Source organism: Hemiscyllium ocellatum, unplaced genomic scaffold, assembly GCF_020745735.1.
Source record: "Hemiscyllium ocellatum isolate sHemOce1 unplaced genomic scaffold, sHemOce1.pat.X.cur. scaffold_2078_pat_ctg1, whole genome shotgun sequence".
NCBI classification, from domain to species: domain Eukaryota; kingdom Metazoa; phylum Chordata; class Chondrichthyes; order Orectolobiformes; family Hemiscylliidae; genus Hemiscyllium; species Hemiscyllium ocellatum.
In genome coordinates this window covers 1-68564 of record NW_026867964.1, presented here as the reverse complement: position 1 = coordinate 68564, position 68564 = coordinate 1, and the positions used below count along the sequence as shown (strand labels likewise).

Genomic DNA, 68564 nt, shown 5'->3' with positions numbered 1-68564 from the left:
TTCTGCCCTTGACCGATATCCTTCTATTTCTTGCATATTCATGCTTATCTAAAACATCTCCACTACCTCTGGCAACATCTTACAGACATCTACCACTCTCTGAGTAAAAGCCTTGCCCCTCGCATGTCCTTTAACTTTTTCCCTCTCACCTTAAATACATGTCCCCTAGTATAAGACATTTCAACTCAGGGAAAAAAATATTTCTGAGTGTCATCCCTCCAACACCACGCACAGTCCCTACCCCCAGCACCCACTCTCTGCTCGACACAATCCACCCCACCACAAGCCGCAGACACCGACACTCCCACACGCACTGCCACATCGCCATTGCTCCAAAACAAGGAAGATGTGCATGAAGGTTCTGTTTGATGTGTCTGAGTCGATTTTGAAGAAAAGCAGACCATCGATTTGAGAGGTCTCCATAAATCCAAGCTTCAGCATGTGCAATTATAATCAGGATTTCACTGCTTCCTCCCAGCGCCACGGACCCACGTCGATTCGAATCTCGGGCGACTACCTGTGTGGAGTTTGCACATTCAGCCGTGTCTGCGTGGATTTCGTCCGACGGATCCGGTTTCCTCCCACACTCCAAAAGTGTGCAGGTCAGGTGTTCTGGCCATGCTAAATTGCCCATTGTTTTCAGGGATTTGTAGGTTCGGTGCATTTATTCGGGGTAAATACATAGTCATGCGGTATGGGTTTCGGTGCGTGGGGGATACTCTTGGGAGAGTCGGTCGCCTGTTTCCTCAGTCGAGGGATTCTATGCTAATTTCTGATTTCGCACATTTGGAGGACCTGAAAGAGATCAATTCAAACAGAAGCCACGCGTTGCGGGAGAAACACCGCGGGTTTGGCAGCACCTGCGACAGTTCGGAAATGCAGGCAAAACGGGCCTGCACTTGCTTCCCCACCGCCAGAACGGGAGGGCCATTGCGTCTGATTTGCTCGCACCGCCTTCTCTGTTGTCCTGTGGCAGTGCAATTTAAAAACGACCCACCCGAGCAGGGATTTGAACCCTGGACCCTCAGATTAAGAGTCTGATGCTCTCCCGACTGAGCTACCCGGGCACCAGGCATGCGCTCGCACGAGCTGGCAAAAACGTCCACGCTTCACACTGTCGCGCAGCCATTCTGCCACAATCCACACAATTCAGTGGGATGTTCTCAGGGCCAATGTCTTTGCTGCATTCAGTGCCTTCAGCTGATTATTCATTTCACTTTGAGACAATAGAATCTATTGAAGACTATCCCCTGGGGACCTCAGTAGGAGGCTGAGATATATCACCCACTCAGTACTTTTGACTGAAGATGGATACAAATACTCCAGGCTCATAGTTGGCTCTAAAATGCTGGGCTCCTCTGTCATTCAGGATGAGGATAATTGTAGAGCCTCCTCCCCCTGTTAGATGTTTAATTGTTCACCACATTTACAAACTAGATGTAGATCAGCTCTATTGGAATCACTTAGCCCAGGCTATCACTCACTGCTTTTCCTGTGTGCTACACACGTAATCTTGTGTTGTAGCTTCATCAGATTGATATCTCATTTACAGATATGACTGACTTATATTCAGAATTGGAAGTTCCAGAAGTGAGTTTGGGAATTTTTTTATTGTACAAAGGGTTGTACAATTTTCAACACTCTTTAATAAATGACAACTGATTCTCCATCTATTGTGAATTTCAAATGGTAATTCTTGTTGTCAAAAAGTGCAAACGTGTACATGGACAAAGGGTCTAATTGAGTTCAGTCAGAGATCAGCCAGGATCTCATTGAATAGTGGAGCAGACTCAATAGGCGAAATAGGCAAAAGTAAGGACTGCAGATGCTGGAAACCAGAGTTCATATCAGAGTGGAGCTGGAAAAGCACAGCAGGTCAGCCAGCATCCGAGGAGCAGGAGAGTCAACAGTTTGGGCAAGAGTTTTTGCCCGAAACATCGATTTTCCTGCTCCTCAGATGCTGCCTGACCTGGGGTACTTTTCCAATCTAAACTCAATAGGTGAAATACCCTCCTCCAGTTCCAATGCTCCTGCACAAAGAATGTGTGATAGATGGAATAAACTCTTGGCGAGAGAGGAGGTAAATGCACAAGTATCATTCAACAGACACTAGGAGAAATGAAGGGTCATTCTGGATGTATTACCTTCTCTTTGTTCATTTGTAGGATTTGTAAGTCACTACCTGGGCAGCGATGTATATCACATCCTAACTGCCCTGGAGAAAGTGGTTCCGTGCTGCCTTCCTGAATTGCTGAAGATCTTGGGGTATAAATGAATCTACAGTGATGTCAGGAAGCGAGTTTAGGATTACTACCAGTGGCAGCTAGGATGATGTGCGGCTCTAAGATAAACTACAAATTGCCTTCAGCCAGTTGCATACACACTGATTATTCCCACAGTCTGCCTTCCATTCCTTCACAAATTCTTGATTCAGACAACTAGTTTGCCTCCAATTCTCTTAACCTTCTTTGTTCTAATGAAGGTGTCAAGTCTTTCCTCATAATGAAAACTCCTCATGCTTTAAAATAGAATTGTAGAATCATTGAATCCCGACAGTATGGAAAGAAGCCATTTGGCCCCTTGAGTCCACACCGACTCTCCAAAGGGCATCCCAGCCAGCACCAGACCCACACCTTGTCTTTGTGGGATTAATTTCCTCAGATCCTCTCCTGCTGCCACGCCATAACATTGATAATTCCACTGGGTCAAACCCAAAGAAGTTTTACCCCCAATGGAAAACTGACAAAAACTGTAATAATTTCAGAAAGATCAGGTCAACGCAAAAAGAGAACTGGCAATAGAAATGGAGTGTGGTTGGAATTTGTGGTTGGAGATTCTAATGAACTAAATTAACGCATGTTCAGAATACTGGGAAGTTGCCTGAATTGTAATACTGCATTTCCCCACTTCGTGCCTCAGCAGTTTTATTGCAGGATCAGAAATCTCTCAGACACTGCCATCTTGATGCTCTGATCTCAGGCCATGGGGAGAAAACAAGTCATTACATCTTCTTCGCAACGTTCACATGGAAAAACTGGCATGTTCTTTAAATGCTTGTTACCAACCTTTCCCTGAGTTTGGAAAATCCCCCCAAGATGTTGAATGAAGGAGAACTGCATTCAACACACAAGAGCCCGAGAGGACATCACTAACAGGGTTAACAGCATAACTAACCCTCAGAGTAGGAGATCAGAAAACATTCTGACAATGTGGAGAAAGAAAATACAAACTCGTCCTGAATAATCTGGCACATGCAGACTCAAAAACAACACATAGCAAGCACACAAATCATCATAATCAAACAAAGAACTTCAAATGCTGGAGATTTGAAACAAAAACAAAACAGAAATTGCTGGAGAAACTCACCACGTCTAGCAGCATCTGTGGACAAAAAGTACAGTTAACTTTTCAAGTCTAGTAACTCTTCTTCAGTTCTGATTCAAAATGTTAACTCTGATGAATTGGCCTCCCTCTTTAAAATCTATGTGATTGACTGATCGTATACTTGCAAGGTTAAAGCTTTTTCCAATTAAAATGTAGTTAATTAACGTTACTTAATTTTTTTATTCGTGCATTGTCCATGTCTGGCTACACTAGTATTTATTGCCTATTCCTAATTGCTCTTGAGAAGTTTGCAATGAGCTGCCTTTTTGGAAGGAATTTCCAGACTAGCAACAGTGAAGGAATGGCGATGGAGTTCTGAGTCAGGATGGTATGTGTCTTGGAGAGGAACTATCAGAAATGGAGTTCCCATGTGGCTACTTTCCTTGTACTTCTAGGTGATCGAGATTATGGGTTTGGATGGTGTTGTTGAAGCAGCTTTCTTGTCTTGTTCTATTGCACTTTTAGGAACTTAAGAGTAATTTCTACTTCCAGGAGAAGAAGAGGGTCAAATAGAATTTTTTAGTGAAAAACTTCTGCTAAATCTGACAGACAAACAGTAGGCACCCTTCTCTCTGACCAGGCATCATTACTCACCTGCATCTACCTATCACATTCCCAGTCACCATCTCCCCAGCCCCACACCCCCCATTTATCTCTCAGCCCCATTCACTCCCACCCCACCCCACATTCTTGATGAAGGGCCTGTGCCCAAAATGTCAATTCTCCTGCTCCTCGGATGCTACCTGACCTGTTGTGCTGTTCCAATGCCATGCGTTTTGGCCAGTATGCATATATCCTTCAAACAGTTTCTCACATGCATTCACACACAAATATGCACAAAGTTGAAGAAGTTCTAACATCAAAATCAAAACAAAGATAAAATAATATACAGTTCGGAGTTCTTGAGGCATAAGTTGTTAAACTGAGGCCATTATAGTTAATTTGGTGTTCATATAGATCATCAGCAAGAGCAAATATTTCGAGTTTGTAATTGTTACAAAGCCAAAAGAGGGTATGGTCACTTTAAGACAGAAAGTGCTTTTCTGAGCTGAGAGATGATGACAACACATGTGTCTGTGAGGAGCTGACAGGTGCAGAGAGTGCTGAGAATTGATGATATGTAACAATCAGCTTGGGATTTTGTTTTGATTTTAAGGCAACTGGATTTGATTTTAATGAATACATTTAAATTATGCCCAGGTTATCAAAACCCAATTGAATTTGAATTTATTGTATTGTCAGCAACAGACCAATGAGAGGTTACGATGTAGGGTGTTTAAAGCAATCATAAAACCCCTATGAGTCTATCATAGGGAAACAGGCCATTTGGCCCAACAAAGTCCATACTCAGCCTCAAAAGAGCAACCCACCTAGACCCATTCTCCTACCCTATTACTCTGCATTTCCACCTAACGAACACATATCCCTGAACACGATGGGCAATGTAACATCACCAATTCACCTCACCTGCACATCTTTGGATAGTGGGGAAAAAAACCAGAGCAGCCACTGGAAATACACACAGACACAGGGCAAATGTGCAAACTCCACACAGACACTACCCTGAGGTTGGAATTGAACCCAGGTCCCTAGTGCTGTGAGGCAGCACTGAGTCACTGTGGCTTCAACACAGGAGGGTATTTTGAAAATTAGTGAGAACTAACTGCATTCTGAACTGGAATGCAGATGTCTTCTGGAAGGGGCTCTCAAAAGAAATCTCTCCGTAGGCATCATCTATTAAAGGTACCAAGAAATTGTATACAAAGACATTTGCAGTATATGGTAGGGAGAAGACCCAGGGAGAAGCAGCAGATTCGGAAGACCAGAAGGAAGACAGCATAAGAGACTGGATGTTGGTTTGCTCACTGAGCTGGAAGGTTTGTAAGAGACTGCATGGACTGTGAGAGATTAAGTCAATTTAATGTTTAATAATTGTGTTATTGGAGTAGCATTTCAATAAAATTAGTTCAGATAGTGATTAGTTAAGTAAAAAGGCGCTCGGATTAATTAATAGTTTCTGTTTGGTATTCAATGTTACATTTGGGAAAATAAATTGTTTCTTTCTTTTCCTTTAAACCAGGGAAATCAGGGGTTTTCTTTCATTCACTCACACTTTTAACAGATTATGAGGCAAGGTGAGTTTTTCTGGGGGTTTTAGTTTTAATTAGCACTGGGGTTCGACTTCCACATCATAACAGTTATAACAATACCATTGAACTGAGCTTATGATGTCTGCCTAAAAAATGCATGCCTCATGCTAGAAGTCTCATGGCTATAGCAGACCAGGAGGGACATATATTCATGATTTCATTGCAATCAAAACATCCTCTTTTTTGTACAAGGCAACTGCACACATTACTCTGTACAATTCAAGTTACCAGTTTCAGACAAAAACATGACTGTTCCCTCGCCTTAGCAGATTGTTATTCCCATCGGTATATAAATTTCCATGCATATAAATTTCACAAATAATGGTCCTTAAATCTTGCTGATCTTTTTTATAGGCATGTATGTGTTTTATTTACATAAGCTGTTCATCTTGCGATGGTTTTATTTCTGTTTGATGTGTTGTTGCTGTGCTACCTGTTGTTTTGCTGTTTTAGTTATTGGGTTTCTCGTCCCCACTGGGTCTGATGATTGATGTGTGATGTGGGCAGACGATGCCTTCACCTTTCCCTGATTAGCCATCTGTAATTGAGGAGCACCTTCTCCAGTTGGGTGTATTGACTGTGATTGTAACTGTAAAACTGTTTGTTTGCTTCTAAAGTAATTGATTTGATTTATTGCGATCACGCGTACCTAAGTGCAGTGAAAAGTTTTGTGAGCAGTGCAGGCAGATCATAGCAAAGAAGGACATACAGATCATTGGGTGCTCACACAGAGCGAGGCACACAGGTTACATTGCACAAGAATTTCACAAAACAAAGTCAACATTAGCAAGATCAACATTATTTGAAGTCAGAGAGTCCATTCATCAGTCTAATAACAACAGGGAAGAAGCTGTTGTTGAACCTGTTTGTGCATGTTTTCAAGCTTCTGTATCTTCTGCCTGATGGAAGAGGTTGGGGGAGAGCTTTACCAGCCTATTAGATGATGTTGGCAGCCTTTCCGTGGTAACAAGCAGTATAACTGGAATCCATGGATGAAAGGTTGGCTTCCCTGAAGATCTGGGCTCACAACCTTCTGTAGTTTCTTCTGATCCTGGGCAGAGCAGTTGCCATACTAAGCCGTTATGCACGTGGATAGTACGCTTCCTATGGTGCATCTGTACAGGTTGATAAAGGTCGTCATGAACATGTCAAATTTCCGAAGTTAGCTGAGGAAGAAAAGATGTTGTTGTGCCTTCTTGACCATTGCATTTACATGGAAAGTCCCAAACAAATTGTCAGTTATCATCACTCCTTGGAATTTGATGCTCTCAACTTCCTCTACTTTGAAGTAGATGGGGGCGTAACCTCCTCTCTTCTTCCTGAAGTTCATGATCAGTTCTTTAGTTTTGCCAATGTTGAGAGCAAGGTTATTCTCATTACACCATGTCACCAAGCCCTCTATCTACTTTCTATATCCTGACCCATCATTGTTTGATGTCTGTCCTATCACGGTGGTGTCATCAGCAAACTTGTAGATGTCATTCATTTGGAATTTGACCATATGGTCGTGGGTGTACAGGGATTACAGTATGGGACTGAGAATGTATGCTTAGAGGGCTCCAGGGTTGAGGGTTATCATAGAGGAAATCTGTTTTCACTGATTGGAAGCTTTCACTAGGGGTCAGGAAGCTGAAGATCCAGCTGCAGAGGGGAGAGATGAGACCTAGATCTCAGAGATAGGAGCACTGTCTGTGCGGCACAGTGGCTCAGTGGTTAGCACTGCTGTCTCAAAGTGCCAGGAGTCAAGTTCAATTCCAGGCTTGGGAGACTGTGTGGAGTTTGCACATTTTTTCCATGGGCTTCCTCTGGGTGGTCTGATCTCCTCCCATAATCCAAAGATGTGCAGGTTAGGGTGAATTGGCCGTGCTAAATTGCCCATAGTCTTCAGGAATGTGAAGGTTAAGTATGTTAATCAAGGGAGATGTAGAGTAGGAGGGGAATGGGTATGGGTAGGTTACTCTTCGGAGGGCCAGTGTGGACTTCTTGGGCCTAATGACCTGTTTCCACACTGTAGGGATTCTATGAAATTCTATGAGATTATGGTGTTGAAGGTGAAGCTGTGGTGGATAAGTAAGAGTCTGACATAGCTGTCATTGTTGTCCAGATGTTGTAAGGCTAGAGAAATGACATCCTCTTCGGACCTGTTGTGTTGGTAGGCAAATTGCAGGATCGAAACAGATTGGGAGGCTCGAGTTAATGTGGGCTGTGACTGGCCTGGCAAAGCACTTCAAGATTATGGAGGTCAGAGGCATATTGTGGTAGTCACTTAGGTATGTTACATGTACTTTCCTTGGTGCTGGATGATGGTGGTCTTCTTGAAGGAGGTAGGGACTTCAGCTTCTAGGAAGCAGAGTTTGAAGATGTTGGTGAATATCTCTGCCAGTTGCTCCACACAAGATCTGAGTGCACAGTCAGGAACTTCGTCCAGGCCCATCGTTTTCCTTGGGTCGACTCTCAAAGACTAATCTGACGACTGCCTCGGTGACAGAGGGAGCAGGTCCATCCGGGGCTGTTGGGGCAGATGATACCATGCCACTGGAATTCTGCTCAAACCAAATAGCGAAAGCAATGAGTGCATCAGGGCGGGATGTGGTTTTATCTGATATCTTGCTCTGCTTCACTTTGTGTCCCATCATGTTGTATAATTCTTCCCACAGGCAGCAGGTATCATTATGGTTGGTTCTCTAACTTGGTCCGGTGTTGCCTCTTGGCATCTCTGATGGCTTTGTGGAGCTCATATCTGGATTTTCTGTGCAGGTCTGGATCATCTGAATTGAACGCTGCATGCCTGGTCTTCAATAGGCAGTGGATTCCCAGTTCATCAATGGTTTCCAGTTGGGGAACATCTGCATTTACTTCTTTGGCATGCAAACCTCCACACACTTGCTAATGACGTCTGTGACAGTGTGGCATACTCGTTCAAGTTTTCTGCTGAGTTCTTGAATATTGTCCATTCTGCCAATTCCAAGCAGTGCAACACTTTTTTTGTTGAAGGCATTGAATGCTTGTACCCTGAATGGCTCTCCAAAAGTTAACTCTGGCAATAGGCTAATGGTTTTTTTTTTGTCAAAATAATATTTGGCTTCTGCTGTTTCACCTTGAATTTGTCATTTGCATTCACTACTACTTCTGGCATCAGTAGCACTTTTGCTATTGGAAGAGTGCTTTGTCTTCAGCATGATATTAGTCAGATTCCTCTCCACGTCTTTGGGGTAGGCATGTTCCTGAGTACCTTGTACACTGCTGGTTGGAAATTGCTCAGTTGTTTTATGATTCCTTTGGCGATAACCATTGCCCATCTCAGTATTTTAATTGGTGTAAGATGGAGATGATGTACTGCTGGGATTCCCAAACATGTTTTTTATGTCTTTCACTATGTGACTGATTCCTTCACTTAAGAAATAAGGGCCATTGTCATTTATGTTCCTGTGAGTGTTTAGAGGTCGACTCTCAGCTTAATCCATGATCTATTGGTTAGTCATGTATCGTTAGTAGCTCACTAACTTGTTAGCCTGGTAATTATTACAAGGGATGCACTAGTAGACGTTATCTTTGGCATAGTTGTTCATATTTGGCCATGGTTAGAGGATATCTTTTGCTTTTTTCAGACATTATTGAAATCCTGATGGCTTGTATGAATGTCCTTTTTTATTTCCTTGTGGGATGTGAGTGTCGCTGGCTGACCAGCATTTTATTGCCTGTCCCTAGCTGGCCTTGATAAGGTGGTGGTGAACTGCTTTCTTGAATTGCTGCTGTTCACGTTCTATGGGTTGACACACTATGCCGTTAGGGGGGGCAAGCCGGGATTTTTAACCAACAAACTGAAGGAATGTGTTATACTTGTTGTGTCAGGATGGTGAGTGGCTTGGAGGGGAAGTTGAAAATGGTGTTGTGGTCCCATATATCTGCTGCCCTAGTTCGTTTCAGATGGGAGTGTTTGGGGGTTTAGAAGGTGCTGTGTAAGGATCGTTGATGAATTTGTGCATCTTGTAAATAGTACATGCTGCTGCTACTGAGCATCGGTGGTGGAGGAAGTGGATGTTTGTGGATGTGGTGCCAAACAAATGGCTGCTTTTTCCTGGATGGTGTCAGGTTTCTGGAGTGTTGTTAGAGCTGCACCCATCCAGGCTAGTGGGAGTACTCCACCACACTCCTGATTGCTACACTGGTGTTACACTGCGGGATAACTTCATTATTTGTCATTATATTTTCACATTGCTCTCATTCTTGATTTTAGTGAATGTTGCTCTTTGTTCTGTATCCCAATACCACGGCACATCCTTGGCCATGAATTTGCATAATGATTCATACTCTGATGACAATTTAGTGATGATTTCAACAAATGGGTGCAATATATTTATACCTTTTTTTTGATTACTGCTTTACTGCAACAACTCTCATTATTTTTGGGATCCAGGCAAAGACATCTTTCTGGCGGTGCATGGCATAAGTATTTGACTTCAGACACCTTTTGAATACAATTTATTCCCCTTCAGTTTCAAGTTCACTAAATCATGATGTCTGTGTTGATATTCTGCTGGAGAAATGCAAATATCAAATGGCACCTGGAGTCAACTGCATTTCCCACAGGACAGTCAGAACTTAGTTAGGAAGTGCCACATTCATCCAGTTTCATTCGCCAGTGACATCTTGGGTGATGAACATGTTTCCCTTTGCAAGTTGTGACAAAATCCCTTCAATGATTGGCATGGTGTAATGAGATCTCTTCAGGACTTTATTGAGAACATTTGGGTTAAGGCATACTCTTGGCCTTCCATATTGTTTCACTGCTCCCATGCAGCTAATCTGTTCTGTAGGATTTGTCACTTATGTGACTATTCCCTTCTTAACCAGCTCTTCTATCTTGCCTTTCAAGCTGGCCTCAAATTAGCTGCAATGATCTTTGTCAAATGCTGAATTGGTCTTGCATTCTCATCAACTTTGAGATGGTACCTGCTGGAAGACATGTTAAAACTGTAAACAGATTGCTGTATTCTTTTTGGAGGAGCAGGAGAATCTAAGTTTCAGGCAAAAGTTCTTCATCAGGTTTTTGCTTGAAATGTCAATTCTCCTCCTCCTCGGACGCTGCCTGACCTGCTGTGCTTTTCCAGCGCCACACTCTCGACTCTAATCTCCAGCATCTGCAGTCCCCACTTTTGCCTAATACTCCTTTAGGATTTGGTTTGCAGTCAGTCATTTAGTGCACTGATACTTTGTAAATTTCTTTTGGCATGTGGAGTGTTATGAATCCAAGGTTCAGACTTACCCTGATTCAGGCTTTCTGTCTGTAATCTGGAACTCCAGGTCCTCATTCATGTTGCTGTAATGGGTTTGCAGTTAATCTATCCTTTCAGCAAGGCAATTGTTTGATTGGACTTATCCTTAATTGTAATGGTGTCATTTTTGCAATGCCATGTTGCACCAGTTCACACAGGTCTGAGAGGTCTTGATGTTGTATGATACAGCAGTGCCACTCTGAGACTTTAAGTTGACCTAGAGTTCCTCTTCTGCAGTCCTCATTCCAACAGTTGCAAACCATTTCATATAATTGACTTGATTGACCCAATCTTTTATATGGAGTAGGGTGATTCACTGAAGTCATTATCTCTCCAGTAACTCTACGACTTGCTTGTTGTGCTCCTTTTTAGCCAGCCACTTGTGTGCAAAGTACTTCAGCTTCTTACATTGAGAACACCGCTTTCCTGATGCTAGATATGCCTTTTTCTTGTTACCTCTTGACCTTTGTCTGTGATTGTTCTGCTCTTGTGCCTGGAGAATCTATCATCTTAATACAAACCTTGGTCTGCTGTACTATGAATGTGCTCTAGCTGCAGGTTCACATCCTCAGCACTTCTGTTTAGGTTAATTGCTTCATAATTCCAACATATGAACACTGTCATAAAGGTACCAATTAAAATAGGACATAGGAGTGTTTTTTTCACTAAGACCAAACACCCCCACTACACCACCCCCCAGACGATTTGGCCAGTTTCTTTGGCTCTGTTTAAAATGTTAACTTCAGTACAGAATGTCTCTGTCTCTGGTACACTCAACATTGATTACATAAAACTTGGCCATCCTATCTGATCAGGTGCTTGCTGTGAAATTACAGGTTTTTTTCGAGCTAGCAGTGAAGAAGAAAAAGTGATATGTTTTCAAAGTAGGATGGTGCATGACTTGGAGGGAGAAATGCAGAGGGTAATTTTCCCAATGAACACTATACCTTATTCTTTGAGATGGTAGAGTTCACAGTTTTGGAAGTTACTTTTACAGAAGTCTAAAAGTGTTTACATGTTACAGGCGCTATCCACCAGTCATAGAAGGTTGGGATGACCTACTCTCCATTTACTGAGAAGCTAAATAACATTCAACAAGCCACTCAAAAGAAAATACTCTGCTTGATTGACACACCATCTTAAAACATTCACTTCTTGTCATTGATGCACCATTGCAGAAGTGTGCACACTTATAAGTTGCACTGTAACAGCTCACCAAGACTCCTTCAACATCACCTTGAAAACCTGCGTTCTCCACCACCTGTAAGTGGTAGATGCAACAGATGCATGGGAACACCATTGCCTATATGTTCCTCACCAAGCCACACATGACCCTGATCTGGAACTATATCACAATTCATTCACTGATGGGTCAAAACCCACTACCCAACAGCACTGTAGGTGTCTCTACAGCCCAAAGGACTGCATTGGGTCATGAATTCAGCTCACCACCTTCTTCTCTAGTGTAATTATGCATGGGCAATAAACATTGGACCAGCATGCAATGCCCCAACGGCCCACAGTACATAATACATAAGGCTGTAAATCCATTGCCAGTCTCCATTAATATTTTCCAAACTTTTGTCCATGTTGCATGTACCAATTGAAACCAGATTTTCTCTAATCTATTCACTGAGGTTTGATCACACTTATGGCTACTTTTCTTGTCACCTTGTTGTGTATTATATTTTGCTCATTATCCCCTAAGTGTTTCCCTAATTTTATTTTTTAATCTATTTTGGCTCATTCCAGCTATTACTGGTTGTAATAGAAAAAGACAACCGTTCCTTGATGGGATAATTAGATACTGGTTTGTCTTTATCCTTTCCTGTGATGCAGGGCATCTGTAACAAGGACAGCATTTGGTGCTCATTTCTCATTATCCTCGAGAACCTGGTAGTCAGCCACATTGTTGAGCTATTGCAGTTTATCAGGTATAGGTACACATACTTAATTAGAGTCAAAAAAAACTGCAGTTGCTGGAATCCAAAATAGACAAGCAGGTGGCTGGAAAAACCCAGCAAGCCAGGCATCAGGAGGTGGAGATGTTAAAGTTTTAGGGATATATACATTGACTTCTCCACTTCCTGATGCTGCCTGGCTTGCTATGTTTTTCAGCCTCCTGCTTGTTTACATAGGTACACCTGCACTAAGGGAACATCACGATCGTAATACAGCAACAGTGAAGGAAGAGTGGTATAGTTCAATATCAGGAGGGTTTGGCTTAGAGAAGACCATGGAGGATGTGGTATTCCGAGACAACTAAGTGATGGAAGTAACAAGTTTGGAACCTGCTTTTGAATGAGACTAGATGAAGTAGAAAAGGTTTCCGTCGACATTGCAGGAACTCCAATCATCTCATCCCCTTTATCTAACTCTTGTTGGGACAGATCCTCTGTCCCCGTGTTCGTTTGGAGGAGAGAGACACCGGGTCTGATTAAAAGTATAAACAGGTTTAATGAGAGAGAATCGTACACAGTACAGTGAGGTGTCTAGCTCACTGGAGAAGGCGTTCTGAGTATTTTTTAATTTGTCTATCCTTTTGTTCTCTCACATTCCAGAGTTACATCCTTATTTGGTAAAATACAGAATTTTCGTATGTCATTGGTTCTCACCTGATAACGTTCTATTACCTCAGTTTGAGCTACGTGCATTTAGACACGGCTCCAATGTCCTGTTATCTCTCACCCTCCCTGGGGCCTCTTCAGCTTTTCAGTCTGTTCTTAGTGTAACATAATGGCTTACTGTTGTCTAGTGAAGCTAACAAGTTCCAGACTTGCTAATACTACCTTACGTGAGCACTACCTAACAATAAAGTTTCTTACACTACCTAACCTTAATAATGGATCCCAACACTCTTCTGACCAATTATATAAAAGCTATTGAATAATATAGTTAGAATTCTATGTTTTTAAGTAAATTTCCTAATTTCTCTGCAGATTTCTTTCTTCATCATCAGATCACCCATGGAACGTCAGGTAACTAGGCAAGGTGATTGTGTACCTGCTACCTTCCTGACTCCACTAGATTTACATTCTGGGTAGGATGACTCATGGTTGACCATGCTTCCTCCCTGACCATTCAAGGTTGGAGGTGGCCAATTGATGACAACCTAAGGAACTCATTTACATAAATGATATGGAAGAGAGCACTGTTAGCATTATCAGCAAGCTTGCAGATGACATGAAGATGTTGGAGTAGCAGAAAGCATAAGCAACTGTCAAAGAATACAGAAGACTGTAGATGGACTGAAGAGTTGGGCGGAGAAGTGGCAGATGGAGTTCAATCCAGGCAAATGTAAGGTGTTGCATTTTGGAAGTCTAATTCTGGAGCGAATTATACAGTAAACTGAAGTGGCTTGGGAAACGTTGATGAGCAGAGAGATCTGGGAGTGCGGGTCCATTGTACCCTGAAGTTTGCTGCACAGGAGGATAGAGTGGTCAAGAAGGCTTGCCTTCATCAGATAGGGTATTGAGTATAAGAGCTAGCAGGTCATGTTAAAATTATACACAACATTGGTTGGGCCGCACTTAGAATACTGTGTACAGTTCTGGTTGCCACATTACCAAAAGGATGTGGACGCTTTGGAGAGGGTGCAGAGAATGTATATGAAGATGTTGCCTGGTATAGAAGGTGCTAGCAATGAAGAGAGGTTGAGTACGTTCGGATTGTTTTCATTAGAAAAAAGTAGATTGATTGAAGTCTACAAAATCATGATGGGTATAGACAGGGTGGATAGAGATAAGCTTTTTCCCAGGATGAAGGATTCAGTGACGAGAGGTCATGCTTTCAAGGTGAGAGGTGAAAAGTTTAAGGGGGCAAACATGCGGCAAATACTTTACACAGAGGGTGGAAGGTGCTTTGAACGCGTTAGCAGCAGAGATAGTAGAGGCAGGCTTAATAGATTCATTCAAGATGCATCTGGACAGATGCATGAGTAGGTGGGGAGCAGAGGGATACAAATGCTTAGGAATTGGGCGACAGGTTTAAACAATGGATTTGGATCGGCTCAGGCTTACGGGCTGAAGGGCCTGCTCCTCGGCTGTAAATTTTCTTTGTTCTTTGTTCTTTGTTCATTTCATAAACCAACGGCATTAACCCAGCTCTCCAGGAAATTTTATAGACTTAGGGCCAGGAAAATCTTGTGAAGTACTTCCACAAGTTGGCAACCAGTGCAAATTATTTTTCCTAATATTGGATCAGTCACTTGGGAATATTTCTACTGGCATCTGTGCTGCTCATCATGTCACACTATTTAGCATTTGACACAATCTTTGATATGCAGCTCTTCATCTAAACTATTTAGAAATACAATGAAAAGCTGAAGCCCTCAATATAGATCTCAGAGTCACATTTTGCTTACTAGATTACATACTGATTATTCAAACTGTCTGCCTTCTACTCCTTCACAGATTCTCAGCTCAAGATTGTTACCAATTCTCTTAATCCTGTTTGTTCGAATGACGGGTCCAAGTCTTTCCTGATAACTAAAGCCCCTCATCCTTTAACACAATTGGGATTAACTTCCTTTTATCGTCTCCAATGTCCCCAGCATAACATTGGTGACTTCACCAAGAGAACAAAGAATTTTACTCCCCAGCAGAAATAACTGATCAGAACAATACAGATGCAGAACTGGTAATAGAAATGGAGCATGTTCAGAAATTGCAGTTAGTGTTTAGAATGAACAAAATTAACAAATGTTGAGAATATTGGGAAGTTGCTTGAATTGTAACAGTTTATTTCCCCACTTCATGCAGTAGCAGTTCTATTGGAGAATCAGAAATCCCTCAGACACTGCCATCTTGATGCGCTGATCTAGGTCTGTAATATTATGAAGGTAGTTGTGTACTGTACTTTTAAGAGAATTGAAAAGCTAGCAAGGACTGACTGACAGCACAGAGAGTCCTGAACAACGTACAAATGTAAAACTTGGTCGAAATAAATAGTTGGAGTTGTCTGCTATGGAAGACAAACTAATTCAAATTTGGCCAATCAGTTTAAATTATGCCCTAGATAGCAAAATCCAATCGAATTTGAATTTTACCGTTTGGGATGACATCAAACCAATGAAATGTTCTGATGATTTAGGGTGTAAAACAGGACATTTTGAACAGTTAGAGGTAAAACTGCCAAGGACACCAACAAATAGACTGTTAGCTGAAGAGTACTCTGAAAGGTACCGGTCTGTAAGAAGTTTGTGCAGCAGAACATCAAAGCTGGCCAAGAAAAAAATCTACAGCGGAAAATGTACAAAGGGGAATTGACAAAGATGACTGGTTTTGAAACGTGATTTTTTTTTTTGGCTAAATCCTAATCAGGGTTTTATTGGACCAGTATTGTCAAGTGGGAGGTAAAAGCTAGGTTTAAGAGAAAGAAGTTACAAAGAGTTGTTGGTTTTAATATTCTCTGTTGGACATAAAGAATAAAATTGTTAATTTTTACTTTAAGTAGTGAACTTCGGGATAGTTCTTTGCCTCTCAAAATTTAACAGATCAAACCACATTCCAGATTTACCCAGGAAAAGAGGATGGAAATATTCCCGCCTCTAACCCCTTTCAGCAGCACTCCCCTTGGCACTCAGTCCACTCTTTGGTGGGAAGATCATCCCTTTACCCAGCAGCAGTGTTTTTCTGGTCTTGGTATCCCTCATTGTCACTACAGACTTACTCGCCTCTCCCTGGTGAAGTGTGGCTCCCTTCCTATAAATGTCCAGTAACTCTCAGGGATATGATTAATCTCATCTGCTCTCTCAGGAGTGGTTTTACAGTGATTTGCTGACTTCCATTTTCTGCCCATATGTGCCTCGATAAATCCCATTTATTTTCCCAATGGACTCCAACAGATGGAGTCACAGAGTCATACAGCACAGAAACTGACCTTTTCATCCAACTTTATCGTACCAACCAGGTATCCTAAACTGAATCGGTCCCATTTGCCTGTATTTGGCCCGTACCCCACTAAAACCTTCCAATCACGTACACATCCAAATGCCTTTTAAATACACCCACGTCTACCACTTTCTCTAGCTGCTTGTTCTAAGCACACACATTTGTGAAAGCATTGTCCCTCAGGTACCATTTACTACATTCAATTCTCACCTTAAATTTCTGCTGTCTGGTTTTTGACGCTTCAACCCTGGAGAAAAGACCTAGACTATTCACCTTATCTATGACCTTCATGATGTTATAAACTTCGATACGGTCACCCTGCAGTAGTCCTGGCCTATCCAGTCTTCCCCTATAACTCAAATCCTCCAGTTCCAGCAACATCTTTGTCACTTTTTTCTGCATCTTTTCCAGTTTAACAATACCCTTCCTATAACAAGACAGCCAGAACTGTGCACGACATTCTAAAAGAAGCCTCATCAATGTCTTGTACAGCCACAACCCTGTACTTAATGTTTTGAGCCATCAAGGCAAGCATGCCAAATGCCTTCTTTACCATCCTGTCCACCTGCAACTCTATTGTCAAGGAATAACGTATGTGCTTGCATCCCTATGTCTTTGGGTTCGACAACACTCCCCAGGACCCTGCAGTGAATGGCCTCACCAAAATGCAATGCTTCACATTTATCTATATCAAACTCAATCTCCCACTTCTCTGACCATTGGCCCAAGACTGCGTGACACTCTTCAACTTGGCGAGTTTTCTCTGGATTACATGTGTTCGAGCTTTGTTAACTAGTCTATTGTGCAGAACCTTGTTGAAGGCCTTGATAAAGTTCTTATAGACAATGTCTACTGCTCTGCTTACATCTACTTTGTCACGTCTTCAAAAAAATTCAGTCAAGTTAGTAAGACAAGATTTTCCATGCACAAAGCCATGCTGACCATCCCTACCAGTCCTTGCCTTTCCAAATGACTCCCATTCTCTGCACAGGCCACGTATGTGTGCATCAATAAATCCCATGGATTTTCCCAATGGACTCCAGCAGATGGGGTCCTAGGGTCATACAGCACATAAAGAGAGCCTTCGGGCCAACTTGATCATGCCAACCAGGTATTCTAAAGTGAACTGGTGCCCATTTACCTGTACTTGGCCCATGCTCCACTAAACCCTTCCAATCACATATACATCCAAATGCCTTTTAAATTCTAATGGTGGCACATAGCACATTCCAGCGGCTGGTATACAGGAGATGAATTTATTTTGCATACCAATGGGTCTCATTATCGGCCTATATACAGTGACAGAAAGAATACAGTCTGGATCATAGAGACAGTTCGGTCTTACTGATGTCCTTACTAGAGTGACCAGTGCAATAACACAGAACCTAAGACACATTTTTTTTACAATTTATATTACCTGTCTTCATTTTTCGTACCAAACGCTATCAACTCCTGCTTCTCTGGATTAACTTTTACCTTCCAACATTCTATCTGTGTCACAGTTTGTCTGTGTCTTTCTCCAGTCAGCTACTATCCTGCCCACTGATGGCTATGTTCTACATCAGAGGTCATGGTTTGAAAATGGTAAATAAATAAGAAACTGTGTAGAATTGTGTGTTCCGTACTCTTTCTAAGATGATTCTCATTTTGTCAGATGAATTCCAAATGGTCCCTACAGCATTGGGCACTCGGTAATTCAACTAAACTTGCATTAAATGGGTGAATCATAAGCCAATTCCAGTCATATCAACACCTCTGCTTTGATCGCCCCTGTTGAAAGAAAACCAAGGGCAACATAACCTTGTTAAAGGGGCAGCATCATCACAGTCAGTATCTCTGCATTAGGCACCTAGCCCAAAGGAAAATGTTTGAACAGTTCATGTTCCATGCTGACCCATTGACTCATAGATACTTATAGTACAGCAGGAGACCATTCAGCTCATTTTCTACCAGCAGTCAACAAATGCATGACAATACTCATTCAATTTGTCAGCTTTGGCCCATAGCCCTGATGCAATGACAATGCAAATGAATGTCTAAACACTGCTGAAGTGTTATGAAGGTTTCCAACTCAGCAATTCATTCAGTCAGTTCCAGACTCTCATGTCCCTCTGGATGAAAAGTATGCCCCTAAAATCGTCCCTTTGTCTCCTACCTCTTACCTTTAATCTATGCCCGCTGGTTATTTACCCCTTTACACTCAAAAAGGTAATGTTCCTATGCACCTTATTATGTTCCTAATCTGGCTTATCTCTATCAAGTCACTTTCAACCTTTGCTGCTCCAACACAAGCAACCCCAGCCTTTCCAATGACACTCACTCAGACTCTCCAGCCGAGGCAACATCCTGGTAAATCTCTGCACCTGGTGATCAGAGCTGTACACAATACTCCATCTGTGGCCTAACTGAAATGTATACAGTTGCAATATAACTTCCCTGCTCTTGAATCCTGATATATTGCTAAGTTTATGATATGCTGCAAATGTGTTGCTGGTCAAAGCACAGCAGGCCCTTCATCAGGAACGTCGAATTCTCTATTCCTGAGATGCTGCCTGGCCTGCTGTGCTTTGACCAGCAACACATTTGCAGCTGTGATCTCCAGCATCTGCAGACCTCATTTTTTACTCGAAGTTTATGATATGCCTTCACAACCACCTCAGCTATGTGCTGTAATACCTGTGGATAAGAATTCTAAAGTCTGTTTGATCTTAGGTACTTTCCAAGGCCTTGCCATTCATAATTTAATTCCTTACATTGTAAGCCCTCCCCAAGGGCATTACTTTACACTTTTCCAGGGTGAAGCCCATTTGCCACTGCTTCACCCACCTGAACAGTCCATTAACATCCTCCTGTAGTTTATGGCAATTTTCCTCAATATTTACCAGAGTGAGAGGGGAAAGATTCAAAAAGAATCTCAGAGGAAAATCTTTCATGCAGAGGATGGTGTGCATATGAAATGAGCTGCCAGAGGATGTGGTGGAGACAATAAAACTGCAGATGTTGGAATCCAAGGTGGACAAGCAGGAGGCTGGAAAAACACAGCAAACCAGGCAGCATCAGGTAGTCAATATTCCGGGTGTAATCCTTCTTCAGGACTGGGGGTTGGTGTAAGGGTGCTGCAGGTAAAGGTGTGAGGGTTGGGGGAGGGTTTTGGGTGGAGAGAGGAGAGAGGTGATTGGAGAGGTATAGGTGAACGCAGGAAGAGTGTATGACCTGGTTGGTCGATGGGGGAGGAATGAATCCAGTTGGTAGCTGGAAAGAAGGGTCAGTCAGAGGAATGGAAGGGAGGAGGAGGGGCTGGGAAAGGAGTTGGGGGATGGGAAAGGAGGTTACTGGAAATTGGAGAACTCAATGTTGAGTCCTCTGGGCTGTAGACTGCCCAGGCAAAAGATGAGGTGTTGTTCCTCCAATTTGCAGTTTGGTTCATTGTGGCAATGGTGGAGGCCAAAGATGTTGATGTTGAAAGGGGAGTGGGAAGGGGAATTAAAATGGCCAGTGACTGGGAAGTCAGGTCAGCCCCTGCAGACTCGGCTATGTTAAACAGTCCTTCTTCAATGCCTATGCCTTCCCTTAGATTGTGTTTGGTCTCCCCAATGTAGTCACGACCACATTGGGAGCACCAGATATAGTAAACGAGGTTGGAGGAGAGGCAGGTGAGCCTCTGTTGCACCTGGAAGGACTGTTAGGGGCCCTGGATGGAAATGAGAGATGTGGTGCACTGGCAGGGTTTTGCATCTTTTTATAGTTGCAGGTGAAGATACCTGGGTTTTCAGGGAGGATTGATGGGGAGAGTGGCATAAACCAAGGATTGATGAAGGCAGTGATTCTTGAGGAGAGCAGAGAGGGGTGGGGAGGGGAAGGTGTTCTTACTGGTGGTGTCAAGTTGGAGTTGGTTGAAGTGTTTAAGGATGACATGCTGGATGTGGAGATTGGTGGGGTGGTAGGTGGGGACAAGAGGGACTCTGTCTTTATTGTTTTTGAGGGATGGGAGCATTTAGAGCAGTGGAGTGGGCAATGGAAGAGGTGCGGTGGAGGACTGTGTGCATGACAAAGGGGGGAAAGCATGTTGTTCAAAATAAGTGGATATCTGGGATGCTTGGAGTGGAATGTCTCCTTGCCCGAGCAGATGCAGCGGAGGCAAAGGAATTGAGAGAATGGGATGGAGTTCTTGCAGGATATGGGTGGGAAGAGGTGTACTCCAGATAGTTGTGAGAGTCTGTAGGCTTATAGTAAATGTCCATCTGGAAACTGTCACCAGAGATGGAAGTGGGGAGGTCAAAAAAGGGGAGGGAGATGTCCAAGATGGACCACATGAATTTGAGGGTGGGGTGGAAGTTATGAGCAGAATCGGTGAACTGCTCCAGTAATTGATGTAATGGAGGAAGAGTTGAGGCACAGTACTTGCGTAGATGTTGAAGAGGGACTGTTTAACATAGGTGACAAAGTTGCAGGGTAGCTAGGGCCTATCCAAGTACCCATGGAGGCTGATACTTTTAACATTACAACATTTAAAAGGCATCTGGATAGGTATATGAATAGGAAGGGTTTAGAGGGATATGGGCCAAGTGCTGGCAAATGCGACTAGATTAATTTAGGATATCTGGTCAGCATGAAGGAATTGAACCGAAGGGTCTGTTTCCATACTGTACACCTCTGACTCTATGACCAGCTTCTGTGTCATCTATAGACTTCTTGATGATACCCTTACTTTTAAGGCCAAATCATTAATCTACATCACAAACAGCAAAGTCTGCACATCAAAGAGTCTCAAATATCCCTCTACCATCACCCTCTGCCTCCTGCATGTCACTAATTTTGGATCAGGGCATCAATGTGTACTTCAACAGTTTCCTCATTTCCCCTTCCCCCACCTCACCCTAGTTCCAAACTTCCAGCTCAGCACTGTCCCCTTGACTTGTCCGGACTTGTCCTACCTGCCTATCTTCTTTTCCACCTATCCACTCCACCCTTTCCTCCCTGACCTATCACCTTCATCCCCTCCCCCACTCAGCCATTGTACTGTCTGCTACTTTCTCCCCAGCCCCACCCTCCTCTAGCTTATCTCTCCACACTTCAGGTTCACTGTCTTTATTCCTGATGAAGGGCGTTTACCCGAAACGTCGATTTTGCTGCACTTTGGATGCTGCCTGAACTGCTGTGCTTTTCCAGCAACACTGATCCAGAACCAGTTTTGGATCTGACAAGCTACTTTGCCTTTTATTCCACAGCCTCTTACTTTCTTCTCCAGCTTGCGATGTTGAACTTTATCAACAGCCTATGTAGAGCGCATTAAATACATTAAAGATAACATTAATGTATTCCTACTGTCACATTTAAGAGAGAGGGAAAAACAGCTGGTGATGGTTTAACCTGAGGATCACCATGTCTCAGAAGCGTGGCAAGATTGATAAAGAGAGACCTACATGATCACCACAGCCAGTGCAGGAATTGAACCCATGCTATTGGCATCATTTTTTGCATTGTAAACCCTGCTAAACTGGCCAGCTGAGTTAAATGCAAATTTTTATCACTCCAATTTGTTGATGTCTTCAGCATGACCTGAAAAGACTTCAGCCTTTCAACCCCCTTTTCCACAACCTATTTGTTGTATATTTCTGCTGCAGAGTGTGATTGCACGTGCCTGGATCTGGTGACACACAAACGTGGGTCTGCTGGCCTAGAGAATTCAGTATTCTAAATATCAATGAGATCCTCCTCATCTTTCCAAACTCTATTGAATACAAACCCAGAGCCCACAATTATCCCTCATATGACAAACCCTTCGTCCCCGAGATCATTCTTGTAAACTTCCTTTGGCCCTCTTCTAGACCAGCACACTCTTCCTCAGCTATGGATACAAAAACTGTTCACAATATTCCAAATTTGGCCTTAACAGCTTCATACATCCTAAGCAGTACATACCTACTCATTTCTAGGCCTCTCAAAATGAATGCTAGCATTGTATATTTCTTCCCAAATGGCAAGTGAACCTGCAAGTTAACATGAAAGGAATCCTGAATTAGGATGCTTTGTGCTTTAGTTTTCTGAAACCTTTCCCCACTTAGAAAATAGTCTACCCATGTGTACTTATGTCAAAGTGCATAACCTCACAGTTCCCACAGCGTATTCCATCTGGCACTTCTTTGCCCACTCTCCTCGTCTATCCAAGTCCGACTGCAATCTCCCTGGTGAACCTTGTGAAGCCACAATGTAGGACAATTTGCATTCTAATCAGCAAAAAAAAACTAGTACCAGACAGAAATATATGATTCCATAGCCAACATATCAGATCTAAAATCTGCAGGCCTGCTATATGCAGTCATGAGAAGAATGGGCAATTAAACAATTCATTGAAGGAGGAACTTCCACCAATATCTCGGTCCACAATAATGGGGACCCAACATATCATTGGAAAGATGCGACTGAAACATTCATCACATCCTTCAGCTAGAAGTGCTGAGTGGATGATCAAACTCAGCCTCGTCTGGAGGTCTCCAGCATTTCACCTGCCAGTCTTCAGCCAATTGGACACACTCAATGTCTTGTCAAAACTGGTTGGAAGCAATGGACACAGCAAGGCTATGGATCCCAACAACATTCATGCAGAATCATAAAATCATACAGTACAGAAGATGTTCTTCAGCCCACTATTCCATTTCTTGCACATGGCCCATAGTCTACAATGTTGTGACACTTCAAGTGCTCGTCCAAATACTTCATAATAGTTATGGGGTTTCTTGCATCAACTACCCACCCAGGCAATATATTGCAGACTCTGACCACCTTCTGGATGAGAACATTTTTTCTCAAATTCCCATAAACCTCCTGCCTTTCACACTAAAATTGTGCCCCCAAGTTCTTGAAATTTCAATTAAGGGCAACATGAACCTCAATTCATGCTGTTCATTTCCCTCATAACGTTATACATCTCTATCAGCTCCCGCATTCAAACTTCACTGCTCCAAAGAAAACAACTCAAGCTTATCCAGTGTCTCTTCAAAGCTAAAATGCTTCATCACTAGTGAACTTCCTTTGTATCCTGTCCAGTGCAATCACATCCTTCCAACTATGTGGTACCTAGAATTGCACACAGCACTTCGGCTGTGGCCTAACCACAGTTTTGTACAGCTCCAACATGACCTCCCTGCTCTTATTATCCATGCCACATCTGATAAAAGTAAGTAACCAACATCTCTTTTTTAGATTCCCCATTAAACTGTGCTTTCAGGAATCTGTGGATAATAATCCCAAGATCACCCTGTCCCTCGATCTTCCTTGTGGCTTGTCATTCATTGAGTACTTCCTTGTCTTGTTCCTTCTTCCAAAGTGCATTGCCTCACATTTATCAGGGTTAAATTCCATCTGCCACTGATCTGCCCATTTGACCAATCTGTTTATAAATGCCTGTAACTTAACACCTTCCACCTCACTGTCAATCATCTGGCCAAACTTCCTGGAATCCACAAACTTATTGAACATCGCCCCCACATTCTCACCTACAGCATTTATGAATATCTCAAACAATAACAGACCCAGCGCTGATCCACCTCCACCTTCACACACATACCTATAATGTTAAGTTGAGAGCTTTGTCCCACCCCAATCATGTTTCTGTGATGGAAATGACATTGCAGCTCCTTGGGTCAATCCATACCCTTAGTTCATCTGTCTAACATCTAACACTCCTGGCAGTACAGACCACACAGCCTCATCTTATGACCTTGAGACACAGCACAGACTTGCTCTGACTTGGTTCCTTTTCTAAGGTATGGGCTCCAGCTATGCTAGCCTCTTTGTTGGACACATTGAACGGTCAACTTCTGTAGTTCCACTGCCACCATTCCCCACCTTTTCCTCTGCTATATTGATGACTGTAAAAGTGCCACCTCATGCTCCCATGAGGAGGTAGAGCAGTTAATCAACTTCATGAATACCTTCCACCCTGATTTCAAATTCACCTGGACCAAGTCAGAAACCTCCTTACCCTTCCTAGACTTCTCTATCTCCATTTTCAGTGAATGACTCAACACAGGCATCTACTTAAAATCCACTGACTCCCAAGCTACCTAGACTACATGTCCTCCCACACCTATCCTTTAAAAACGCTATCACTTACTCCCAATTCATCCGCCTCTGCTGTATCTGCTTCCAGGCAGAGTAATCCCACTCTAGAACATCACGGGTTCCCTCCTACTTTGGGGACTCAGAAAAGAGATGCCCTGTCCTTGAGGCTCATTGTGCAAATTTTCATTTCTGCAGTTTGTTGATGCCTTTGCAACCTGCAGCATGACCTGAAAAGACTTTAACCTTTTGACAGCTCTTTCCACAACCCATCGGTTTAACATTTGTGTTCCAGATAAACTGCTGAGTCTTATCTCAAGTGTGACATTATGTGGTACACTGTCTTCAAGTGCCATCTTTTATTCTTCTGGGTTGAAATACACATTGACTTAGTTTTCAATCTGTTCGCACTTTCACTGTTGCCACATCTCCTGTCATTTTCCCTCAATATTGACTTTTTCGACTGAGAGGAATAACTGTTTCTTGTGCAAATGTCCCTAATCATCTTAAACAACTAAATCAGTGCCCCTCCTCCCGACCTTCTTTGCTCTAAAAAAAACAACCTGAGCCTATCCAGTCTCTCTTCAAAACTAAAATGCTCCAACTCAGGCAACATCCTGATGAATCTCCTTAGCATCCCCTCCACTGCAAATCACAGCCATCCAGAACTGTGGTGACTAGAATTGCACACTGTATTTTATCTGTGGCCTGTAAGATTTGTACATCTCCAACATACCTTCCCTGCACTTATAATCTATGCCACATTTGATAAAAGGTTTCCCATATGCCTTCTAAACTATCCTATCACTCTTTCACGCCACCTAAAGGGATCAAGCAAAATAACATTTCACTGTTCCTCTGAGCTTCCTCATGTCTGGTCATTTATTGAGTGTTCTCTTGTCTTGTTCCAAAGTACATCAACTCACACATTTCAGGGTTAAATTCCATCTGTCACTGATCTGCCCTAATGACTAACCCATTTAAAGTAAATTAATTTGGTTGCTCATTTGAATTCAGCTCTCTTGCCAGTGATAATGACTCATCTCAGTTGAGTTTGAACCTATTCCAACATTGGTGTTGTTGTCAAGTGTATAATAAAAACCAAACACCAAGGAAGTATAATTTCATTGAGTGTAGATCAACAGAGAGATCACTTGGAAATTTGGTAAGTGAGGGTATTTTAAGGTTAATTTTAAGGTTTTTTTTAAAAATCTAGCTTGGTTTACATTTACAAAGTAATTAAAATCACTACTAAAGTAGTTTCAGCCTTTGTCAGGAATAAACAAAGTCTGATTCATACAGACACTGTTAGCTTATTCCATTGCTTTTTTGAAACCAATCGTAAAGAAAGCAATGCTAGTTTACCTCGACCAAATTTCAGTAGATTTTCTCATTAAATTCACAATGTCAGCAAAAAATAAAGCAGCAAATCATTGAGTGTAGCTCTATGTGTTTTGGGAATTGGTGGATAAGTGAAATTTAAGTGTTCATGGCTTTCTAAAATCTAGTCGAGTTGCATTTAATGCTTAACAATAATTTACTATTCAAGTCAAACTTCTTAGAGGACGCTTTAGGGAACATCTCCAAGATACCCGCACCAATCAACCACACCGCCCCGTGGCCCAACATTTCAACTCCCCCTCCCACTCTGCCGAGGACATGGAGGTCCTGGGCCTCCTTCACCGCCGCTCCCTCACCACCAGATGCCTGGAGGAAGAACACCTCATCTTCCGCCTCGGAACACTTCAACCCCGGGGCATCAATGTGGACTTCAATAGCTTCCTCATTTCCCTTTCCCCACCTCATCCTAGTTTCAAACTTCCAGCTCAGCACTGTCACCATGACTTGTCCGGACTGGTCTAACCTGCCTATCTTCTTTTCCACCTATCCACTCCACCCTCTCCTCCCTGACCTATCACCTTCCTCTCCTCCCCCACTCACCCATTGTACTCTATGCTACTCTCTCCCCACCCCACCCCCCTCTAGCTTATCTCTCCATGCTTCCAGCTCACTGCCTTTATTCCTGATGAAGGGCTTTTGCCCGAAACGTCGATTTCGCTGCTCGTTGGATGCTGCCTGAACTGCTGTGCTCTTCCAGCACCGCTGATCCAGAATTCTTCTCATCATAGCTGCAAATGTGTTACTGGTCAAAGCACAGCAGGTTAGGCAGCATCTCAGGAATAGAGAATTCGACGTTTCGAGCATAAGCCCTTCATCAGGACTAAGAGAGAGAGAGCCAAGCCGGCTGAGATAAAAGGTAGGGAGGAGGGACTAGGGGGAGGGGCGATGGAGGTGGGATAGGTGGAAGGAGGTCAAGGTGAGGGTGATAGGCCGGAGTGGGGTGGGGGCGGAGAGGTCAGGAAGAGGATTGCAGGTTAGGAGGGCGGTGCTGAGTTGAGGGAACCGACTGAGATAGGGTGGGGGGAGGGGAAATGAGGAAGCTGGAGAAATCTGAATTCATACCTTGTGGTTGGAGGGTTCCCAGGCGGAAGATGAGGCGCTCCTCCTCCAGCCGTCGTGTGGTTGTGTTCTGCCGGTGGAGGAGTCCAAGGACCTGCATGTCCTCGGTGGAGTGGGAGGGGGAGTTAAAGTGTTGAGCCACGGGGTGATTGGGTTGGTTGGTTCGGGCGGCCCAGAGGTGTTCTCTGAAGCGTTCCGCAAGTAAGCGGCCTGTCTCACCAATATAGAGGAGGCCACATCGGGTGCAGCGGATGCAATAGATGATGTGTGTGGAGGTACAGGTGAACTTGTGGCGGATATGGAAGGATCCCTTGGGGCCTTGGAGGGAAGTGAGTGTGGAGGTGTGGGCGCAAGTTTTACATTTCCTGCGGTTGCAGGGGAAGGTGCCGGGGGTGGAGGTTGGGTTGGTGGGGGGTGTGGATCTGACAAGGGAGTCACGAAGGGAGTGGTCCTTGCGGAACGCTGATAGGGGAGGGGAGGGAAATATATCCTTGGTGGTGGGGTCCGTTTGGAGGTGGCGGAAATGGCGGCGGATAATACGTTGTATGCGCAGGTTGGTGGGGTGGTAGGTGAGAACCAGTGGGGTTCTGTCTTGGTGGCGGTTGGAGGAGCGGGGCTCAAGGGCGGAGGAGCGGGAAGTGGAGGAGATGCGGTGGAGGGCATCGTCGATCACGTCTGGGGGGAATCTGCGGTCCTTGAAGAAGGAGGCCATCTGGGTTGTGCGGTGTTGGAATTGGTCCTCCTGGGAGCAGATGCGGCGGAGACGAAGGAATTGGGAATATGGGATGGCGTTTTTACAGGGGGCAGGGTGGGAGGAGGTGTAGTCCAGGTAGCTGTGGGAGTCAGTCGGTTTATAATAGATGTCTGTGTTGAGTCGGTCGCCCGAGATAGAAATGGAAAGGTCTAGGAAGGGGAGGGAGGAGTCTGAGACAGTCCAGGTGAATTTCAGGTCGGGATGGAAGGTGTTAGTAAAGTTGATGAACTGTTCAACCTCCTCGTGGGAGCACGAGGCAGCGCCGATACAGTCATCGATGTAGCGGAGGAAAAGGTGGGGGGTGGTGCCAGTGTAGTTGCGGAAGATGGACTGTTCCGCATATCCTACGAAGAGGCAGGCATAGCTGGGGCCCATGCGGGTGCCCATGGCAACTCCTTTAGTTTGGAGGAAGTGGGAGGATTGAAAAAAGAAGTTATTCAGGGTGAGGACCAGTTCAGTCAGTCGAAGGAGGGTGTCAGTGGAAGGGTACTGGTTAGTGCGGCGGGAAAGGAAGAAGCGGATGGCTTTGAGTCCTTCGTGATGGGGGATGGAGGTGTACAGGGACTGGATGTCCATAGTGAAAATAAGGCATTGGGGACCGGGGAAGCGAAAATCCTGGAGGAGGTGGAGGGCGTGGGTGGTGTCCCGAACGTAGGTGGGGAGTTCTTTCTCATCATAGTCAGGAGCAAATTATCTCCCATATGGAAAGGCAGCTGAAGTTTGGTGATGTACTAGTTCATTGGAACAACATTCTATTCACAACAGTGCTGGGTCAGCTCTCCATAATTTCACCTTGGAGAAATATAAGCAGTTTTGTTAATTGCACATTTTAAGCAAGCACAAAGACTACACAAATCTCTGAATGATGGTAGTCAATGAGTGAGGTAGCAAATTGGTGATTGAGGAAGTTTTTAAAGTTTAACTTTCAGGGTTAATTTCCAATGCAGACCAGTTTGAATTTTGCATTTACCTGCAAAGTATTGTTAAAGTGAAATGGTTTTTGATTAGAGTTCAACAGAAACAAGCTCCCATTTGGAAAGGTAGTCATTTTTAAGTAATTAGCTTAGTAGTTACAGATGGGTTTCTCTCAGCAGTAGTGCTGACTTCTCAGTAGAATTTCAGCAAACGCAACCAGAGGTTTATTTCTTTCCAATACCTTGAGTTTGACAATTCAGTGGGAGAGTAAGGTTATATTAAGGCTTAATTATGAGTGACATTGTGCTTACAAATTCTCATCTGATTTGAACTAATGATTTGAAAACAATTTGCTCCAATGGTCAAGTTTCTGACTTAGATACTGATAACCAAGTCTGTTTTAGACCAATAACCAGTTAGTAAAGTTGGTGATGTGCTTGAGTGAAGTAATTCTATTACAGATGACTTTGGATGATTGGTTTGTGATGCAGAGTAACACCAACAGCTTGGGTTCAAATCCCACAGGCTGAGATTACTATGAAGGCTGCTCCTTCACAACTGTTACCTTCATCAGAGGTGTTGTGACCCTATTTGTTGTTACTTTATTAATACTCTCTGCCAAGGGTTTTGGGATGTTTCTGTATTATACCTTTGTTGATACTCTGTCTAATCATACTTCTCATTCTCTAAGGCTTGTGCATCTCTATCTTGGCCTTAGCAAAGATGAAATCACCTTCGTTCTCTGTAAATGCTATTAACGCCTTTTGAACATTTTGATTTATGTTATACTCATAACCGTGCTCTAGTCCAATGTTTCCACTCTTCTTCTGCTCACTGAACATGTCTCTGCTTATATCAGAGGAGCATCACCACTGACACCTTCATCATTAACATATTCATCTTATTCTAAAATCTTGCTAATGCACTAAGTAAGACAGGAAATGAAGATAATGACTAGTCACAAAGTTCAGCCTGACACAGACTATGTGCATGGGGATTGGGTGGTCAAGGTTACTTCAAGTGTTCATTGAAAGATGTCTTGGCATTGCAATTCAGTATTAATTGTAAAAATTGTTATATTTTAACTGCTGGTCAAATTGGGGTCAATACTATCTCTGAGGATGCTGAAACTGATGGAATCAGTAATCATAATTCCATTGAAAATTATGGAGAGAGTGACTGGATTCTCTGTTGTTGGAGATAGGCATTGCTTGATATTTGCTGAAAATGTATTGCTGGAAAGGTGCAGCAGGTCCGGCAGCATCCAAGGAGCAGGAGAATCGACATTTCGGGCATGAGCCCTTCTTCAGGAAAGAAGCCCTTCCTGAAGAAGGGCTCATGCCCGAAACGTCGATTCTCCTGCTCCTTGGATGCTGCCTGACCTGCTGTGCCTTTCCAGCAACACATTTTCAGCTCTGATCTCCAGCATCTGCAGTCCTCACTTTCTCCTAGATTGCTTGATATTTGTGTGATTTGAATATATTATCACTTACGTCATAGAGTCAAAGAGTCCTACAGCATGGAGCCAGGCCCATCAAGCCAAACTGGTCCATGCTGACCAAAATGGCCATCCATGCTATTTCCCTGCACATGGCCCATATCCTCCTAAACCTTTCCTATCCATGTATTTGTCCAAATGCCTTTTAAATATTACTAACGTGCATGCCTCAATTATTTCCACTGGCAGCTCATTCCATATGCATACCATCCTCTGTGTAAATAAAGGTTGACCCTCAGGTTCGCTTTTATTCTTTCCCCTCTAACCGCAAACTGATAGCCTGAGTGTGTTCTGTTCTGATGTGAAAGGTTGCTTGTCTTTCCTGTACTTCTTGTTACTTGACCTGGATGATCTTCATGAATGTCTGACAGTTTAAAACTTGGTTTGTCTGAATGTGTGTCTGATTAATCATTTTGTCTTCGAATATGATTTTGTCTCTTTAGTCTCATGGTTCTTTCTGCTGTATACACTAAGATTGTTAATCTCAGTAAGAAAAATAAACACATGCCAGGTTTTATCAATGAACAAGTAAATTATACATTAATGCAAACATATCTTTCAATATCATGCAAAAAGCAGATTAATTACTCATGATAATTTAAAATATATTGTCATGTACTGCCTTCAGCTGGGCATGTTAAAGCTGATCTCTTTTTGATCATGCATTCTCACGAGTTCAAGTTTAGAGAAATTTGGTCCATTCCAAATGAACTACCTTATGTCACATACTTTTGGCTTATTACATTCTGTGAGGCTTCTGTGTTGGATCAATGATAATCTTGAACTTGCTATCCTGGGAGCACTTACTTAGTTGGAAATAGGAAGTTGAGATTTTAAACTTTCTTCCCATCAGCAATTCTAATGCTACTCAGCCAAATTGCGACACAGGAGATCCATTCTTCAACAGTAGGGTTTGAAATCTTTATAGCTTTTCAAGGGCATTTTAATCATAGCAGTGTGATGGTGGTATAGTGGTAAGCATAGCTGCCTTCCAAGCAGTTGACCCGGGTTCGATTCCCGGCCATCGCAATGCAGCGTCTTATAAATCGTTCTGTTTGTATATTTTTACTGTTGGACTGAAGCTACATTGGTGATATCATAACATGTATAATTACAATATGTTCTGCAAATCATTTGAAATATTCATTTGCAGACTGTAGTCTGTTATCAGGAAAAGCCAGGCTTTGCAGAAATCTGCTTCAATGTTCTGATGGCCCTTTTTGACATCATCATGCAACATCTATTGATTTAATCAAACTTGAAATCCACTTGACAATAATGAAGCAAATCTGAATAAACCCATCTATGGACAATCCCTTGGTTATTTGGAAGATTTAGTTGACATTCAAAATTGTTCTGCTTGCTTTATTTTACCTATCACTCAGTCATATATTCAGCCTCTGACCATCTGGAAAGTTCTGACCCATTCTAATAACGAATAAAGACATGAATTTATCCAGCACTTCTCTCTCTCTCTCCCTCTCTCTCTCTCCCAGACTGGAAGGTCAAACTATGTCTGTGTGCATAGGAGAAGGGGAGCAAGTGTAATTTCTCCAATGCTGTTGAGAGAAAAGAAACAAAACTGCAAAACATTATTCAGGCAGTTTTTAAAGTTATTGTATGGTTTTATGTATGAAAGATGCTGGGGCCTGACTGGCTTAATGTCTTTCTGCAGAATCAACAAAGCTACGGGAGAATGATATGGGAAGACAATAAACGACACAACCTGGAGCACTGAATGGGAACACACACATTTACTGTGAGAATGAAACATCTTGGAGATCTGGTGTGTACAAGATGTACCATTTGTAATGTATTAAATACTGGTTATTGTGGTTCTGTTACTGAATGAGGTGTGATATAGTCAGTGATATCACAACACCTCCTTTTCACAAAGAATCTGACCTCCTTTACCAATCTGTTTCTGGCAAAGTAGATTCTCCATTCATTTTAAATCTATTTTCATTCTGTTTGTTCTGTCAAACAGCCAGTCCTAATGGTTGGGGCACTGTCCATGTGTCTGCTGTACTTTCCAAATATAAAGCATGGGCGGGTTCACCTGCACCAAACCAAGAGAAAATTTCAAAATGACGGGATAGTTCTGAGAGTACTCAGCACACCAGCTGCGTGAATTTGTCCCCGACCCTCACTTCCCACAGCGAGGACTAAAACCTGGGGTCAGTGGAAACATAGATGTCAAGGTCATATCTTATTAAAATCATTGCAAAACTGAGGATTAACAAGTTGTATTGTAAAAGTGGAATGAAGCCTAGTTAAATATCAGATCCAATTTCAAATTTCACCTTCTGGCCTCAAAAATAATTCATGAGAAGACTTTGTACAGATACCTTCCATTTTCTCAACAGCCCTGTGGACTGGCTATTTGACCATAGATGACATCTAAGCCCAAGGTCCTGAGGCCAATTCTATCCCCACCTGCAACCTCAACCGATACTAAGGAACCAGGTCAGGCTTGTGCTTGAAACACGAGACCTTCATGATTGGGATGGTTCAGTTCAACAGCACCAAACCGAACCAACAGGAGGAATGTTTAACCCACTCCCTTCATGGTGAAAATGTTCCTTAAGATTTTTATGATCAGAGAAGATTATCAAATTGTTTCTCGTGAAATGAGGCACTTGTACAGAAACTGTTGCAGTTTTAGTTGTTGGATGATTGACCAGAAAGATACTTGAGAACCTTGAGGCTCCCCACCCACCTTTATACCGGACTGAGAAGAAATGGATGGCCCCTTATTTACCGCTTTTATTCTGTCAAACAGTAAACATAGGGGAGAAGCGTCAGCTTTGCTTTCACTTCACTGCACATGTGTGGAATATAGCTCTGTGAGATGATCAACCCTCATCCTGCACAATCTCTATTCAAAGTCAATCATTTAATGAACGAAAGTCCATATGTTTGACATTTTGAGCAATGGAGAGTTTAATGAGCTCATCAGTGTATTCCGCGAATTGAAGCAGATCGCGCGACTACAGCGTAAATTGATGAAAGAGATAAAATTGAAGAAGCTGAAGAAAGTGATCATGACCTGAGAACTGCAACAATCGATTGGCGTAAAGTTTACTTACTCCAGTGGAAATAAGGTAAAAAAAAACAGAAGAATTCTTCATGATTACTAAGTGCACGCATTAGTTTCAGAAAAAAATTTGGAAGTTATGATGAGCTTGTAGGAACCATTAAGAAATTTGAATTTTAAATCTTATTTACATGAAAATGATTCTACTGTTCTTTGTTGCAGTTGTTTCTGAGCAATGGTTATGGTCAGGCATGGGAACGTGGTGTGTGTAATCGATGTTAATGTTCATTCTTTTACTCAGAGACTAGAAAAGTTTTGTTCCAAAAACAAATTAAGATATTTGAAAACACTTTAAAATTGAAGACTTCCACTAAAATTCTAACAGAATAAATAAAAATTTAGATCCCACTTGACACAACTGAATAATGTCTTGTGATACCATGCCCAGTCCTATTCAGAGAATATTTTGGTGGATACTCTACACCTCAACTAGTAAACTTCAATCGCACTTCAGCTCTGTTGGACAGTGAACCTCTATCACTCATTCTCTCCATCCAGACAAGGCTGATTTCTGCATGGTTGGAGAAATGGTTGGACTCTCCAACCGGGCAATGCCTTAGCTGGAGAGTCAACGGAATCCCCTCTTTTCATGAAGGCTCAATGGATGAATTGTCACTCAGGCACTGAACTTGACACCAGCAGGACTGTCCTCAGATGAAGGGCCTGAGGATCAGCCATTGCAATGCAATCAGGGGCTTGAGTCCCTGTGGAAAAGAAGGACAGTGACTGTCAGTCCAACTCCAACCAGAGATCTTATAACAGAGCTGGATAACAGGCCAACAGTGAGTGACTGAGTGCGAGGAAGGGAGTCACACAACACAGCACTGGGCAGGGGAGGCAACGCAGTCAGGGCATCTCTTAGCATCTGCCTCCTTCCCAAAGCTGCATGGTCCTTTGATCAGACACTTTCTATCATTTAAAATGGTCATTTTTTCCACAGCAAAAGATGGCTAATCCAAGATGGAGAATGGGAGAAAATCGTGGCTGTAAGAGCTGCTCCTTTTTTGAGATTTTTACAGTGTTAGAGTTGAATTCCTCGAATTCTTGGAGCAGTAATTACTCTTTTCTAAGCTGTTGCTTTGTTTTGGAACTTCGGGGGAAAAAACAAAACAAAGGGTAGGTTTAAAAAAAGAGTGGAAATTAGAGAGCAGGTACCACATGACAGGTGAAGAAAGGAGCGGCGAACCTGCACCGGACCAAGAAGTGAACTTGCACAGCTGACTGGCTGTGCTGTGTAGTTTTAAGCATCTTTAGACATTAGAGCTTTCCCTTAAAAAATAAACAAACAGTGAAATTCACAGCTGACGTTGGAGGGATCTCTGGAGAACCGCTCAAGCAGGGGAACACCTCCGAGTTTTGTTTGAAAGACTAACTTACTGTATTTTTGAAAATCCAAAATGCGTATGTTTATATGTTTTATTGAGACCTGTCTCTTGATTAAACTTTCTGAAAACATAAAACATAAATACCAAGTTATCATAGAGCAATGTTTTTGGAGCAGTAAAACTGTGCGATTTTTCCGCTGTAAAATGTTAAAGTGCAAAGACAGCCGTCAGTAGTGATGTCCTTTCCGATCTGATGTGGGAGATTAGGGAGAATTTTAATGTTACGTCCTGCAGACATAACCATTAGTGTGTTTGGTTGTGAATCCTATGGGAGAGCATAGATAGGTTAGAGCGGCAGTCACAGCAATGGGGAAGTTACAGGAGCCAGGGGTGTGATATAAAAGATTTTGATTCGGCCACATTTGGAATACTGCGTACAATTCTGGTCACCATATTACCAAAAGAATGTGGATGCTTTGGAGAGCCATTCCTGATGAAGGACTTTTGCCTGAAACATCGATTTTCCTGGTTCCTCGGATGCTGCCTCACCTGCTGTGCTTTTCCAGCATCACTCTAATCTAGACGCTGATCTCCAGCATCTGCAGTCCCGACTTTTGCCTGCTTTGAGAGGGTGGAGAGGAGGTCCTCCAGGATGTTGCCTGGTGTGAAGGTGCTGGCATTGAAGAGAGGTTGTGTAGATTAGAATTATTTTCATTAGAAAGACAAAGGTTGAGGGGGCACCTAATTGAGGTCTACACAATAATGACAGGTATAGACAGTGTGGATAGCACAAAGCTTTTTACCAGAGTTGGGGGATTCAAATACAAGGGGTCACGAGTTCAAAATGAGAGGGGAAAAGTTTAATGGAGATAAGCGTGGAACGTTCTTTACACAGATGTTGGTGGCTGCCTGGACCGCATTGCCAGCAGAGATGATAGAGGCGGTGATGATAGCGTCATTTAAGATGTATCTAGACTGATAAATGAATGGGCAGGGAGCAGATGAATACAGCTCTTTAGAAAATAGGTGACAGGTTTAGATAGAGGATATGGATTAGCGCAAGCTTGGAGTGCCTGTAACTGCGCTGTAATATTCTATGTTCTTTGTTCTTTTGTTCTTGATGGATGGCAATTTCAAAAAGGTAGAAAAATGCAGATGCAGTTGGGTAGACGGGTTACCTCGAGGAAAGACAAGAAAGGCAACAAGTGGCGCAGGAGACTTCTGTGGCTATTCTTATCCCAAACAAGTATGTTGTTTTGGAAAATGTAGGGGTTGATGAACTCTCGGGGAATGTAGCACTGATGCCCAGGTTTGTGGTATCGAGACTAACTCTAATGTAATGAAAAGATTTGTCAGGTTGCAAGTGATCAATTGCGAAAGGGAACTGTCTAGGCAGAGACATAGACAGATGTTTCTGCCGTTGACAATGAGACATCAGAATGGTGTGTTGCCTCCCTGGTGCCAGAGTTAAGGAAAACACCGAGAGGGTGCAGACTATTCTCAACTTGTGCAGAGACCAGCAGGAGATGGCTGTACACATTAGGGCGACATAGGAAGAGGAAAGGATACAGTTTTGAGTAGAGAAAATAGGAAATTTGGCAGGCGGTTAAAAAACAGGTTTTCACGTGTAGGAATACCTGGATTACTCCAAGTGCTACGAGCAAATGAGGGTCGGGTTAGGATAATAGAGCAGATGCTTTTTTTCTACATCAACTCCGACACATCAAACGGAACCTTCATGCGCATCTTCCTTGTTTTGGAGCTGATGGTGATGTGGCAGTGCGTGTGGGAGTGTCGGTGTCTGCGGCTTGTGGTGGGGTGGATTGTGTCGAGCAGAGAGTGGATGCTGGGGGTAGGGACTGTGCGTGGTGTTGGAGGGATGATGACGAGGCTGCCTCATGAGCACCGTTCTTACTTTGGCGGTGCTGTGTTGTAAGCTTGCTGATGGCTTGGACGGTGCCAGAGGTGTGTGTTGAGGAGGGTTGTTACAGTAGAGAGAGGACGGTGCGACAATGGAGTGGGGGTGATGAAGAGAGATGGCGGCTTGGAATCGGCCCTGCACAGCCGGGGCTGCCAGTCTTTCCCACTGAATTGTGTGGATTGTGTCAGAATGGCTGCGCGACAGTGTGAAGCGTGAACGTCTTACCCGGCTCAGGCCGGAGCCGGCCAGGAGCCCGGGTAGCTCAGTCGGTAGAGCATCAGACTTTTAATCTGAGGGTCCAGGGTTCAAGTCCCTGCTCGGGCGGGTCGCTTTTAAATTGCACTGCCACGGAACAACAGAGAAGGCGGTGCGAGCAAATCAGACTCAATGGCCCTCCCGTTCTGGCGGTGGCGGAAGCAAGCACAGGCCCGTTTTGCCTGCATTTCCGAACTGTCGCAGGTGCTGCCAAACTCGCGGTGTTTCTCCCGCAACGCGTGACTTCTGTTTGAATTGATCTCTTTCAGATCCTCCAAATTTGCGAAATCAGAAATTAGCATAGAATCCCTCGATTGTGGAAACAGGCGACCGACTCTCCCAAGAGCATCCCCCAGGCAGCCAAACCCTTACCGCATGACTATGCATTTACCCCGAACAAATGCACCGAAACTACACATCCCTGAAAACAATGGGCAATTTAGCATGGCCAGAACACCGGAGCTGCACACTTTTGGTCTGTGGGAGGAAAGCGGATCCGTCGGACGAAATCCACGCAGACACGGGGAGAATGGGCAAACTCCACGCAGGGAGTCGACCGAAGTTCGAATCCGACATGGGTCCGTGGCGCTGGGAGGCAGCAGTGAAATCCTGATTATATTTGCACATGCTGAAGTTTCGATTTATGGAGACAGCTCTCATCGATGGTCTGCCTTTTTTCTACATCAACTCCGACACATCAAACGGAACCTTCATGCGCATCTTCCTTGTTTTGGAGCTGATGGTGATGTGGCAGTGCGTGTGGGAGTGTCGGTGTCTGCGGCTTGTGGTGGGGTGGATTGTGTCGAGCAGAGAGTGGATGCTGGGGGTAGGGACTGTGCGTGGTGTTGGAGGGATGATGACGAGGCTGCCTCATGAGCACCGTTCTTACTTTGGCGGTGCTGTGTTGTAAGCTTGCTGATGGCTTGGACGCTGCCAGTCTTTCCCACTGAATTGTGTGGATTGTGTCAGAATGGCTGCGCGACAGTGTGAAGCGTGAACGTCTTACCCGGCTCAGGCCGGAGCTGGCCAGGAGCCCGGGTAGCTCAGTCGGTAGAGCATCAGACTTTTAATCTGAGGGTCCAGGGTTCAAGTCCCTGCTCGGGCGGGTCGCTTTTAAATTGCACTGCCACGGAACAACAGAGAAGGCGGTGCGAGCAAATCAGACTCAATGGCCCTCCCGTTCTGGCGGTGGCGGAAGCAAGCACAGGCCCGTTTTGCCTGCATTTCCGAACTGTCGCAGGTGCTGCCAAACTCGCGGTGTTTCTCCCGCAACGCGTGACTTCTGTTTGAATTGATCTCTTTCAGATCCTCCAAATTTGCGAAATCAGAAATTAGCATAGAATCCCTCGACTGTGGAAACAGGCGACCGACTCTCCCAAGAGCATCCCCCAGGCAGCCAAACCCTTACCGCATGACTATGCATTTACCCCGAACAAATGCACCGAAACTACACATCCCTGAAAACAATGGGCAATTTAGCATGGCCAGAACACCGGACCTGCACACTTTTGGTCTGTGGGAGGAAAGCGGATCCGTCGGACGAAATCCACGCAGACACGGGGAGAATGGGCAAACTCCACGCAGGGAGTCGACCGAAGTTCGAATCCGACATGGGTCCGTGGCGCTGGGAGGCAGCAGTGAAATCCTGATTATATTTGCACATGCTGAAGTTTCGATTTATGGAGACAGCTCTCATCGATGGTCTGCCTTTTTTCTACATCAACTCCGACACATCAAACGGAACCTTCATGCGCATCTTCCTTGTTTTGGAGCTGATGGTGATGTGGCAGTGCGTGTGGGAGTGTCGGTGTCTGCGGCTTGTGGTGGGGTGGATTGTGTCGAGCAGAGAGTGGATGCTGGGGGTAGGGACTGTGCGTGGTGTTGGAGGGATGATGACGAGGCTGCCTCATGAGCACCGTTCTTACTTTGGCGGTGCTGTGTTGTAAGCTTGCTGATGGCTTGGACGGTGCCAGAGGTGTGTGTTGAGGAGGGTTGTTACAGTAGAGAGAGGACGGTGCGACAATGGAGTGGGGGTGATGAAGAGAGATGGCGGCTTGGAATCGGCCCTGCACAGCCGGGGCTGCCAGTCTTTCCCACTGAATTGTGTGGATTGTGTCAGAATGGCTGCGCGACAGTGTGAAGCGTGAACGTCTTACCCGGCTCAGGCCGGGGCCGTCTAGGAGCCCGGGTAGCTCAGTCGGTAGATCATCAGACTTTTAATCTGAGGGTCCAGGGTTCAAGTCCCTGCTCGGGCGGGTCGCTTTTAAATTGCACTGCCACGGAACAACAGAGAAGGCGGTGCGAGCAAATCAGACTCAATGGCCCTCCCGTTCTGGCGGTGGCGGAAGCAAGCACAGGCCCGTTTTGCCTGCATTTCCGAACTGTCGCAGGTGCTGCCAAACTCGCGGTGTTTCTCCGCAACGCGTGACTTCTGTTTGAATTGATCTCTTTCAGATCCTCCAAATTTGCGAAATCAGAAATTAGCATAGAATCCCTCGACTGTGGAAACAGGCGACCGACTCTCCCAAGAGCATCCCCCAGGCAGCCAAACCCTTACCGCATGACTATGCATTTACCCCGAACAAATGCACCGAAACTACACATCCCTGAAAACAATGGGCAATTTAGCATGGCCAGAACACCGGAGCTGCACACTTTTGGTCTGTGGGAGGAAAGCGGATCCGTCGGACGAAATCCACGCAGACACGGGGAGAATGGGCAAACTCCACGCAGGGAGTCGACCGAAGTTCGAATCCGACATGGGTCCGTGGCGCTGGGAGGCAGCAGTGAAATCCTGATTATATTTGCACATGCTGAAGTTTCGATTTATGGAGACAGCTCTCATCGATGGTCTGCCTTTTTTCTACATCAACTCCGACACATCAAACGGAACCTTCATGCGCATCTTCCTTGTTTTGGAGCTGATGGTGATGTGGCAGTGCGTGTGGGAGTGTCGGTGTCTGCGGCTTGTGGTGGGGTGGATTGTGTCGAGCAGAGAGTGGATGCTGGGGTAGGGACTGTGCGTGGTGTTGGAGGGATGATGACGAGGCTGCCTCATGAGCACCGTTCTTACTTTGGCGGTGCTGTGTTGTAAGCTTGCTGATGGCTTGGACGGTGCCAGAGGTGTGTGTTGAGGAGGGTTGTTACAGTAGAGAGAGGACGGTGCGACAATGGAGTGGGGGTGATGAAGAGAGATGGCGGCTTGGAATCGGCCCTGCACAGCCGGGGCTGCCAGTCTTTCCCACTGAATTGTGTGGATTGTGTCAGAATGGCTGCGCGACAGTGTGAAGCGTGAACGTCTTACCCGGCTCAGGCCGGGCCGGCCAGGAGCCCGGGTAGCTCAGTCGGTAGAGCATCAGACTTTTAATCTGAGGGTCCAGGGTTCAAGTCCCTGCTCGGGCGGGTCGCTTTTAAATTGCACTGCCACGGAACAACAGAGAAGGCGGTGCGAGCAAATCAGACTCAATGGCCCTCCCGTTCTGGCGGTGGCGGAAGCAAGCACAGGCCCGTTTTGCCTGCATTTCCGAACTGTCGCAGGTGCTGCCAAACTCGCGGTGTTTCTCCCGCAACGCGTGACTTCTGTTTGAATTGATCTCTTTCAGATCCTCCAAATTTGCGAAATCAGAAATTAGCATAGAATCCCTCGACTGTGGAAACAGGCGACCGACTCTCCCAAGAGCATCCCCCAGGCAGCCAAACCCTTACCGCATGACTATGCATTTACCCCGAACAAATGCACCGAAACTACACATCCCTGAAAACAATGGGCAATTTAGCATGGCCAGAACACCGGAGCTGCACACTTTTGGTCTGTGGGAGGAAAGCGGATCCGTCGGACGAAATCCACGCAGACACGGGGAGAATGGGCAAACTCCACGCAGGGAGTCGACCGAAGTTCGAATCCGACATGGGTCCGTGGCGCTGGGAGGCAGCAGTGAAATCCTGATTATATTTGCACATGCTGAAGTTTCGATTTATGGAGACAGCTCTCATCGATGGTCTGCCTTTTTTCTACATCAACTCCGACACATCAAACGGAACCTTCATGCGCATCTTCCTTGTTTTGGAGCTGATGGTGATGTGGCAGTGCGTGTGGGAGTGTCGGTGTCTGCGGCTTGTGGTGGGGTGGATTGTGTCGAGCAGAGAGTGGATGCTGGGGGTAGGGACTGTGCGTGGTGTTGGAGGGATGATGACGAGGCTGCCTCATGAGCACCGTTCTTACTTGGCGGTGCTGTGTTGTAAGCTTGCTGATGGCTTGGACGCTGCCAGTCTTTCCCACTGAATTGTGTGGATTGTGTCAGAATGGCTGCGCGACAGTGTGAAGCGTGAACGTCTTACCCGGCTCAGGCCGGAGCCGGCCAGGAGCCCGGGTAGCTCAGTCGGCAGAGCATCAGACTTTTAATCTGAGGGTCCAGGGTTCAAGTCCCTGCTCGGGCGGGTCGCTTTTAAATTGCACTGCCACGGAACAACAGAGAAGGCGGTGCGAGCAAATCAGACTCAATGGCCCTCCCGTTCTGGCGGTGGCGGAAGCAAGCACAGGCCCGTTTTGCCTGCATTTCCGAACTGTCGCAGGTGCTGCCAAACTCGCGGTGTTTCTCCCGCAACGCGTGACTTCTGTTTGAATTGATCTCTTTCAGATCCTCCAAATTTGCGAAATCAGAAATTAGCATAGAATCCCTCGACTGTGGAAACTGGCGACCGACTCTCCCAAGAGCATCCCCCAGGCAGCCAAACCCTTACCGCATGACTATGCATTTACCCCGAACAAATGCACCGAAACTACACATCCCTGAAAACAATGGGCAATTTAGCATGGCCAGAACACCGGACCTGCACACTTTTGGTCTGTGGGAGGAAAGCGGATCCGTCGGACGAAATCCACGCAGACACGGGGAGAATGGGCAAACTCCACGCAGGGAGTCGACCGAAGTTCGAATCCGACATGGGTCCGTGGCGCTGGGAGGCAGCAGTGAAATCCTGATTATATTTGCACATGCTGAAGTTTCGATTTATGGAGACAGCTCTCATCGATGGTCTGCCTTTTTTCTACATCAACTCCGACACATCAAACGGAACCTTCATGCGCATCTTCCTTGTTTTGGAGCTGATGGTGATGTGGCAGTGCGTGTGGGAGTGTCGGTGTCTGCGGCTTGTGGTGGGGTGGATTGTGTCGAGCAGAGAGTGGATGCTGGGGGTAGGGACTGTGCGTGGTGTTGGAGGGATGATGACGAGGCTGCCTCATGAGCACCGTTCTTACTTTGGCGGTGCTGTGTTGTAAGCTTGCTGATGGCTTGGACGGTGCCAGAGGTGTGTGTTGAGGAGGGTTGTTACAGTAGAGAGAGGACGGTGCGACAATGGAGTGGGGGTGATGAAGAGAGATGGCGGCTTGGAATCGGCCCTGCACAGCCGGGGCTGCCAGTCTTTCCCACTGAATTGTGTGGATTGTGTCAGAATGGCTGCGCGACAGTGTGAAGCGTGAACGTCTTACCCGGCTCAGGCCGGAGCCGGCCAGGAGCCCGGGTAGCTCAGTCGGTAGAGCATCAGACTTTTAATCTGAGGGTCCAGGGTTCAAGTCCCTGCTCGGGCGGGTCGCTTTTAAATTGCACTGCCACGGAACAACAGAGAAGGCGGTGCGAGCAAATCAGACTCAATGGCGCTCCCGTTCTGGCGGTGGCGGAAGCAAGCACAGGCCCGTTTTGCCTGCATTTCCGAACTGTCGCAGGTGCTGCCAAACTCGCGGTGTTTCTCCCGCAACGCGTGACTTCTGTTTGAATTGATCTCTTTCAGATCCTCCAAATTTGCGAAATCAGAAATTAGCATAGAATCCCTCGACTGTGGAAACAGGCGACCGACTCTCCCAAGAGCATCCCCCAGGCAGCCAAACCCTTACCGCATGACTATGCATTTACCCCGAACAAATGCACCGAAACTACACATCCCTGAAAACAATGGGCAATTTAGCATGGCCAGAACACCGGAGCTGCACACTTTTGGTCTGTGGGAGGAAAGCGGATCCGTCGGACGAAATCCACGCAGACACGGGGAGAATGGGCAAACTCCACGCAGGGAGTCGACCGAAGTTCGAATCCGACATGGGTCCGTGGCGCTGGGAGGCAGCAGTGAAATCCTGATTATATTTGCACATGCTGAAGTTTCGATTTATGGAGACAGCTCTCATCGATGGTCTGCCTTTTTTCTACATCAACTCCGACACATCAAACGGAACCTTCATGCGCATCTTCCTTGTTTTGGAGCTGATGGTGATGTGGCAGTGCGTGTGGGAGTGTCGGTGTCTGCGGCTTGTGGTGGGGTGGATTGTGTCGAGCAGAGAGTGGATGCTGGGGGTAGGGACTGTGCGTGGTGTTGGAGGGATGATGACGAGGCTGCCTCATGAGCACCGTTCTTACTTTGGCGGTGCTGTGTTGTAAGCTTGCTGATGGCTTGGACGGTGCCAGAGGTGTGTGTTGAGGAGGGTTGTTACAGTAGAGAGAGGACGGTGCGACAATGGAGTGGGGGTGATGAAGAGAGATGGCGGCTTGGAATCGGCCCTGCACAGCCGGGGCTGCCAGTCTTTCCCACTGAATTGTGTGGATTGTGTCAGAATGGCTGCGCGACAGTGTGAAGCGTGAACGTCTTACCCGGCTCAGGCCGGGGCCGGCCAGGAGCCCGGGTAGCTCAGTCGGTAGAGCATCAGACTTTTAATCTGAGGGTCCAGGGTTCAAGTCCCTGCTCGGGCGGGTCGCTTTTAAATTGCACTGCCACGGAACAACAGAGAAGGCGGTGCGAGCAAATCAGACTCAATGGCCCTCCCGTTCTGGCGGTGGCGGAAGCAAGCACAGGCCCGTTTTGCCTGCATTTCCGAACTGTCGCAGGTGCTGCCAAACTCGCGGTGTTTCTCCGCAACGCGTGACTTCTGTTTGAATTGATCTCTTTCAGATCCTCCAAATTTGCGAAATCAGAAATTAGCATAGAATCCCTCGACTGTGGAAACAGGCGACCGACTCTCCCAAGAGCATCCCCCAGGCAGCCAAACCCTTACCGCATGACTATGCATTTACCCCGAACAAATGCACCGAAACTACACATCCCTGAAAACAATGGGCAATTTAGCATGGCCAGAACACCGGAGCTGCACACTTTTGGTCTGTGGGAGGAAAGCGGATCCGTCGGACGAAATCCACGCAGACACGGGGAGAATGGGCAAACTCCACGCAGGGAGTCGACCGAAGTTCGAATCCGACATGGGTCCGTGGCGCTGGGAGGCAGCAGTGAAATCCTGATTATATTTGCACATGCTGAAGTTTCGATTTATGGAGACAGCTCTCATCGATGGTCTGCCTTTTTTCTACATCAACTCCGACACATCAAACGGAACCTTCATGCGCATCTTCCTTGTTTTGGAGCTGATGGTGATGTGGCAGTGCGTGTGGGAGTGTCGGTGTCTGCGGCTTGTGGTGGGGTGGATTGTGTCGAGCAGAGAGTGGATGCTGGGGGTAGGGACTGTGCGTGGTGTTGGAGGGATGATGACGAGGCTGCCTCATGAGCACCGTTCTTACTTTGGCGGTGCTGTGTTGTAAGCTTGCTGATGGCTTGGACGGTGCCAGAGGTGTGTGTTGAGGAGGGTTGTTACAGTAGAGAGAGGACGGTGCGACAATGGAGTGGGGGTGATGAAGAGAGATGGCGGCTTGGAATCGGCCCTGCACAGCCGGGGCTGCCAGTCTTTCCCACTGAATTGTGTGGATTGTGTCAGAATGGCTGCGCGACAGTGTGAAGCGTGAACGTCTTACCCGGCTCAGGCCGGGGCCGGCCAGGAGCCCGGGTAGCTCAGTCGGTAGAGCATCAGACTTTTAATCTGAGGGTCCAGGGTTCAAGTCCCTGCTCGGGCGGGTCGCTTTTAAATTGCACTGCCACGGAACAACAGAGAAGGCGGTGCGAGCAAATCAGACTCAATGGCCCTCCCGTTCTGGCGGTGGCGGAAGCAAGCACAGGCCCGTTTTGCCTGCATTTCCGAACTGTCGCAGGTGCTGCCAAACTCGCGGTGTTTCTCCCGCAACGCGTGACTTCTGTTTGAATTGATCTCTTTCAGATCCTCCAAATTTGCGAAATCAGAAATTAGCATAGAATCCCTCGACTGTGGAAACAGGCGACCGACTCTCCCAAGAGCATCCCCCAGGCAGCCAAACCCTTACCGCATGACTATGCATTTACCCCGAACAAATGCACCGAAACTACACATCCCTGAAAACAATGGGCAATTTAGCATGGCCAGAACACCGGAGCTGCACACTTTTGGTCTGTGGGAGGAAAGCGGATCCGTCGGACGAAATCCACGCAGACACGGGGAGAATGGGCAAACTCCACGCAGGGAGTCGACCGAAGTTCGAATCCGACATGGGTCCGTGGCGCTGGGAGGCAGCAGTGAAATCCTGATTATATTTGCACATGCTGAAGTTTCGATTTATGGAGACAGCTCTCATCGATGGTCTGCCTTTTTTCTACATCAACTCCGACACATCAAACGGAACCTTCATGCGCATCTTCCTTGTTTTGGAGCTGATGGTGATGTGGCAGTGCGTGTGGGAGTGTCGGTGTCTGCGGCTTGTGGTGGGGTGGATTGTGTCGAGCAGAGAGTGGATGCTGGGGGTAGGGACTGTGCGTGGTGTTGGAGGGATGATGACGAGGCTGCCTCATGAGCACCGTTCTTACTTTGGCGGTGCTGTGTTGTAAGCTTGCTGATGGCTTGGACGGTGCCAGAGGTGTGTGTTGAGGAGGGTTGTTACAGTAGAGAGAGGACGGTGCGACAATGGAGTGGGGGTGATGAAGAGAGATGGCGGCTTGGAATCGGCCCTGCACAGCCGGGGCTGCCAGTCTTTCCCACTGAATTGTGTGGATTGTGTCAGAATGGCTGCGCGACAGTGTGAAGCGTGAACGTCTTACCCGGCTCAGGCCGGGGCCGGCCAGGAGCCCGGGTAGCTCAGTCGGTAGAGCATCAGACTTTTAATCTGAGGGTCCAGGGTTCAAGTCCCTGCTCGGGCGGGTCGCTTTTAAATTGCACTGCCACGGAACAACAGAGAAGGCGGTGCGAGCAAATCAGACTCAATGGCCCTCCCGTTCTGGCGGTGGCGGAAGCAAGCACAGGCCCGTTTTGCCTGCATTTCCGAACTGTCGCAGGTGCTGCCAAACTCGCGGTGTTTCTCCGCAACGCGTGACTTCTGTTTGAATTGATCTCTTTCAGATCCTCCAAATTTGCGAAATCAGAAATTAGCATAGAATCCCTCGACTGTGGAAACAGGCGACCGACTCTCCCAAGAGCATCCCCCAGGCAGCCAAACCCTTACCGCATGACTATGCATTTACCCCGAACAAATGCACCGAAACTACACATCCCTGAAAACAATGGGCAATTTAGCATGGCCAGAACACCGGAGCTGCACACTTTTGGTCTGTGGGAGGAAAGCGGATCCGTCGGACGAAATCCACGCAGACACGGGGAGAATGGGCAAACTCCACGCAGGGAGTCGACCGAAGTTCGAATCCGACATGGGTCCGTGGCGCTGGGAGGCAGCAGTGAAATCCTGATTATATTTGCACATGCTGAAGTTTCGATTTATGGAGACAGCTCTCATCGATGGTCTGCCTTTTTTCTACATCAACTCCGACACATCAAACGGAACCTTCATGCGCATCTTCCTTGTTTTGGAGCTGATGGTGATGTGGCAGTGCGTGTGGGAGTGTCGGTGTCTGCGGCTTGTGGTGGGGTGGATTGTGTCGAGCAGAGAGTGGATGCTGGGGGTAGGGACTGTGCGTGGTGTTGGAGGGATGATGACGAGGCTGCCTCATGAGCACCGTTCTTACTTTGGCGGTGCTGTGTTGTAAGCTTGCTGATGGCTTGGACGGTGCCAGAGGTGTGTGTTGAGGAGGGTTGTTACAGTAGAGAGAGGACGGTGCGACAATGGAGTGGGGGTGATGAAGAGAGATGGCGGCTTGGAATCGGCCCTGCACAGCCGGGGCTGCCAGTCTTTCCCACTGAATTGTGTGGATTGTGTCAGAATGGCTGCGCGACAGTGTGAAGCGTGAACGTCTTACCCGGCTCAGGCCGGGGCCGGCCAGGAGCCCGGGTAGCTCAGTCGGTAGAGCATCAGACTTTTAATCTGAGGGTCCAGGGTTCAAGTCCCTGCTCGGGCGGGTCGCTTTTAAATTGCACTGCCACGGAACAACAGAGAAGGCGGTGCGAGCAAATCAGACTCAATGGCCCTCCCGTTCTGGCGGTGGCGGAAGCAAGCACAGGCCCGTTTTGCCTGCATTTCCGAACTGTCGCAGGTGCTGCCAAACTCGCGGTGTTTCTCCGCAACGCGTGACTTCTGTTTGAATTGATCTCTTTCAGATCCTCCAAATTTGCGAAATCAGAAATTAGCATAGAATCCCTCGACTGTGGAAACAGGCGACCGACTCTCCCAAGAGCATCCCCCAGGCAGCCAAACCCTTACCGCATGACTATGCATTTACCCCGAACAAATGCACCGAAACTACACATCCCTGAAAACAATGGGCAATTTAGCATGGCCAGAACACCGGACCTGCACACTTTTGGTCTGTGGGAGGAAAGCGGATCCGTCGGACGAAATCCACGCAGACACGGGGAGAATGGGCAAACTCCACGCAGGGAGTCGACCGAAGTTCGAATCCGACATGGGTCCGTGGCGCTGGGAGGCAGCAGTGAAATCCTGATTATATTTGCACATGCTGAAGTTTCGATTTATGGAGACAGCTCTCATCGATGGTCTGCCTTTTTTCTACATCAACTCCGACACATCAAACGGAACCTTCATGCGCATCTTCCTTGTTTTGGAGCTGATGGTGATGTGGCAGTGCGTGTGGGAGTGTCGGTGTCTGCGGCTTGTGGTGGGGTGGATTGTGTCGAGCAGAGAGTGGATGCTGGGGGTAGGGACTGTGCGTGGTGTTGGAGGGATGATGACGAGGCTGCCTCATGAGCACCGTTCTTACTTTGGCGGTGCTGTGTTGTAAGCTTGCTGATGGCTTGGACGGTGCCAGAGGTGTGTGTTGAGGAGGGTTGTTACAGTAGAGAGAGGACGGTGCGACAATGGAGTGGGGGTGATGAAGAGAGATGGCGGCTTGGAATCGGCCCTGCACAGCCGGGGCTGCCAGTCTTTCCCACTGAATTGTGTGGATTGTGTCAGAATGGCTGCGCGACAGTGTGAAGCGTGAACGTCTTACCCGGCTCAGGCCGGGCCGGCCAGGAGCCCGGGTAGCTCAGTCGGTAGAGCATCAGACTTTTAATCTGAGGGTCCAGGGTTCAAGTCCCTGCTCGGGCGGGTCGCTTTTAAATTGCACTGCCACGGAACAACAGAGAAGGCGGTGCGAGCAAATCAGACTCAATGGCGCTCCCGTTCTGGCGGTGGCGGAAGCAAGCACAGGCCCGTTTTGCCTGCATTTCCGAACTGTCGCAGGTGCTGCCAAACTCGCGGTGTTTCTCCCGCAACGCGTGACTTCTGTTTGAATTGATCTCTTTCAGATCCTCCAAATTTGCGAAATCAGAAATTAGCATAGAATCCCTCGACTGTGGAAACAGGCGACCGACTCTCCCAAGAGCATCCCCCAGGCAGCCAAACCCTTACCGCATGACTATGCATTTACCCCGAACAAATGCACCGAAACTACACATCCCTGAAAACAATGGGCAATTTAGCATGGCCAGAACACCGGAGCTGCACACTTTTGGTCTGTGGGAGGAAAGCGGATCCGTCGGACGAAATCCACGCAGACACGGGGAGAATGGGCAAACTCCACGCAGGGAGTCGACCGAAGTTCGAATCCGACATGGGTCCGTGGCGCTGGGAGGCAGCAGTGAAATCCTGATTATATTTGCACATGCTGAAGTTTCGATTTATGGAGACAGCTCTCATCGATGGTCTGCCTTTTTTCTACATCAACTCCGACACATCAAACGGAACCTTCATGCGCATCTTCCTTGTTTTGGAGCTGATGGTGATGTGGCAGTGCGTGTGGGAGTGTCGGTGTCTGCGGCTTGTGGTGGGGTGGATTGTGTCGAGCAGAGAGTGGATGCTGGGGGTAGGGACTGTGCGTGGTGTTGGAGGGATGATGACGAGGCTGCCTCATGAGCACCGTTCTTACTTTGGCGGTGCTGTGTTGTAAGCTTGCTGATGGCTTGGACGCTGCCAGTCTTTCCCACTGAATTGTGTGGATTGTGTCAGAATGGCTGCGCGACAGTGTGAAGCGTGAACGTCTTACCCGGCTCAGGCCGGAGCCGGCCAGGAGCCCGGGTAGCTCAGTCGGCAGAGCATCAGACTTTTAATCTGAGGGTCCAGGGTTCAAGTCCCTGCTCGGGCGGGTCGCTTTTAAATTGCACTGCCACGGAACAACAGAGAAGGCGGTGCGAGCAAATCAGACTCAATGGCCCTCCCGTTCTGGCGGTGGCGGAAGCAAGCACAGGCCCGTTTTGCCTGCATTTCCGAACTGTCGCAGGTGCTGCCAAACTCGCGGTGTTTCTCCCGCAACGCGTGACTTCTGTTTGAATTGATCTCTTTCAGATCCTCCAAATTTGCGAAATCAGAAATTAGCATAGAATCCCTCGACTGTGGAAACAGGCGACCGACTGTGGAAACAGGCGACCGACTCTCCCAAGAGCATCCCCCAGGCAGCCAAACCCTTACCGCATGACTATGCATTTACCCCGAACAAATGCACCGAAACTACACATCCCTGAAAACAATGGGCAATTTAGCATGGCCAGAACACCGGAGCTGCACACTTTTGGTCTGTGGGAGGAAAGCGGATCCGTCGGACGAAATCCACGCAGACACGGGGAGAATGGGCAAACTCCACGCAGGGAGTCGACCGAAGTTCGAATCCGACATGGGTCCGTGGCGCTGGGAGGCAGCAGTGAAATCCTGATTATATTTGCACATGCTGAAGTTTCGATTTATGGAGACAGCTCTCATCGATGGTCTGCCTTTTTTCTACATCAACTCCGACACATCAAACGGAACCTTCATGCGCATCTTCCTTGTTTTGGAGCTGATGGTGATGTGGCAGTGCGTGTGGGAGTGTCGGTGTCTGCGGCTTGTGGTGGGGTGGATTGTGTCGAGCAGAGAGTGGATGCTGGGGGTAGGGACTGTGCGTGGTGTTGGAGGGATGATGACGAGGCTGCCTCATGAGCACCGTTCTTACTTTGGCGGTGCTGTGTTGTAAGCTTGCTGATGGCTTGGACGGTGCCAGAGGTGTGTGTTGAGGAGGGTTGTTACAGTAGAGAGAGGACGGTGCGACAATGGAGTGGGGGTGATGAAGAGAGATGGCGGCTTGGAATCGGCCCTGCACAGCCGGGGCTGCCAGTCTTTCCCACTGAATTGTGTGGATTGTGTCAGAATGGCTGCGCGACAGTGTGAAGCGTGAACGTCTTACCCGGCTCAGGCCGGAGCCGGCCAGGAGCCCGGGTAGCTCAGTCGGTAGAGCATCAGACTTTTAATCTGAGGGTCCAGGGTTCAAGTCCCTGCTCGGGCGGGTCGCTTTTAAATTGCACTGCCACGGAACAACAGAGAAGGCGGTGCGAGCAAATCAGACTCAATGGCCCTCCCGTTCTGGCGGTGGCGGAAGCAAGCACAGGCCCGTTTTGCCTGCATTTCCGAACTGTCGCAGGTGCTGCCAAACTCGCGGTGTTTCTCCCGCAACGCGTGACTTCTGTTTGAATTGATCTCTTTCAGATCCTCCAAATTTGCGAAATCAGAAATTAGCATAGAATCCCTCGACTGTGGAAACAGGCGACCGACTCTCCCAAGAGCATCCCCCAGGCAGCCAAACCCTTACCGCATGACTATGCATTTACCCCGAACAAATGCACCGAAACTACACATCCCTGAAAACAATGGGCAATTTAGCATGGCCAGAACACCGGAGCTGCACACTTTTGGTCTGTGGGAGGAAAGCGGATCCGTCGGACGAAATCCACGCAGACACGGGGAGAATGGGCAAACTCCACGCAGGGAGTCGACCGAAGTTCGAATCCGACATGGGTCCGTGGCGCTGGGAGGCAGCAGTGAAATCCTGATTATATTTGCACATGCTGAAGTTTCGATTTATGGAGACAGCTCTCATCGATGGTCTGCCTTTTTTCTACATCAACTCCGACACATCAAACGGAACCTTCATGCGCATCTTCCTTGTTTTGGAGCTGATGGTGATGTGGCAGTGCGTGTGGGAGTGTCGGTGTCTGCGGCTTGTGGTGGGGTGGATTGTGTCGAGCAGAGAGTGGATGCTGGGGGTAGGGACTGTGCGTGGTGTTGGAGGGATGATGACGAGGCTGCCTCATGAGCACCGTTCTTACTTTGGCGGTGCTGTGTTGTAAGCTTGCTGATGGCTTGGACGGTGCCAGAGGTGTGTGTTGAGGAGGGTTGTTACAGTAGAGAGAGGACGGTGCGACAATGGAGTGGGGGTGATGAAGAGAGATGGCGGCTTGGAATCGGCCCTGCACAGCCGGGGCTGCCAGTCTTTCCCACTGAATTGTGTGGATTGTGTCAGAATGGCTGCGCGACAGTGTGAAGCGTGAACGTCTTACCCGGCTCAGGCCGGGGCCGTCTAGGAGCCCGGGTAGCTCAGTCGGTAGATCATCAGACTTTTAATCTGAGGGTCCAGGGTTCAAGTCCCTGCTCGGGCGGGTCGCTTTTAAATTGCACTGCCACGGAACAACAGAGAAGGCGGTGCGAGCAAATCAGACTCAATGGCCCTCCCGTTCTGGCGGTGGCGGAAGCAAGCACAGGCCCGTTTTGCCTGCATTTCCGAACTGTCGCAGGTGCTGCCAAACTCGCGGTGTTTCTCCGCAACGCGTGACTTCTGTTTGAATTGATCTCTTTCAGATCCTCCAAATTTGCGAAATCAGAAATTAGCATAGAATCCCTCGACTGTGGAAACAGGCGACCGACTCTCCCAAGAGCATCCCCCAGGCAGCCAAACCCTTACCGCATGACTATGCATTTACCCCGAACAAATGCACCGAAACTACACATCCCTGAAAACAATGGGCAATTTAGCATGGCCAGAACACCGGAGCTGCACACTTTTGGTCTGTGGGAGGAAAGCGGATCCGTCGGACGAAATCCACGCAGACACGGGGAGAATGGGCAAACTCCACGCAGGGAGTCGACCGAAGTTCGAATCCGACATGGGTCCGTGGCGCTGGGAGGCAGCAGTGAAATCCTGATTATATTTGCACATGCTGAAGTTTCGATTTATGGAGACAGCTCTCATCGATGGTCTGCCTTTTTTCTACATCAACTCCGACACATCAAACGGAACCTTCATGCGCATCTTCCTTGTTTTGGAGCTGATGGTGATGTGGCAGTGCGTGTGGGAGTGTCGGTGTCTGCGGCTTGTGGTGGGGTGGATTGTGTCGAGCAGAGAGTGGATGCTGGGGGTAGGGACTGTGCGTGGTGTTGGAGGGATGATGACGAGGCTGCCTCATGAGCACCGTTCTTACTTTGGCGGTGCTGTGTTGTAAGCTTGCTGATGGCTTGGACGGTGCCAGAGGTGTGTGTTGAGGAGGGTTGTTACAGTAGAGAGAGGACGGTGCGACAATGGAGTGGGGGTGATGAAGAGAGATGGCGGCTTGGAATCGGCCCTGCACAGCCGGGGCTGCCAGTCTTTCCCACTGAATTGTGTGGATTGTGTCAGAATGGCTGCGCGACAGTGTGAAGCGTGAACGTCTTACCCGGCTCAGGCCGGGGCCGGCCAGGAGCCCGGGTAGCTCAGTCGGTAGAGCATCAGACTTTTAATCTGAGGGTCCAGGGTTCAAGTCCCTGCTCGGGCGGGTCGCTTTTAAATTGCACTGCCACGGAACAACAGAGAAGGCGGTGCGAGCAAATCAGACTCAATGGCCCTCCCGTTCTGGCGGTGGCGGAAGCAAGCACAGGCCCGTTTTGCCTGCATTTCCGAACTGTCGCAGGTGCTGCCAAACTCGCGGTGTTTCTCCCGCAACGCGTGACTTCTGTTTGAATTGATCTCTTTCAGATCCTCCAAATTTGCGAAATCAGAAATTAGCATAGAATCCCTCGACTGTGGAAACAGGCGACCGACTCTCCCAAGAGCATCCCCCAGGCAGCCAAACCCTTACCGCATGACTATGCATTTACCCCGAACAAATGCACCGAAACTACACATCCCTGAAAACAATGGGCAATTTAGCATGGCCAGAACACCGGAGCTGCACACTTTTGGTCTGTGGGAGGAAAGCGGATCCGTCGGACGAAATCCACGCAGACACGGGGAGAATGGGCAAACTCCACGCAGGGAGTCGACCGAAGTTCGAATCCGACATGGGTCCGTGGCGCTGGGAGGCAGCAGTGAAATCCTGATTATATTTGCACATGCTGAAGTTTCGATTTATGGAGACAGCTCTCATCGATGGTCTGCCTTTTTTCTACATCAACTCCGACACATCAAACGGAACCTTCATGCGCATCTTCCTTGTTTTGGAGCTGATGGTGATGTGGCAGTGCGTGTGGGAGTGTCGGTGTCTGCGGCTTGTGGTGGGGTGGATTGTGTCGAGCAGAGAGTGGATGCTGGGGGTAGGGACTGTGCGTGGTGTTGGAGGGATGATGACGAGGCTGCCTCATGAGCACCGTTCTTACTTTGGCGGTGCTGTGTTGTAAGCTTGCTGATGGCTTGGACGGTGCCAGAGGTGTGTGTTGAGGAGGGTTGTTACAGTAGAGAGAGGACGGTGCGACAATGGAGTGGGGGTGATGAAGAGAGATGGCGGCTTGGAATCGGCCCTGCACAGCCGGGGCTGCCAGTCTTTCCCACTGAATTGTGTGGATTGTGTCAGAATGGCTGCGCGACAGTGTGAAGCGTGAACGTCTTACCCGGCTCAGGCCGGAGCCGGCCAGGAGCCCGGGTAGCTCAGTCGGTAGAGCATCAGACTTTTAATCTGAGGGTCCAGGGTTCAAGTCCCTGCTCGGGCGGGTCGCTTTTAAATTGCACTGCCACGGAACAACAGAGAAGGCGGTGCGAGCAAATCAGACTCAATGGCCCTCCCGTTCTGGCGGTGGCGGAAGCAAGCACAGGCCCGTTTTGCCTGCATTTCCGAACTGTCGCAGGTGCTGCCAAACTCGCGGTGTTTCTCCCGCAACGCGTGACTTCTGTTTGAATTGATCTCTTTCAGATCCTCCAAATTGCGAAATCAGAAATTAGCATAGAATCCCTCGACTGTGGAAACAGGCGACCGACTCTCCCAAGAGCATCCCCCAGGCAGCCAAACCCTTACCGCATGACTATGCATTTACCCCGAACAAATGCACCGAAACTACACATCCCTGAAAACAATGGGCAATTTAGCATGGCCAGAACACCGGAGCTGCACACTTTTGGTCTGTGGGAGGAAAGCGGATCCGTCGGACGAAATCCACGCAGACACGGGGAGAATGGGCAAACTCCACGCAGGGAGTCGACCGAAGTTCGAATCCGACATGGGTCCGTGGCGCTGGGAGGCAGCAGTGAAATCCTGATTATATTTGCACATGCTGAAGTTTCGATTTATGGAGACAGCTCTCATCGATGGTCTGCCTTTTTTCTACATCAACTCCGACACATCAAACGGAACCTTCATGCGCATCTTCCTTGTTTTGGAGCTGATGGTGATGTGGCAGTGCGTGTGGGAGTGTCGGTGTCTGCGGCTTGTGGTGGGGTGGATTGTGTCGAGCAGAGAGTGGATGCTGGGGGTAGGGACTGTGCGTGGTGTTGGAGGGATGATGACGAGGCTGCCTCATGAGCACCGTTCTTACTTTGGCGGTGCTGTGTTGTAAGCTTGCTGATGGCTTGGACGGTGCCAGAGGTGTGTGTTGAGGAGGGTTGTTACAGTAGAGAGAGGACGGTGCGACAATGGAGTGGGGGTGATGAAGAGAGATGGCGGCTTGGAATCGGCCCTGCACAGCCGGGGCTGCCAGTCTTTCCCACTGAATTGTGTGGATTGTGTCAGAATGGCTGCGCGACAGTGTGAAGCGTGAACGTCTTACCCGGCTCAGGCCGGAGCCGGCCAGGAGCCCGGGTAGCTCAGTCGGTAGAGCATCAGACTTTTAATCTGAGGGTCCAGGGTTCAAGTCCCTGCTCGGGCGGGTCGCTTTTAAATTGCACTGCCACGGAACAACAGAGAAGGCGGTGCGAGCAAATCAGACTCAATGGCCCTCCCGTTCTGGCGGTGGCGGAAGCAAGCACAGGCCCGTTTTGCCTGCATTTCCGAACTGTCGCAGGTGCTGCCAAACTCGCGGTGTTTCTCCCGCAACGCGTGACTTCTGTTTGAATTGATCTCTTTCAGATCCTCCAAATTTGCGAAATCAGAAATTAGCATAGAATCCCTCGACTGTGGAAACAGGCGACCGACTCTCCCAAGAGCATCCCCCAGGCAGCCAAACCCTTACCGCATGACTATGCATTTACCCCGAACAAATGCACCGAAACTACACATCCCTGAAAACAATGGGCAATTTAGCATGGCCAGAACACCGGAGCTGCACACTTTTGGTCTGTGGGAGGAAAGCGGATCCGTCGGACGAAATCCACGCAGACACGGGGAGAATGGGCAAACTCCACGCAGGGAGTCGACCGAAGTTCGAATCCGACATGGGTCCGTGGCGCTGGGAGGCAGCAGTGAAATCCTGATTATATTTGCACATGCTGAAGTTTCGATTTATGGAGACAGCTCTCATCGATGGTCTGCCTTTTTTCTACATCAACTCCGACACATCAAACGGAACCTTCATGCGCATCTTCCTTGTTTTGGAGCTGATGGTGATGTGGCAGTGCGTGTGGGAGTGTCGGTGTCTGCGGCTTGTGGTGGGGTGGATTGTGTCGAGCAGAGAGTGGATGCTGGGGGTAGGGACTGTGCGTGGTGTTGGAGGGATGATGACGAGGCTGCCTCATGAGCACCGTTCTTACTTTGGCGGTGCTGTGTTGTAAGCTTGCTGATGGCTTGGACGGTGCCAGAGGTGTGTGTTGAGGAGGGTTGTTACAGTAGAGAGAGGACGGTGCGACAATGGAGTGGGGGTGATGAAGAGAGATGGCGGCTTGGAATCGGCCCTGCACAGCCGGGGCTGCCAGTCTTTCCCACTGAATTGTGTGGATTGTGTCAGAATGGCTGCGCGACAGTGTGAAGCGTGAACGTCTTACCCGGCTCAGGCCGGGGCCGGCCAGGAGCCCGGGTAGCTCAGTCGGTAGAGCATCAGACTTTTAATCTGAGGGTCCAGGGTTCAAGTCCCTGCTCGGGCGGGTCGCTTTTAAATTGCACTGCCACGGAACAACAGAGAAGGCGGTGCGAGCAAATCAGACTCAATGGCCCTCCCGTTCTGGCGGTGGCGGAAGCAAGCACAGGCCCGTTTTGCCTGCATTTCCGAACTGTCGCAGGTGCTGCCAAACTCGCGGTGTTTCTCCCGCAACGCGTGACTTCTGTTTGAATTGATCTCTTTCAGATCCTCCAAATTGCGAAATCAGAAATTAGCATAGAATCCCTCGACTGTGGAAACAGGCGACCGACTCTCCCAAGAGCATCCCCCAGGCAGCCAAACCCTTACCGCATGACTATGCATTTACCCCGAACAAATGCACCGAAACTACACATCCCTGAAAACAATGGGCAATTTAGCATGGCCAGAACACCGGAGCTGCACACTTTTGGTCTGTGGGAGGAAAGCGGATCCGTCGGACGAAATCCACGCAGACACGGGGAGAATGGGCAAACTCCACGCAGGGAGTCGACCGAAGTTCGAATCCGACATGGGTCCGTGGCGCTGGGAGGCAGCAGTGAAATCCTGATTATATTTGCACATGCTGAAGTTTCGATTTATGGAGACAGCTCTCATCGATGGTCTGCCTTTTTTCTACATCAACACCGACACATCAAACGGAACCTTCATGCGCATCTTCCTTGTTTTGGAGCTGATGGTGATGTGGCAGTGCGTGTGGGAGTGTCGGTGTCTGCGGCTTGTGGTGGGGTGGATTGTGTCGAGCAGAGAGTGGATGCTGGGGGTAGGGACTGTGCGTGGTGTTGGAGGGATGATGACGAGGCTGCCTCATGAGCACCGTTCTTACTTTGGCGGTGCTGTGTTGTAAGCTTGCTGATGGCTTGGACGGTGCCAGAGGTGTGTGTTGAGGAGGGTTGTTACAGTAGAGAGAGGACGGTGCGACAATGGAGTGGGGGTGATGAAGAGAGATGGCGGCTTGGAATCGGCCCTGCACAGCCGGGGCTGCCAGTCTTTCCCACTGAATTGTGTGGATTGTGTCAGAATGGCTGCGCGACAGTGTGAAGCGTGAACGTCTTACCCGGCTCAGGCCGGAGCCGGCCAGGAGCCCGGGTAGCTCAGTCGGTAGAGCATCAGACTTTTAATCTGAGGGTCCAGGGTTCAAGTCCCTGCTCGGGCGGGTCGCTTTTAAATTGCACTGCCACGGAACAACAGAGAAGGCGGTGCGAGCAAATCAGACTCAATGGCCCTCCCGTTCTGGCGGTGGCGGAAGCAAGCACAGGCCCGTTTTGCCTGCATTTCCGAACTGTCGCAGGTGCTGCCAAACTCGCGGTGTTTCTCCCGCAACGCGTGACTTCTGTTTGAATTGATCTCTTTCAGATCCTCCAAATTTGCGAAATCAGAAATTAGCATAGAATCCCTCGACTGTGGAAACAGGCGACCGACTCTCCCAAGAGCATCCCCCAGGCAGCCAAACCCTTACCGCATGACTATGCATTTACCCCGAACAAATGCACCGAAACTACACATCCCTGAAAACAATGGGCAATTTAGCATGGCCAGAACACCGGAGCTGCACACTTTTGGTCTGTGGGAGGAAAGCGGATCCGTCGGACGAAATCCACGCAGACACGGGAGAATGGGCAAACTCCACGCAGGGAGTCGACCGAAGTTCGAATCCGACATGGGTCCGTGGCGCTGGGAGGCAGCAGTGAAATCCTGATTATATTTGCACATGCTGAAGTTTCGATTTATGGAGACAGCTCTCATCGATGGTCTGCCTTTTTTCTACATCAACTCCGACACATCAAACGGAACCTTCATGCGCATCTTCCTTGTTTTGGAGCTGATGGTGATGTGGCAGTGCGTGTGGGAGTGTCGGTGTCTGCGGCTTGTGGTGGGGTGGATTGTGTCGAGCAGAGAGTGGATGCTGGGGGTAGGGACTGTGCGTGGTGTTGGAGGGATGATGACGAGGCTGCCTCATGAGCACCGTTCTTACTTTGGCGGTGCTGTGTTGTAAGCTTGCTGATGGCTTGGACGGTGCCAGAGGTGTGTGTTGAGGAGGGTTGTTACAGTAGAGAGAGGACGGTGCGACAATGGAGTGGGGGTGATGAAGAGAGATGGCGGCTTGGAATCGGCCCTGCACAGCCGGGGCTGCCAGTCTTTCCCACTGAATTGTGTGGATTGTGTCAGAATGGCTGCGCGACAGTGTGAAGCGTTAACGTCTTACCCGGCTCAGGCCGGAGCCGGCCAGGAGCCCGGGTAGCTCAGTCGGTAGAGCATCAGACTTTTAATCTGAGGGTCCAGGGTTCAAGTCCTGCTCGGGCGGGTCGCTTTTAAATTGCACTGCCACGGAACAACAGAGAAGGCGGTGCGAGCAAATCAGACTCAATGGCCCTCCCGTTCTGGCGGTGGCGGAAGCAAGCACAGGCCCGTTTTGCCTGCATTTCCGAACTGTCGCAGGTGCTGCCAAACTCGCGGTGTTTCTCCCGCAACGCGTGACTTCTGTTTGAATTGATCTCTTTCAGATCCTCCAAATTTGCGAAATCAGAAATTAGCATAGAATCCCTCGACTGTGGAAACAGGCGACCGACTCTCCCAAGAGCATCCCCCAGGCAGCCAAACCCTTACCGCATGACTATGCATTTACCCCGAACAAATGCACCGAAACTACACATCCCTGAAAACAATGGGCAATTTAGCATGGCCAGAACACCGGAGCTGCACACTTTTGGTCTGTGGGAGGAAAGCGGATCCGTCGGACGAAATCCACGCAGACACGGGGAGAATGGGCAAACTCCACGCAGGGAGTCGACCGAAGTTCGAATCCGACATGGGTCCGTGGCGCTGGAGGCAGCAGTGAAATCCTGATTATATTTGCACATGCTGAAGTTTCGATTTATGGAGACAGCTCTCATCGATGGTCTGCCTTTTTCTACATCAACTCCGACACATCAAACGGAACCTTCATGCGCATCTTCCTTGTTTTGGAGCTGATGGTGATGTGGCAGTGCGTGTGGGAGTGTCGGTGTCTGCGGCTTGTGGTGGGGTGGATTGTGTCGAGCAGAGAGTGGATGCTGGGGGTAGGGACTGTGCGTGGTGTTGGAGGGATGATGACGAGGCTGCCTCATGAGCACCGTTCTTACTTTGGCGGTGCTGTGTTGTAAGCTTGCTGATGGCTTGGACGGTGCCAGAGGTGTGTGTTGAGGAGGGTTGTTACAGTAGAGAGAGGACGGTGCGACAATGGAGTGGGGGTGATGAAGAGAGATGGCGGCTTGGAATCGGCCCTGCACAGCCGGGGCTGCCAGTCTTTCCCACTGAATTGTGTGGATTGTGTCAGAATGGCTGCGCGACAGTGTGAAGCGTGAACGTCTTACCCGGCTCAGGCCGGAGCCGGCCAGGAGCCCGGGTAGCTCAGTCGGTAGAGCATCAGACTTTTAATCTGAGGGTCCAGGGTTCAAGTCCCTGCTCGGGCGGGTCGCTTTTAAATTGCACTGCCACGGAACAACAGAGAAGGCGGTGCGAGCAAATCAGACTCAATGGCCCTCCCGTTCTGGCGGTGGCGGAAGCAAGCACAGGCCCGTTTTGCCTGCATTTCCGAACTGTCGCAGGTGCTGCCAAACTCGCGGTGTTTCTCCCGCAACGCGTGACTTCTGTTTGAATTGATCTCTTTCAGATCCTCCAAATTTGCGAAATCAGAAATTAGCATAGAATCCCTCGACTGTGGAAACAGGCGACCGACTCTCCCAAGAGCATCCCCCAGGCAGCCAAACCCTTACCGCATGACTATGCATTTACCCCGAACAAATGCACCGAAACTACACATCCCTGAAAACAATGGGCAATTTAGCATGGCCAGAACACCGGACCTGCACACTTTTGGTCTGTGGGAGGAAAGCGGATCCGTCGGACGAAATCCACGCAGACACGGGGAGAATGGGCAAACTCCACGCAGGGAGTCGACCGAAGTTCGAATCCGACATGGGTCCGTGGCGCTGGGAGGCAGCAGTGAAATCCTGATTATATTTGCACATGCTGAAGTTTCGATTTATGGAGACAGCTCTCATCGATGGTCTGCCTTTTTTCTACATCAACTCCGACACATCAAACGGAACCTTCATGCGCATCTTCCTTGTTTTGGAGCTGATGGTGATGTGGCAGTGCGTGTGGGAGTGTCGGTGTCTGCGGCTTGTGGTGGGGTGGATTGTGTCGAGCAGAGAGTGGATGCTGGGGGTAGGGACTGTGCGTGGTGTTGGAGGGATGATGACGAGGCTGCCTCATGAGCACCGTTCTTACTTTGGCGGTGCTGTGTTGTAAGCTTGCTGATGGCTTGGACGGTGCCAGAGGTGTGTGTTGAGGAGGGTTGTTACAGTAGAGAGAGGACGGTGCGACAATGGAGTGGGGGTGATGAAGAGAGATGGCGGCTTGGAATCGGCCCTGCACAGCCGGGGCTGCCAGTCTTTCCCACTGAATTGTGTGGATTGTGTCAGAATGGCTGCGCGACAGTGTGAAGCGTGAACGTCTTACCCGGCTCAGGCCGGAGCCGGCCAGGAGCCGGGTAGCTCAGTCGGTAGAGCATCAGACTTTTAATCTGAGGGTCCAGGGTTCAAGTCCCTGCTCGGGCGGGTCGCTTTAAATTGCACTGCCACGGAACAACAGAGAAGGCGGTGCGAGCAAATCAGACTCAATGGCCCTCCCGTTCTGGCGGTGGCGGAAGCAAGCACAGGCCCGTTTTGCCTGCATTTCCGAACTGTCGCAGGTGCTGCCAAACTCGCGGTGTTTCTCCCGCAACGCGTGACTTCTGTTTGAATTGATCTCTTTCAGATCCTCCAAATTTGCGAAATCAGAAATTAGCATAGAATCCCTCGACTGTGGAAACAGGCGACCGACTCTCCCAAGAGCATCCCCCAGGCAGCCAAACCCTTACCGCATGACTATGCATTTACCCCGAACAAATGCACCGAAACTACACATCCCTGAAAACAATGGGCAATTTAGCATGGCCAGAACACCGGACCTGCACACTTTTGGTCTGTGGGAGGAAAGCGGATCCGTCGGACGAAATCCACGCAGACACGGGGAGAATGGGCAAACTCCACGCAGGGAGTCGACCGAAGTTCGAATCCGACATGGGTCCGTGGCGCTGGGAGGCAGCAGTGAAATCCTGATTATATTTGCACATGCTGAAGTTTCGATTTATGGAGACAGCTCTCATCGATGGTCTGCCTTTTTTCTACATCAACTCCGACACATCAAACGGAACCTTCATGCGCATCTTCCTTGTTTTGGAGCTGATGGTGATGTGGCAGTGCGTGTGGGAGTGTCGGTGTCTGCGGCTTGTGGTGGGGTGGATTGTGTCGAGCAGAGAGTGGATGCTGGGGGTAGGGACTGTGCGTGGTGTTGGAGGGATGATGACGAGGCTGCCTCATGAGCACCGTTCTTACTTTGGCGGTGCTGTGTTGTAAGCTTGCTGATGGCTTGGACGGTGCCAGAGGTGTGTGTTGAGGAGGGTTGTTACAGTAGAGAGAGGACGGTGCGACAATGGAGTGGGGGTGATGAAGAGAGATGGCGGCTTGGAATCGGCCCTGCACAGCCGGGGCTGCCAGTCTTTCCCACTGAATTGTGTGGATTGTGTCAGAATGGCTGCGCGACAGTGTGAAGCGTGAACGTCTTACCCGGCTCAGGCCGGAGCCGGCCAGGAGCCCGGGTAGCTCAGTCGGTAGAGCATCAGACTTTTAATCTGAGGGTCCAGGGTTCAAGTCCCTGCTCGGGCGGGTCGCTTTTAAATTGCACTGCCACGGAACAACAGAGAAGGCGGTGCGAGCAAATCAGACTCAATGGCCCTCCCGTTCTGGCGGTGGCGGAAGCAAGCACAGGCCCGTTTTGCCTGCATTTCCGAACTGTCGCAGGTGCTGCCAAACTCGCGGTGTTTCTCCCCGCAACGCGTGACTTCTGTTTGAATTGATCTCTTTCAGATCCTCCAAATTTGCGAAATCAGAAATTAGCATAGAATCCCTCGACTGTGGAAACTGGCGACCGACTCTCCCAAGAGCATCCCCCAGGCAGCCAAACCCTTACCGCATGACTATGCATTTACCCCGAACAAATGCACCCGAAACTACACATCCCTGAAAACAATGGGCAATTTAGCATGGCCAGAACACCGGACCTGCACACTTTGGTCTGTGGGAGGAAAGCGGATCCGTCGGACGAAATCCACGCAGACACGGGAGAATGGCAAACTCCACGCAGGAGTCGACCGAAGTTCGAATCCGACATGGGTCCGTGGCGCTGGGAGGCAGCAGTGAAATCCTGATTATATTTGCACATGCTGAAGTTTCGATTTATGGAGACAGCTCTCATCGATGGTCTGCCTTTTTTCTACATCAACTCCGACACATCAAACGGAACCTTCATGCGCATCTTCCTTGTTTTGGAGCTGATGGTGATGTGGCAGTGCGTGTGGGAGTGTCGGTGTCTGCGGCTTGTGGTGGGGTGGATTGTGTCGAGCAGAGAGTGGATGCTGGGGTAGGGACTGTGCGTGGTGTTGGAGGGATGATGACGAGGCTGCCTCATGAGCACCGTTCTTACTTTGGCGGTGCTGTGTTGTAAGCTTGCTGATGGCTTGGACGGTGCCAGAGGTGTGTGTTGAGGAGGGTTGTTACAGTAGAGAGAGGACGGTGCGACAATGGAGTGGGGGGATGAAGAGAGATGGCGGCTTGGAATCGGCCCTGCACAGCCGGGGCTGCCAGTCTTTCCCACTGAATTGTGTGGATTGTGTCAGAATGGCTGCGCGACAGTGTGAAGCGTGAACGTCTTACCCGGCTCAGGCCGGAGCCGGCCAGGAGCCCGGGTAGCTCAGTCGGTAGAGCATCAGACTTTTAATCTGAGGGTCCAGGGTTCAAGTCCCTGCTCGGGCGGGTCGCTTTTAAATTGCACTGCCACGGAACAACAGAGAAGGCGGTGCGAGCAAATCAGACTCAATGGCCCTCCCGTTCTGGCGGTGGCGGAAGCAAGCACAGGCCCGTTTTGCCTGCATTTCCGAACTGTCGCAGGTGCTGCCAAACTCGCGGTGTTTCTCCCGCAACGCGTGACTTCTGTTTGAATTGATCTCTTTCAGATCCTCCAAATTTGCGAAATCAGAAATTAGCATAGAATCCCTCGACTGTGGAAACAGGCGACCGACTCTCCCAAGAGCATCCCCCAGGCAGCCAAACCCTTACCGCATGACTATGCATTTACCCCCGAACAAATGCACCGAAACTACACATCCCTGAAAACAATGGGCAATTTAGCATGGCCAGAACACCGGACCTGCACACTTTTGGTCTGTGGGAGGAAAGCGGATCCGTCGGACGAAATCCACGCAGACACGGGGAGAATGGGCAAACTCCACGCAGGGAGTCGACCGAAGTTCGAATCCGACATGGGTCCGTGGCGCTGGGAGGCAGCAGTGAAATCCTGATTATATTTGCACATGCTGAAGTTTCGATTTATGGAGACAGCTCTCATCGATGGTCTGCCTTTTTTCTACATCAACTCCGACACATCAAACGGAACCTTCATGCGCATCTTCCTTGTTTTGGAGCTGATGGTGATGTGGCAGTGCGTGTGGGAGTGTCGGTGTCTGCGGCTTGTGGTGGGGTGGATTGTGTCGAGCAGAGAGTGGATGCTGGGGGTAGGGACTGTGCGTGGTGTTGGAGGGATGATGACGAGGCTGCCTCATGAGCACCGTTCTTACTTTGGCGGTGCTGTGTTGTAAGCTTGCTGATGGCTTGGACGGTGCCAGAGGTGTGTGTTGAGGAGGGTTGTTACAGTAGAGAGAGGACGGTGCGACAATGGAGTGGGGGTGATGAGAGAGATGGCGGCTTGGAATCGGCCCTGCACAGCCGGGCTGCCAGTCTTTCCCACTGAATTGTGTGGATTGTGTCAGAATGGCTGCGCGACAGTGTGAAGCGTGAACGTCTTACCCGGCTCAGGCCGGAGCCGGCCAGGAGCCCGGGTAGCTCAGTCGGTAGAGCATCAGACTTTTAATCTGAGGTCCAGGGTTCAAGTCCCTGCTCGGGCGGGTCGCTTTTAAATTGCACTGCCACGGAACAACAGAGAAGGCGGTGCGAGCAAATCAGACTCAATGGCCCTCCCGTTCTGGCGGTGGCGGAAGCAAGCACAGGCCCGTTTTGCCTGCATTTCCGAACTGTCGCAGGTGCTGCCAAACTCGCGGTGTTTCTCCCCCGCAACGCGTGACTTCTGTTTGAATTGATCTCTTTCAGATCCTCCAAATTTGCGAAATCAGAAATTAGCATAGAATCCCTCGACTGTGGAAACAGCGACCGACTCTCCCAAGAGCATCCCCCAGGCAGCCAAACCCTTACCGCATGACTATGCATTTACCCCGAACAAATGCACCGAAACTACACATCCCTGAAAACAATGGGCAATTTAGCATGGCCAGAACACCGGACCTGCACACTTTTGGTCTGTGGGAGGAAAGCGGATCCGTCGGACGAAATCCACGCAGACACGGGAGAATGGGCAAACTCCACGCAGGGGTCGACCGAAGTTCGAATCCGACATGGGTCCGTGGCGCTGGGAGGCAGCAGTGAAATCCTGATTATATTTGCACATGCTGAAGTTTCGATTTATGGAGACAGCTCTCATCGATGGTGTCTGCCCTTTTTTCTACATCAACTCCGACACATCAAACGGAACCTTCATGCGCATCTTCCTTGTTTTGGAGCTGATGGTGATGTGGCAGTGCGTGTGGGAGTGTCGGTGTCTGCGGCTTGTGGTGGGGTGGATTGTGTCGAGCAGAGAGTGGATGCTGGGGGTAGGGACTGTGCGTGGTGTTGGAGGATGATGACGAGGCTGCCTCATGAGCACCGTTCTTACTTTGGCGGTGCTGTGTTGTAAGCTTGCTGATGGCTTGGACGGTGCCAGAGGTGTGTGTTGAGGAGGGTTGTTACAGTAGAGAGAGGACGGTGCGACAATGGAGTGGGGGTGATGAAGAGAGATGGCGGCTTGGAATCGGCCCTGCACAGCCGGGGCTGCCAGTCTTTCCCACTGAATTGTGTGGATTGTGTCAGAATGGCTGCGCGACAGTGTGAAGCGTGAACGTCTTACCCGGCTCAGGCCGGAGCCGGCCAGGAGCCCGGGTAGCTCAGTCGGTAGAGCATCAGACTTTTAATCTGAGGGTCCAGGGTTCAAGTCCCTGCTCGGGCGGGTCGCTTTTAAATTGCACTGCCACGGAACAACAGAGAAGGCGGTGCGAGCAAATCAGACTCAATGGCCCTCCCGTTCTGGCGGTGGCGGAAGCAAGCACAGGCCCGTTTTGCCTGCATTTCCGAACTGTCGCAGGTGCTGCCAAACTCGCGGTGTTTCTCCCGCAACGCGTGACTTCTGTTTGAATTGATCTCTTTCAGATCCTCCAAATTTGCGAAATCAGAAATTAGCATAGAATCCCTCGACTGTGGAAACAGGCGACCGACTCTCCCAAGAGCATCCCCCAGGCAGCCAAACCCTTACCGCATGACTATGCATTTACCCCGAACAAATGCACCGAAACTACACATCCCTGAAAACAATGGGCAATTTAGCATGGCCAGAACACCGGACCTGCACACTTTTGGTCTGTGGGAGGAAAGCGGATCCGTCGGACGAAATCCACGCAGACACGGGGAAATGGGCAAACTCCACGCAGGGAGTCGACCGAAGTTCGAATCCGACATGGGTCCGTGGCGCTGGGAGGCAGCAGTGAAATCCTGATTATATTTGCACATGCTGAAGTTTCGATTTATGAGACAGCTCTCATCGATGGTCTGCCTTTTTTCTACATCAACTCCGACACATCAAACGGAACCTTCATGCGCATCTTCCTTGTTTTGGAGCTGATGGTGATGTGGCAGTGCGTGTGGGAGTGTCGGTGTCTGCGGCTTGTGGTGGGTGGATTGTGTCGAGCAGAGAGTGGATGCTGGGGGTAGGGACTGTGCGTGGTGTTGGAGGGATGATGACGAGGCTGCCTCATGAGCACCGTTCTTACTTTGGCGGTGCTGTGTTGTAAGCTTGCTGATGGCTTGGACGGTGCCAGAGGTGTGTGTTGAGGAGGGTTGTTACAGTAGAGAGAGGACGGTGCGACAATGGAGTGTGGGGGTGATGAAGAGAGATGGCGGCTTGGAATCGGCCCTGCACAGCCGGGGCTGCCAGTCTTTCCCACTGAATTGTGTGGATTGTGTCAGAATGGCTGCGCGACAGTGTGAAGCGTGAACGTCTTACCCGGCTCAGGCCGAGCCGGCCAGGAGCCCGGTAGCTCAGTCGGTAGAGCATCAGACTTTTAATCTGAGGGTCCAGGGTTCAAGTCCCTGCTCTCGGGCGGTCGCTTTTAAATTGCACTGCCACGGAACAACAGAGAAGGCGGTGCGAGCAAATCAGACTCAATGGCCCTCCCGTTCTGGCGGTGGCGGAAGCAAGCACAGGCCCGTTTGCCTGCATTTCCGAACTGTCGCAGGTGCTGCCAAACTCGCGGTGTTTCTCCCGCAACGCGTGACTTCTGTTTGAATTGATCTCTTTCAGATCCTCCAAATTTGCGAAATCAGAAATTAGCATAGAATCCCTCGACTGTGGAAACAGGCGACCGACTCTCCCAAGAGCATCCCCCAGGCAGCCAAACCCTTACCGCATGACTATGCATTTACCCCGAACAAATGCACCGAAACTACACATCCCTGAAAACAATGGGCAATTTAGCATGGCCAGAACACCGACCTGCACACTTTTGGTCTGTGGGAGGAAAGCGGATCCGTCGGACGAAATCCACGCAGACACGGGGAGAATGGGCAAACTCCACGCAGGGAGTCGACCGAAGTTGAATCGAATCCGACATGGGTCCGTGGCGCTGGGAGGCAGCAGTGAAATCCTGATTATATTTGCACATGCTGAAGTTTCGATTTATGGAGACAGCTCTCATCGATGGTCTGCCTTTTTTCTACATCAACTCCGACACATCAAACGGAACCTTCATGCGCATCTTCCTTGTTTTGGAGCTGATGGTGATGTGGCAGTGCGTGTGGGAGTGTCGGTGTCTGCGGCTTGTGGTGGGGTGGATTGTGTCGAGCAGAGAGTGGATGCTGGGGGTAGGGACTGTGCGTGGTGTTGGAGGGATGATGACGAGGCTGCCTCATGAGCACCGTTCTTACTTTGGCGGTGCTGTGTTGTAAGCTTGCTGATGGCTTGGACGGTGCCAGAGGTGTGTGTTGAGGAGGGTTGTTACAGTAGAGAGAGGACGGTGCGACAATGGAGTGGGGGTGATGAAGAGAGAATGGCGGCTTGGAATCGGCCCTGCACAGCCGGGGCTGCCAGTCTTTCCCACTGAATTGTGTGGATTGTGTCAGAATGGCGCGCGACAGTGTGAAGCGTGAACGTCTTACCCGGCTCAGGCCGAGCCGCGCCAGAGCCCGGTTAGCTCAGTCGGTAGAGCATCAGACTTTTAATCTGAGGGTCCAGGGTTCAAGTCCCTGCTCGGGCGGGTCGCTTTTAAATTGCACTGCCACGGAACAACAGAGAAGGCGGTGCGAGCAAATCAGACTCAATGGCCCTCCCGTTCTGGCGGTGGCGGAAGCAAGCACAGGCCCGTTTTGCCTGCATTTCCGAACTGTCGCAGGTGCTGCCAAACTCGCGGTGTTTCTCCGCAACGCGTGACTTCTGTTTGAATTGATCTCTTTCAGATCCTCCAAATTTGCGAAATCAGAAATTAGCATAGAATCCCTCGACTGTGGAAACAGGCGACCGACTCTCCCAAAGAGCATCCCCCAGGCAGCCAAACCCTTACCGCATGACTATGCATTTACCCCCGAACAAATGCACCGAAACTACACATCCCTGAAAACAATGGGCAATTTAGCATGGCCAGAACACCGGACCTGCACACTTTTGGTCTGTGGGAGAAAGCGATCCGTCGGACGAAATCCACGCAGACACGGGAGAATGGGCAAACTCCACGCAGGGAGTCGACCGAAGTTCGAATCCGACATGGGTCCGTGGCGCTGGAGGCAGCAGTGAAATCCTGATTATATTTGCACATGCTGAAGTTTCGATTTATGGAGACAGCTCTCATCGATGGTCTGCCTTTTTTCTACATCAACTCCGACACATCAAACGGAACCTTCATGCGCATCTTCCTTGTTTTGGAGCTGATGGTGAAGTGGCAGTGCGTGTGGGAGTGTCCGGTGTCTGCGGCTTGTGGTGGGGTGGATTGTGTCGAGTCAGAGAGTGGATGCTGGGGGTAGGGACTGTGCGTGGTGTTGGAGGGATGATGACGAGGCTGCCTCA

At 48.4% G+C, this 68564-nt stretch overlaps 30 non-coding genes across 30 annotated transcripts; 29 read left to right on the top strand and 1 right to left on the bottom strand.

Moving 5' to 3' along the window:
* Window positions 1-994: 994 nt before the first annotated feature.
* trnak-cuu (transfer RNA lysine (anticodon CUU)) lies at window positions 995-1067 on the bottom strand. Its single transcript has one exon. It is a non-coding gene; the product is annotated as a tRNA-Lys (tRNA).
* Window positions 1068-31346: 30279 nt separating this feature from the next.
* Window positions 31347-31418, top strand: trnag-ucc (transfer RNA glycine (anticodon UCC)). The gene has a single exon. It is a non-coding gene; the product is annotated as a tRNA-Gly (tRNA).
* Window positions 31419-36983: 5565 nt separating this feature from the next.
* On the top strand, window positions 36984-37056 carry trnak-uuu (transfer RNA lysine (anticodon UUU)). Its single transcript has one exon. It is a non-coding gene; the product is annotated as a tRNA-Lys (tRNA).
* A 963-nt stretch (window positions 37057-38019) lies between these two features.
* Window positions 38020-38092, top strand: trnak-uuu (transfer RNA lysine (anticodon UUU)). The gene has a single exon. It is a non-coding gene; the product is annotated as a tRNA-Lys (tRNA).
* A 1077-nt stretch (window positions 38093-39169) lies between these two features.
* On the top strand, window positions 39170-39242 carry trnak-uuu (transfer RNA lysine (anticodon UUU)). Its single transcript has one exon. It is a non-coding gene; the product is annotated as a tRNA-Lys (tRNA).
* A 1074-nt stretch (window positions 39243-40316) lies between these two features.
* trnak-uuu (transfer RNA lysine (anticodon UUU)) lies at window positions 40317-40389 on the top strand. The gene has a single exon. It is a non-coding gene; the product is annotated as a tRNA-Lys (tRNA).
* A 962-nt stretch (window positions 40390-41351) lies between these two features.
* On the top strand, window positions 41352-41424 carry trnak-uuu (transfer RNA lysine (anticodon UUU)). Its single transcript has one exon. It is a non-coding gene; the product is annotated as a tRNA-Lys (tRNA).
* Window positions 41425-42501: 1077 nt separating this feature from the next.
* Window positions 42502-42574, top strand: trnak-uuu (transfer RNA lysine (anticodon UUU)). Its single transcript has one exon. It is a non-coding gene; the product is annotated as a tRNA-Lys (tRNA).
* A 1077-nt stretch (window positions 42575-43651) lies between these two features.
* trnak-uuu (transfer RNA lysine (anticodon UUU)) lies at window positions 43652-43724 on the top strand. Its single transcript has one exon. It is a non-coding gene; the product is annotated as a tRNA-Lys (tRNA).
* Window positions 43725-44800: 1076 nt separating this feature from the next.
* On the top strand, window positions 44801-44873 carry trnak-uuu (transfer RNA lysine (anticodon UUU)). The gene has a single exon. It is a non-coding gene; the product is annotated as a tRNA-Lys (tRNA).
* A 1077-nt stretch (window positions 44874-45950) lies between these two features.
* trnak-uuu (transfer RNA lysine (anticodon UUU)) lies at window positions 45951-46023 on the top strand. The gene has a single exon. It is a non-coding gene; the product is annotated as a tRNA-Lys (tRNA).
* A 1076-nt stretch (window positions 46024-47099) lies between these two features.
* Window positions 47100-47172, top strand: trnak-uuu (transfer RNA lysine (anticodon UUU)). The gene has a single exon. It is a non-coding gene; the product is annotated as a tRNA-Lys (tRNA).
* A 1075-nt stretch (window positions 47173-48247) lies between these two features.
* On the top strand, window positions 48248-48320 carry trnak-uuu (transfer RNA lysine (anticodon UUU)). The gene has a single exon. It is a non-coding gene; the product is annotated as a tRNA-Lys (tRNA).
* A 963-nt stretch (window positions 48321-49283) lies between these two features.
* trnak-uuu (transfer RNA lysine (anticodon UUU)) lies at window positions 49284-49356 on the top strand. Its single transcript has one exon. It is a non-coding gene; the product is annotated as a tRNA-Lys (tRNA).
* A 1097-nt stretch (window positions 49357-50453) lies between these two features.
* Window positions 50454-50526, top strand: trnak-uuu (transfer RNA lysine (anticodon UUU)). Its single transcript has one exon. It is a non-coding gene; the product is annotated as a tRNA-Lys (tRNA).
* A 1077-nt stretch (window positions 50527-51603) lies between these two features.
* On the top strand, window positions 51604-51676 carry trnak-uuu (transfer RNA lysine (anticodon UUU)). Its single transcript has one exon. It is a non-coding gene; the product is annotated as a tRNA-Lys (tRNA).
* A 1076-nt stretch (window positions 51677-52752) lies between these two features.
* On the top strand, window positions 52753-52825 carry trnak-uuu (transfer RNA lysine (anticodon UUU)). Its single transcript has one exon. It is a non-coding gene; the product is annotated as a tRNA-Lys (tRNA).
* Window positions 52826-53902: 1077 nt separating this feature from the next.
* On the top strand, window positions 53903-53975 carry trnak-uuu (transfer RNA lysine (anticodon UUU)). Its single transcript has one exon. It is a non-coding gene; the product is annotated as a tRNA-Lys (tRNA).
* Window positions 53976-55051: 1076 nt separating this feature from the next.
* On the top strand, window positions 55052-55124 carry trnak-uuu (transfer RNA lysine (anticodon UUU)). The gene has a single exon. It is a non-coding gene; the product is annotated as a tRNA-Lys (tRNA).
* Window positions 55125-56201: 1077 nt separating this feature from the next.
* On the top strand, window positions 56202-56274 carry trnak-uuu (transfer RNA lysine (anticodon UUU)). The gene has a single exon. It is a non-coding gene; the product is annotated as a tRNA-Lys (tRNA).
* Window positions 56275-57350: 1076 nt separating this feature from the next.
* trnak-uuu (transfer RNA lysine (anticodon UUU)) lies at window positions 57351-57423 on the top strand. The gene has a single exon. It is a non-coding gene; the product is annotated as a tRNA-Lys (tRNA).
* A 1076-nt stretch (window positions 57424-58499) lies between these two features.
* Window positions 58500-58571, top strand: trnak-uuu (transfer RNA lysine (anticodon UUU)). The gene has a single exon. It is a non-coding gene; the product is annotated as a tRNA-Lys (tRNA).
* Window positions 58572-59646: 1075 nt separating this feature from the next.
* trnak-uuu (transfer RNA lysine (anticodon UUU)) lies at window positions 59647-59719 on the top strand. The gene has a single exon. It is a non-coding gene; the product is annotated as a tRNA-Lys (tRNA).
* Window positions 59720-60795: 1076 nt separating this feature from the next.
* trnak-uuu (transfer RNA lysine (anticodon UUU)) lies at window positions 60796-60868 on the top strand. Its single transcript has one exon. It is a non-coding gene; the product is annotated as a tRNA-Lys (tRNA).
* Window positions 60869-61944: 1076 nt separating this feature from the next.
* On the top strand, window positions 61945-62017 carry trnak-uuu (transfer RNA lysine (anticodon UUU)). The gene has a single exon. It is a non-coding gene; the product is annotated as a tRNA-Lys (tRNA).
* Window positions 62018-63090: 1073 nt separating this feature from the next.
* trnak-uuu (transfer RNA lysine (anticodon UUU)) lies at window positions 63091-63163 on the top strand. Its single transcript has one exon. It is a non-coding gene; the product is annotated as a tRNA-Lys (tRNA).
* A 1076-nt stretch (window positions 63164-64239) lies between these two features.
* trnak-uuu (transfer RNA lysine (anticodon UUU)) lies at window positions 64240-64311 on the top strand. The gene has a single exon. It is a non-coding gene; the product is annotated as a tRNA-Lys (tRNA).
* A 1078-nt stretch (window positions 64312-65389) lies between these two features.
* trnak-uuu (transfer RNA lysine (anticodon UUU)) lies at window positions 65390-65462 on the top strand. The gene has a single exon. It is a non-coding gene; the product is annotated as a tRNA-Lys (tRNA).
* Window positions 65463-66536: 1074 nt separating this feature from the next.
* Window positions 66537-66612, top strand: trnak-uuu (transfer RNA lysine (anticodon UUU)). The gene has a single exon. It is a non-coding gene; the product is annotated as a tRNA-Lys (tRNA).
* A 1076-nt stretch (window positions 66613-67688) lies between these two features.
* On the top strand, window positions 67689-67761 carry trnak-uuu (transfer RNA lysine (anticodon UUU)). Its single transcript has one exon. It is a non-coding gene; the product is annotated as a tRNA-Lys (tRNA).
* The last annotated feature ends 803 nt before the right edge of the window (window positions 67762-68564 follow it).